The following is a 72,089-nucleotide window of genomic DNA, read 5'->3' as shown; positions in this document are numbered from 1 at the left end:
GGTACACTTGCACACAGTTTTTGAAGGAACTCGACAGGTAGGTTGTTTCAAACATCTTAGAGAACTAACCACAGATCTTCTGTGGATGTAGGCTTGCTCAAATTCTTGTGTCTCTTCATGTAATCGCAGGCAGACTTGAAGATGTTGAAATCAGGGTTCTGTGGGGGCCATATTATCACTTCCAGGACTCCTTGTTCTTCTTTACGCTGAAAGTAGTGCTTAATGACATTGGCTGCATGTTTGGTGTCGTTGTCCTGCTTTAGACTAAATGTGGAATCAATCATGCGCCTCTCTAATGGTATTGCATAATGCATTAGTACCTGCCTGTATTTCTCAGCATTGACGACATCATAAATCCTGACCAAATTCCTAACTCCAGTTGCTGAAATGCAGCCCCAAACTTGCAAGGAACCTCCACCGTGCTTCACTGTTGCCTGCAGACACTCATTATTGCACTGCTCTCCAGCCCTTCGGCGAACAAATTGCAGCAACTCTTAATTGAAGACCACTTCTGGACAGACTTCTTCGAATGGGTGTACCTGGGTCCCACTGGTTTCTGCCAGTTCTGAGCTGATTGGACTGCTGGATATCCTCCATGTGTCTTTCATCTGATGCACTAGGTTTCCTTGGCCAACCACAGCATCTACTGACCTGACTGTTTATTTTGTGCTTTTTCCAAAAAACTTGAACAGCACATCTTGAAACCCCCCAGTCTACTATGAAATCTTTGCTTGGGAGAGAGCTTACTGATGCAGTATAACTACCTTGTGTCTTGTTGTGTTCTCAGTCTTGCCATGGGGTATGACTTGGGACATGAAACTGTCTTCCACAACCTCACCTTTGTAGCAGAGTTTGGCTGTTCCTCAACCAGTTTTAAGCCTCCTACACAGCTGTTTCTGTTTCATTTATTTCTTTTCATTTATTTCTATAAATTGTGAGTTGGGGCCTCCATGGCTTAAGATCTGAGGAATTTGGAGGCCTAGGCAACATATTGAACGATTTGTCATGTTCCTCAAACCATTTCTGAGCTATGTTTGCAGTGTGGCAGGGCACATTGTACTGCTGAAAGAGGCCACTGCCATCAGAGAAAGGGTGGTCACACCTTTTTTTTGTGGGATCAGACCAGAATGATGGCTAGCCTTCACCCCCCATGCACAATGAGCCTTGGGCATCCATGACTATGTTACCGGTTCACCAGTTCTTCCTTAAACCACTTCACCTAACAGTGTCTGTATATATCTTTATATAATGCTAGGGTTTATTTTGTTTGGAGCCAATTAACCTACCTGTATATTTTTGGATTGTGGGAGGAAACCGGAATACCCGGAGAAAACCCACTCAAGTACAGGGAGAATATACAAACTCCACACAGTTAGGGCCATGGTGGGAATAGAACCCATGACCTCAGTGCTGTGAGGCGGTAATGCTAACCATTACACCATCCTTACTGCCGCAGTATGTTTAAAGCAGCAATCATTTAAATGGCAAATCCAACCCTGTTTTGCCTTGCCAAAATATGGCCATTCTCAGATGAAATCCCGAACCTCCATCAACTCTGACCCTCTTACATTTACCCCCCAGCCTGTAACATGGCAGTCAGGAGCTGATTGGCTGGTACTTTATCTGTTTCCAAGGCTTAGTACATCTCCCCCTATGTATCCTAATATGTGGCTATTGAAAAGAACAAAATGAAAATGATAATTCAATGGATACCCTACACTCTGAACTGACAAAGAAGACAAACCGTGATTGTAGCGTTCTGAGGATTCACACGTATTGGAGGCAGTGACTGCAGTCACAGAGGAAAACAGGAATATGTGGCTCAGTGCCATAGAAGGAAATTCCAGCTAAAGATCTTCCTGATTAATCTGAGCGTTTATCAGGAAGATGAAGATCCTGTACCAGACTGTATGTATTGTTAGAGAGAACGCACAACATCACAAAGCATTAACTTTGTTCAAAGTAGTAGTGAGTATTGTAGATGTTCGGGGTTTTTTTTGTGTGTGAACTACCCGATAGATCTGAAAACTTTTTTTCAAATTTTTTTTTTTATATCATTCGAAATTTGGTTATTTACTTTTTGAGATTTCTTACCACATAGTCAGGTGCCACAAGATAGGACAACGTGGCTTTTGAAGGTGGAAAAAGAAGGTATCCGTTCACATGGTCGACCATGTTATGGTCGACAGTCATTAGGTCGACCACTATTGGTCGACATTGACATGGACACATGGTCGACACATGAAAAGGTCGACATGAATTTTTTAACTTTTTTTCTTTTGGGGAACTTTTCCATACTTTACGATCCACGTGGACTACGATTGGAACGGTAATCTGTGCCGAGCGAAGCGAAGGCACCATGCCCGAAGCATGGCGAGCGAAGCTGTGCACTAATTGGGGTTCCCAGCCACTTTACGCAAAAAAACGACACCAAAAAAAGTTAAATAACATGTCGACCTTTTCATGTGTCGACCATTTTCATGTGTCGACCATGTGTCCATGTCGACCATGTCAATGTCGACCAATAGTGGTCGACCTACTGACTGTCGACCATAACATGGTCGACCATTCATACCGGAACCGAAAAAGAAAACCACATGAGGGAATATTGGGGGGGGGAAAAGAAAGCTAATGAGAAATCCTTAATGGCAGATGCTATGCCAGTGATGGATGAAATAAAGAAGATGCATGAAGCTATCATGGTCCGGTGGATTAAACAAAAAGTTCTGTTTCAAGCAAAATTTGACCATAGAACGTCATTGGACACTCAGAGGAACAACGTCGGGCGATGAAAGCGTACATACAGTACTTCAGGTGCCAGAACAATGTCTGCCGGTCTGCTCCACTCCAACATCCGCAATGAGTTACGTGTTCCTGTAGGTAATATGTCACATCATTTTGACAGGCTAGTTGGACGTCTTGCAGTTAAACTTCAACAGGAAACCTACTGTGGCTCAGTGGAATTTCCGAGCATTTCCTCTGTCAAATGGCAAGCAGTAACTTCAACTCCAGGTAGCTGACAACTAAACAAGGGTAAAGTAGGTTCTAGGAATGTTGCAGAAAACCTGTCCTCTCCCCACACTAAATAGATCTACTTTTATAGTCTTTTGTTCTGGGTCTCTCATTAGTTTTAGAATATTCAACTATCCTCTTGTATTGGTATTTCACAAATCGTCAAACTTCTATTTTTATAGATTTTGTGTTTGTTTTTATAGCGGTGAATGTGTTTGCTGTGCTTTGCAGGAAGAAGGGCAAAGGGCACCAAAACAATTAATTTTTGTTGACGTGATAAAACATTTTGATCCTCGTGGAAGGAGAAAAAAAAAAAAGGTGTTTTTATTATCCAGCTTTTTAGACTATACATCCTTACGGTAACAATTTGTGAGAAGTCTCGCAGTAGAGAATATTCAATTGAGTCTCCTTAAAAATCATGCAAGTGGAAATTTTATTATTGATAATGTTTGCATGTAGATCCAAAAACACAATGTCTGTCTTTGAATATACAGTGCCTTGCTAAAGTATTCACCCCCCTTGGCTTATTACCTATTTTGTTACATTACAACCTGTAATTTATTTATTTATTTTAATCTGAATTTTATGTGATGGATCTGCACAAAATAGTCTGTTGGTGAAGTGAAATGATAAAAATTTATATGAAAAATATTTTTTATAAATAAAAATTTGAAAATTGGCATGTGCATATGTATTCACCCCCTTTGCTATGAAGCCCCTCAAAAGTTCTGGTGCAACCAATTATCTTCAGAAGTCACATAATTAGTGAAGTGTGCAATCTAAGTGTCACATGATCTGTCAGTATGAACACACCTTTTCTGAAAGGCCCCAGAGACTGCAACACCACTAAGCAAGAGGCATCACACCATGAAGACCAAGGAGCTCTTCAAACAAGTCAAGGACAAAGTTGTTGAGAAGTACAAGTCAGGGTTGGGTTATAAAAAAAAAAAATCCAAATCTTTGATGATCCCCCGGAGCACCATCAAATCCATCATCTTCAAATGAAAAGAACATGGTACCACAACAAACCTGCCAAGAGAGGGACGGCCACTAAAACTCACAGACCGGGAAAGGAGAGCATTAATCAGAGAGGCAGCGCAGAGGCCAAAGGAAACCCTGAAGGAGCTGCAGAGTTCCACAGCAGAGACTGGTGTATCTGTGCATGTGACCACAATAAGCCGTACACTCCATAGAGCTGGGCTTTATGGAAGAGTGGCCAGATAAAAATCATTACTCAGTGTTAAAAATAAGAAGGCACCTTTTGAGTTTGCCAAAAGGCATGTGGACGACTCCCCAAATGTATGGAGGAAGGTGCTCTGGTCAGATGAGACTAAAATTTTACTTTTCAGCCACCAAGGAAAACGCTATGTCTGGTGCAAACCCAACACATCCCATCATCCCAAGAACACCATCCCCACAGTGAAACATGGTGGTGGCAGCATTATGCTGTGGTGATGTTTTTCAGCAGCAGGGACTGGTAAACTGTTTTTGAGTCGAGGGAAAGATGGATGGTGCTAAATACAGGGATATTCTTGAGCAAAACCAGTTTTAGTCTGCCTGTGATTTGAGATTGGGAGGGAGGTTCACCTTCTAGCAGGACAATGACCTGCATACTGCTAAAGCAACACTTAATCGGTTTAAGGGGAAACATTTAAATGTGTTGGAATGGCCTAGTCAAAGCCCAGATCTCAATCCAATGGAGAGTCTGTGGTCAGACTTGAAGATTGCTTTTCACAAGTGGAAACCATCCAACATGAAGGAGCTGGAGCAGTTTTGCCTTGATGAATGGGCAAAAATCCCAGTGGCATGCTCAGAGACTTATCCAAAGCGACTTGCAGCTGTAATTGCCACAAAAGGTGGCTCTACAAAGTACTGACTGTAGGGGGGTGATTAGTTATGCACGCTGAAGTTTTCTGTTATTTTGTCCTATTTGTTTGCTTCACAATTAAAAAAAAAACATCTTCAAAGTTGTAGGCATGTTCTGTGAATGAAATGATGCAAACCTTCAAACAATCCATTTTAATTCCAGGTTGTGAGGCAACAAAACATGAAAAATGCAAAGGGGGGGGGGGTGAATACTTTAGCAAGGCACTGATACAAATGAGTACACTTTAGATTAAAAACTCTTTATCTAGCCCTCACATGAGCCCAACAAGAGCCTGTTGATTACCATCCCATATTCCAAATATGTCATCGATGTATTTCCTAGACAGAACTGTTGCCAGAGAGCTACATCAGCCATGACATTACCGGCCTCCCACCAATTGTTTACTAACCAATCACAGGGCACGATTATAAAATATAAATTAATGTCTGAGGGTACGAACATGAGAATGTACTGTGTGGGAAATGCAATGCGTAATACTATTTGTAACACAGCTGACACACAAGGGTGGCTTTTACTTTCTGGCCTTCTCTTTCCAATTGTCACCGTAACCAACTTCTGTTACTACTCACTATATACAACATTATCATATCATTTTAGTTTAAAACTTTTTTTCTCTCTTCTCCTTATTATATTAGACTCGCTTCATAGTGGAGACAGAGTTCTGGAGGAAAAACCTAGACCAGGCAAGGACAAGATGTTGTTATAGAAAAGCAAGTACCAGCATAACTAATCAACTAGCAGTGCATACTGAAACTTGGAGTTTCACAACACCTGGAGATCCATAGGGTGCCGAGGCCTAATGTAGACTAATGTTGGACTCCGCACAGAAAGGTGTAGCATCTTAAAGGTCATCCCATCCTGGAACCACTGATACTCTAAGCTGTTCTACAGTTAGAATGAAATGAGAAGGGGCATTGTTTTCTCTAGATATGGCACTAACTGACATGACTCTGATGGACACTATATACTGGTGAAGGGTAATGATGGATTAAATGTTTAACTCTACAACTAATGCTTAGCCCTACTTCAAAATATTAAAATCATAGCCACAATCAGTCACCATTTGAAGATACAGTTGGAGAATTGACAGAAGCCCGTAAGGCCCTAAACAAACTTCTCGTCGATAGAGCTAAGTATACTTTGTCACTAAAGGAAAAGCTTCTCTGATTAGGACTATAAAATTGCAGAAATATTAGCATGCATGAGCATACAGAGCACAGAGATCGTTTAATGCAAGGATAGCATGGGAAGCACCCTACCGAGGATGATCTAGCAAAAGTCTTTCATACTACACAGAATCAGTAAAGCTATAGCTAAAACCACCATCACAAAACTTAAGGCAATTTACATAGACCAAACTATCTTTTTCTCTGGCAGGGAAAGCTAGAGACACGACCACCAAAACTACCAACATGATTCAGTATATTTCAAAGTCTTCAAAAACAGCAAAATGGCACTATGGTGAATGGGGGAAGGAATGGCACTTATGGTGTCTCCACAGTACCAATACTGTATACAAAATTCTTTCTGCCCAATGTCCCCGCTCATGTTATACTCTTAAAGAGAGCCCTAGCGCCAAATAGAGAGGGGGATCAAGGCAGGCACCACTAAATTAAAAGTTGCACTGTTCATGGGTGGTCTACTGTTTTATATCTGAAATCACATAATGCCGCATCCATAATTTGGTCAATGTTTTTAATAAGAAATGTGCTACCATTTACAAATGAATAATAGTCTGTTGCCCTTAACCGAACCTTGGCAGAGGGGAGCCAGAAAACATTTTGCTTGACATCCATCCCATAATCATAAAATGAAGACCATATTATTGAAACATAAATTCTTATGCCAATTCAATTTCCCATCTTTACTTTCCAAAGTAAAAAATTACACAATGCTGGAGCTCCCTGCAGGGCTCATGGATCCGTAGGACGTGTATATGATATATGCAAAACTACTCTGACCAGGGGTGTAAGTTTATACCAGGCTGGTGCTGGTGAAATAATGGTTGGTGCCACCACCCTGCAGAACCAGACTAGAGAGGTCTTCACCTTTAGCAGCAGCCTCTCCCGTAGAAATTCATGCTCTCACAGCTACTTGGATACCCCAAGGTTTTATGTTCACAGTAGTAGGAGCTTATGTAAAATCCAGGTGGCGATAGAGAGATAAACTGAAGTGGGTATTGCTGAGGGTATTCCGAGAGGGAATCTCCAAGAAGCGGTCTAGGACTGGAGCTGGATTCCAGGTGCAAACAGATAGCAGGTAATCAGGAGAGTAATGTTGATAGTAGAGGTTACTGACGGCGTATGATACAGAAGATAGACATTATAAAGGTCGACATGAAAAAGGATGACACAAAAAAGACGATTTAAAAAATAAATTGTGTTTTTAAACAGATTTCATCCAAATTTGTGAAATGAGTTCCCTCGTGGGCTCGCTTTGCACGCCACGCTTCCGGCTCGGAAGGTTACTGAAGGTAATAGTTTGTGACATGCATAATAGATGCAGCAAAAGTTGTAAAAACTTAACAAAAAAATGACCAGCCAATCAGATCCTAACTGTTTATTTACATATTGGAGCTGATTGGCTGGTGCCTTTATCACCTTGCACATATCACTGGTTTATCACTTCCTTATGCCTTCTCCAGGTCAATACATCTGCCCCATTGTTAGATCAGTAACAGGTAAGTGGGACTGGGAGGGGCGTGTGGATAAAGGGAATAATGGGTATACAGAGTATAGAGGGAGAATCATAAGTATAGAGGGAGAATTATAAGTGGGTTTTATTATGAGTGTGAAGGGGTTAATGGGTTGATGCTTTAATAGTGTTAATTAAGATGAAGGGGTTAATGCTTTTACTGGGGTTAATTAAGATGATGGATTTTTATTAGTCTGAGTGAGGTAATGAGGGTGTTAAATATTAATGAAACTGATAATGCTGAGAGAAATTAATGATTGGGATGAGACAGTTAATGATTTCAGGGACTAATTATGTTGAATAGTGCTATAATGAGTGGATATTTTGTGTGATGGTCAGCGATGTTCTCTGTATTGTATGGTGGTCAAAAAATCTCTGTGTCATGTGTCGGTCTCAGAATTGCTCCTTGTATACGCCCTGTATTGTATGATAGCCTCAAAACTGCTATTTGTGTTGTATACAATCACAAGAATGCTCTGTATTGTATGACGGTCACTAATGTGCTCCCTGTACTGTACGGTACAAACTAGGATGCTTTGATACCTGTTTTTCATTTCCAATATGGAGAGTCCCTCCCTCCCTCTCTCTCTCTCTCTCTCTCTCTCTCTCTCTCTCTCTCTCTCCCTCCATCATTTAATACATTAATCATTCATTATTCAAGCCAAGGTCACATGTATTCAAGATTGATCCTAATAAGGTCGTGTTCTTCCCACATTATAGAGGATTTGCTCTTCCAAATTCAAACAGATAATCACATGAAATTTGGATTTTCCACATTCACGTTCATTTTACTCCACTGCCGGTGAGTTTTCCATTGCCAGGCGGTTTCAGATCTGCATATTCAATCATTCACTTGAAGCATTGGTTTAGTGTCTGGAAATGTCATCAATGTAATGTATCCATTGAAGGCATCCACTGGAAAGGTTTGCCCTTCTGTCTTTTCTTTTTTTAATCAATTAATCCTTCCATCGTTAGATCATTCTCTAGTTTTACTCTTATTGATGCAATAATAAGTTTACACACAGATCTCTGTTACTGATACAAGAATAAATGAATATTCTAAAAAGTGGAGGTGATGCATTTATTGCAGTAAAATGTCAAATAGCCGCTGCACCAAAATTATTGCATAATGGTGGCTATTTGGGGGGTTTCTGCTCATGGACCAGTCTCCATACATGCTCATAAGAGCAGGGACTTTGGAAGTGTAGACTGGCATCAATGAGCAATCCCCCAAATGTTCTCCCCAAAACCCAAAGGTAAATAATGTACCACCCCATACTCAACCCAATGTTTGTAACTAAAACTATTTCTTTAATGTTCTCAAACATTGCAGAATATCCTTCATTGAACCAGCAGAAAAATCAATACTAGTAAGTGTGCTATCAGATTAAGGGGCATATGCAGTTGGGCATATGCAAGGGCGGTTTAAGAGTGGAAGGGACCCGTGTGCAGGCTCTGTGAGGGCCCCTTCCTCTCTGGCAGCTTGCTTTGTGCCAGAGTCTACTGCGCATGCATAAGGATTCGGGAACATGGCGCCCACGCCTTGTTCCCGGGGACATTTCTACTGCACATGCGCAAATCACCAGGAAAATGGCAGCCGCGGCAACCATTTTCCCGGTGATTTCTGTCTGCAGAACTGGCAGCCAACATGGACATATGCCTTTATTATATGTGTATAATAAGCATTTTCATGCAATAAATTGTGAATGTATATGTTCCTATGCCGATTTTGTTGCATCTTGTAAATCCCTACTGCTGAAGAAGCAGTACAGTGGGTGGGAAGTGCAATGTGACCATAGGCTGAATACAGTAAGGGAGTTTTCACATAATTGTAACTGAAGTACATTACACTTGATCGTAGATGCTTATATTATTGTCAGGGCATGTGTCTATTGCAGGTGCTGGAGGGTTGGTGCAACACTATACGATGATGAAGGCAGCAGCGTAACAAGACGGCACTGCAAGGTGATAAAGACACCAGCCAATCAGATCCTAACTGTTAGCTCATGACATCATGATGATGCTCTGAGTCAGACTGCAGGGTATGTGTCTGGAGCATCCATAGGACACTCCAGGAGGCACTGTAGCAGCAATACTGGCTGCAGGGTGCTAGAAGCAATGGCCACGGGGCAACAACCGTGGCACCCCAAGGGCCCTGCGCTCTGTGTGGTGGCCCACATAACCCTGGATGAAAATGACTATCCGCAGAATTATCTAGCTGTTTTTATTTCTATAACAAGGTAAATGAATTGGGGGAGGACTGATGAGGGGGTGCAGTTAAATTGCGGGCAGTCGGGATCCCGTACTGGAATCACGAAAGCCGACAATGCTGCAAGTCGGAATCCAGGCACACGGGCTAGTCCACTCATGGGTGTCCGTCGGTAATTCATACTGATCCCCTGATGAGCATGTGGTGTGACGTGCATATATAGGGCATATGAAGAGACATGAAGAGTATGGCATTATGACGGTCATGTCAGGAGGTCCGATGGACATGTAAAAGGTATGGGCGGTGATGTGAGTAGTATGTGGAAGAAGTCCTAGGACATATGGAGGCGTTTTGCCCAGCCAATTTCATATTGGTCCTCTCCATTTTTAGACGAACAGTGGCAGTTACTCAATCATTCCTGGAGATAATTATATAGCAGGTGCTAGAAAGGGGGTGGGGTCACAAACAAACAGCAGACAGAGGGGGTAGTGCTTCCCCCCTGCCCCCCCCCCCCCCCCCCCCCGGCACACTAAGAATTACCTGTAACCATATCTGAACCAATCTGGCAATAGAATTTCAGAGAAATTGGTCACGTGCATTTGCAAAGACATGTTTATCTGCTGGCCCCGTCAAGGCTTCTCCGATATCAGCAGTCCTAACACTACATAATGGCAATGCCCACATAGGGCCATGTAATCTGTCTACAGTAAGGCCTCATGATAAAGGCTCATACTAAAACGCATCCAGACAGAGGGCTACCTTACCAGGGAGCTCCCATTAGCACTAGAAGGAACAGCATGCCTTCCAAATGCTGCTCCCATTCAATGGCTTCTCACACATGCAGACAAACAGTGGCAGTTGCTCAATCATTCCTGGAGATAATTATATATCAGGTGCTAGAAAGGGGGAGGTATCCTTGAATGTTTCCATTTTTGATGGTAGCCCTGAATGTGACTGCAATATTATATGAGATCGGTTCCACCTTCCTCTTTTACATTTGTTAATAACACACACACACAAGCCACATATCTGTGCTCTCTGTGCACTACCTCTACACTTTCTCTATGCTATCATTGTTAATAGATTTACATACTTTGAGCATATGCTAATGTTGTCGCTATGGCTGTGCCATGAGATGTCTCTGACTGAACATTTGCGCATTGATGTGGTTCTCCATGTGTGTGTCTCTTCTTGCTTACGTGGCACAAATGTGTCCAACTTTACAAAAGCCCACCATAAAACTCTATGGGCCTGATGAAGTGTTAGACGGTAATTGTGCACATGTTGTTACTGAAGTGGATACCACAGAATATATGTACATTTATTAACCATATACTCGGTGGCGTCACTAGGGTTGCAGTCACCCATTGTGAACTGCTGGTGTGTGTTAAAGGAGGCTCGCCCATTGGTTAGGGAGCTGCTGGAAAGCCCTCAGCCTCTCCTGGCACAGTGTAGATGATGCACACTTTATCTGCACTGCTCAGTGACACCATCCAAGGGGGTGACACCAAAATAGCATCTCTGTTACCATGGCGTCATCCCTTTTATTTGCTGCATTGCCCTGATGAAGGTCTCCCAGAACTGAAACTTTGACTTCTACCTTGAGATGTTCATGTGAATCAATAAATAATATATAGTGTATATATTTCGAAACAAGAAGAGAATATATATACTGAATAATTAATTGCAATACATTTTATTGTACAGCTTAATAAAAATAAACAACGGCTTCGTATGCATCTTTTGCAATTCCTTTGCTGCTAGTAGAAAGCCTATAAGCAAAAATCCTTTCTCAAAATGAAACAGAAATTAAAATTACAAAACTCATTGGATTTGGCGAAACCCATCAATTATTTATGGCTTAGCTAATTCCAGGGGCGCATACTCTATCTGCAAGGTTATTTATCGTCCATCTGTTCCCTTTAACCTATGTGACATGCCATGTTTTCTACCTTCCACCTCTACCCTATGTAATTTTGTCTAGCCTTGCTCTTTCTTTATTCTTCCTTTTGCACCCTGTTTGTACCCTATTCTGTCCCTTATATTTTCTTGTACAGCACAACTTTATCATTTTTTCCTATATAGCACAGCTTTATAAGTGATTTTGGTGTCTATTCATGAAGCAGTGAAAAGAGTGAGCCTGTGGAGAAGTTGCCCATGGCAACGAATCAGCTGCTCCGTACAATTGTATAGTATGCAAATTATAAATGTTACTTCAATGCTGATTGGTTGTATGGTCAACTTCTTCACTGGTTCACTTCTCCACACTTTTCACTGCTTCATGAATAGACCCCTTTATCCAGTAACTCCCTTTGCCCGAGTGCAGGTCCGCCTACACTGAGCCATAACCCCCATTTTACATAGTGTTCATTCATTAACTGTTATTTAATGCCCCTTACTGGTGGCAACACTCTGCTGGAGATCGTATGTTACATAATCGCCACTCTCACCCTACAGAAGAACCAATGTCTTTCTTCACAATACAGATGGGTCCACTGTTATCTTGGCTAGTTTGCTGCGCTTAGGCACAACATGGTTTATTAATATAAATATAATATAAACCTTTCATCTATTGTTCTCAGCTGCAATACATTACAGCAGGGGATTAAGTCCGACTGCCCAGTCTCAGTTAATCCTATTAAAGGTCAAGATAAACATGGACCCATCTGTAGATCCCAGTAGCCCCAGGCCCTGGATGACAAAAGGCCACGTCTTCTCCATGTAGGCCTGAGCTGTGTGCTGCCTAACAACCTGCAGCAGCACACTGCGCCCCGCCAAAGGGTGGATCCAAGCGCGCTCCCTCTCTGTGTATATATATATATATATATATATATATATATATATATATTAAAAAAAATGTGTATGTGTGTATATATATATATATATATATATATATATATATATCAAGATATACACTATGGATAATTGATTGTAATACATTTTATTTTATTAGATGATAAAAATAGACAATGACTTCATATGCTTACTGTGCAGTTATTCTGCTGCTAGTAGAAAGCCTTCAAACAAAAATCCCATCTAAAATGAAAACGGAAGAGAAAATGACAAAATTGATTGGAGTTGGTGAAACCCATCAATTATTTATGGCTTAGCTAATGCCAGGGGCGCATACTCTATCTGCAAGGTTATATCTTGTCTATTTGTCATGTTTTACAGTAACCAGCAATTTTAAGGGAAATATATATCCCATTTATAAATGATAAAGTAAGCCACTATAGTAAGAATACTGTGTATGCATGTTGTATTCTTTATTTTAGAAAGTATAAAGACAGTGTTGCTGAATTAACACAAAAATGTAATGTACTAAACAGACTAGCAGGTTTTTATTTTTATCACACAGAAGAGAACATGGCCATAGGCGTGCGCAGCACATTTTATTAGGGGGTGCACCATCAGAGGGGTGTGTCTAGCACTGCCTTTTGGGTGTGTCTAGCACCATCTATTGACGCAATATAAAATTTCCACCCTTGTACCAATCCTAATAATGCAGATGCATTGTCAGATGTTGTGGTGTGCACCAAACAAACACCCCTGATGAAACTCACTGCAATTACACTGCTCCTCCTCAGCCTGGTCTGGCTCCCCCACACTTTCCCCCTGCAAGCTACAGCAGCCTACTTACAAGCCAGTCACTCACTGACACTGACAGTCGCAGACTAGTACTGCTGCTGCTGGAAACGCGAGTGACGTGTCAATGCTGCTGCCGACCACCTGCCAGTATTGAATTGGTCTTCCTAAGAGGAACGCAGGCTGCCTGCAGATCCTCATAAGTGGCTGGCGTTGGCATAGCATAGAAGGAGAGAGGTGGGCATGTGGCAGGTGTGGTGGGTGGGTGTGCGAGCAGCATGACATAATCGTGTCACATCACTCTGGTTTGGGAGTTTGAAAGCCGGTGGCAGTGGCACCCTTGATTAACCCAGGTCAGTAATACAGTCCTGTCAGGGTGCAGCACAGAGGGGACAGTAATCCGCCTGCTCGGCGATCACTGCATCAGGCATGTGAGATCGGGGTGCCAGACATTAGGGGGTGCCTGTGCGCACCAGGCACCCCCCCTGCGCACACCTATGAACATGGCTAATATCCAGGGCCCCTCCATCAGACCTGGGCCTGGATAATTAGTACCTCCCCCCCCCACCTCCCCCCCCTAAGTGCCACTGATGATACATTGTTTGAGATAATAAATGTGGGACCACCACAATACTGAAAGTAGGGTGGTATGGGGCGGCTCACCTCTGGGGCATAAACACTCTTTTGCCTCTTGGAAATAATATTGCATTTAACATGATTGATTATATGTAATGAAGTAATTAGCATATAGTATGTAGAAAGGTGGCATGTAGCTAATGGTACAGGGGCTGCTTCAGAGGTGTACACAATGTCCATTTAGTATGCAGTGGAGCAGTTTTTAGTTATTGCATACACGTGCAAATTGCACCGGGCCATGTGCCGCAGTGGTCTTGCAACGGCAAGCGCAGAAAAGATTTTTTCCGCAAAGTGATTGACAGTCAGGCCCCGTTTGGGGGAGGTAACGGAGTGGCAGCAAATCACAGGTGTGTCACGATCCCTGGCATGTTACTTTCTGCTCATAGCTTTGAGGAATGTCTGTTCTGCGACCAATACTGCATCCTTGTACACAGCCGCTGGTATTCACAAAGCCACCGGTGGGCGCCTCAATACAAGTCCAGACAGCTGCAGCGTTTGCATATTTTTACAAAGTCGCAGTGCCATTTGCATAAATCCCTGAACCCGGCCCACAGCCTGTAAGCATATATTTCATATATGAGCGTGTGTAAGAAGCTGCGTAATCAGAGTTCTCTCAGTACTGTGACAGTTTCTTGTCTGGACAATAAACAACTTTTTTTTTATATAATCCAGACTTAAGGTTTTAAACTAAAATTATTTCTCAAAGATAGACGAGTCTATTAACAGCGTACTTATAATGGGTGATTGTATAATGGGGGTAATTCTGAGTTGATCACAGCAGGAACTTTGTTAGCAGTTGGGCAAAACCATGGCCCTCATTCCGAGTTGTTCGCTCGCAAGCTGCTTTTAGCAGCTTTGCACACGCTAAGCCACCGCCTACTGGGAGTGAATCTTAGCATAGTAAAATTGCGAACGAAAGATTCTCAAAATTGCGACCACACACCTCTTAGCAGTTTCTGAGTAGCTTCAAACTTACTCGGCATCTGCGATCAGTTCAGTGCTTGTCGTTCCTGGTTTGATGTCACAAACACACCCAGCGTTCGCCCAGACACTCCCCCGTTTCTCCAGCCACTCCCGCGTTTTTCCCAGAAACGGTAGCGTTTTTTCGCACACGCCCATAAAACGGCCAGTTTCTGCCCAGAAACACCCACTTCCTGTCAATCACATTACGATCACCAGAACGAAGAAAAAACCGTGAGTAAAATTCCTAACTGCATAGCAAATTTACTTGGCGCAGTCGCACTGCGGACATTGCGCATGCGCATTAAGCGGAAAATCGCTCCGTTGCGAAAAAAAAATAACGAGCGAACAACTCGGAATGACCCCCCATGTGCACTGCAGGGGAGGCAAATGTAACATGTGCAGAGAGAGTTAGATTTGGGTGTGGTGTGTTCAATCTGCAATCTAAATTGCAGTGTAAAAATAAAGCAGCCAGTATTTACCCTGCACAGAAACAATATAACCCACCCAAATCTAACTCTCTCTCTGCACATGTTACATCTGCCCCCCCTGCAGTGCACATGGTTTTGCCCAACTGCTAACAAAGTTCCTGCTGAGATCAACTCAGAATTACCCCCAATGTGTAACAGGAGTTATGATACCACAATTACTGATATGTAATAAAAATGAATGACATCACCTCAATTGACATCCCTGGTGGGTGATAATACGTATGTGTATGATATCTTGGTGGGTAATAGCACTAGTGATTCCACAGAAGTGATATTATAGACTTTATAACGGGGGGAAATTAATGATGCCTTTAAAATTCCTGACTCTTATGGGTGACATCACCGATGGTGTGATAATGTGTGCCTACAAATGAATGACATGCTGAAGTGCTGTAACTATGGGGGTAATTCAGACCTGATCACAGCAGCAAATTTGTTAGCAGTACCATGTGCACTGCAGGTGTGGCAGATGTAACATGTGCAGAGAGAGTTCGATTTGGGTGTGTTATTTTGTTTCTGTGCAGGGTAAATACTGGCTGCTTTATTTTCACACTGCAATTTAGATTTCAGTTTGAACACACCCCACCCAAATCTAACTCTCTCTGCACATGTTACATCTGCCCAACCTGCACTGCACATGGTTTTGCCCAACTGCTAACAAATTTGCAGCTGCAATCAAATCACCCAATGGGGGTAATTCTGAGTTTATGACAGCAGGAACTTTGTTAGCAGTTGGGCAAAACCATGGGGGTAATTCCAAGTTGATCGCAGCAGGATTTTTGATAGCAATTGGGCAAAACCATGTGCACTGCAGGGGAGGCAGATATAACATTTGCAGAAAGAGTTAGATTTGGGTGGGTTATTTTATTTCTGTGCAGGGTAAATACTGGCTGCTTTATTTTTACACTGCAAATTAGATTGCAGATTGAACACACCCCACCCAAATCTAACTCTCTCTGCACATGTTATATCTGCCTCCCCTGCAGTGCACATGGTTTTGCCCAATTGCTAACAAAAATCCTGCTGCGATCAACTTGGAATTACCCCCCATGTGCACTGCAGGGGAGGCAGATATAACGTGCAGAGAGCGTTAGATTTGGGTGGGTTATTTTGTTTCTGTGCATGGTAAATACTGGCTGCTTTATTTTTACACTGAAATTTAGATTGCAGATTGAACACACCACACCCAAATCTAACTCTCTCTGCACATGTTATATCTGCCTCCCCTGCAGTGCACATGGGGGGTAATTCCAAGTTGATCGCAGCAGGACATTTTTTAGCAGTTGGGCAAAACCATGTGCACTGCAGGGGAGGCAGTTATAACATGTGCAGAAAGAGTTAGATTTGGGTGGGTTATTTTATTTCTGTGCAGGGTAAATACTGGCTGCTTTATTTTTACACTGCAAATTAGATTGCAGATTGAACACCCCACACCCAAATCTAACTCTCTCTGCACATGTTATATCTGCCTCCCCTGCAGTGCACATGGTTTTGCCCAACTGCTAAAAAAATTCCTGCTGCGATCAACTTGGAATTACCCCCATGGTTTTGCCCAACTGCAAACAAAGTTCCTGCTGCGATTAACTCAGAATTACCCCCAATAAGCGGTGTCACAATGGATGATATTACCAGGGCCGAAACTAAGATTTTTTGCCAAAGGGTCAAGGCCACTTCAATCCCCCCCCCCCCACCACCACCACCACCACCACCACCACCACCACCACCACCACCACCACTACCACTCCCCTAGTTACAGCATTGATATTACATAAATAGACAGTATCATGGGTAAAATTAGCTAATAGTGTGGTGCCCCACTGCCGTGAAGATGATAATTGTGCACCACGGTAGTAAATATAGTGGTATTGTTGTCACCCACTGGGCAGTGAATTTATTGTATCTAAATTTATTGTATTTATTGTATTGAATTTATTGTATCTAAAAATCTGTGCTGCATGAACAATAGTCTGGGGGGACCCGCACATGGGGGATATGGAGAGAGACTGGCCCTGCACAAGAATAAAACTGTTGGGTCCCGGCGGAAGGATACGGGGACTCGGGGAAAGGAGGTGAAGGGGAGTGAGGACTGGTCAGTTGGCAGTTGAGCAACGGAAGAGAGAGGGTCTGAGCTAACGAAGCAGGGGAAGCGCTGTAAGGCTACGGAGCTTGAGCACAGGGTTTGGTCCCCCTTCGCGATCAGCGACTCTCACTCGGTGTTTGGCACCCAGCAGCAGTAGCGATGTGAGCTCTCCCTCGGCAGCAGTGAGCGGAAAATCCACGCCGGCGGGACCCGGGACGTAAGCCTCCAGCGGCGGTGGTGAGGAGCTGAGCTGAGGCGGCTGGCAGTGACGCAGAGATCCGGAGGGAGAGGAGAGGAGCGGCCTGTTGGTGAGTGACGGCCAGGGAGGCGGAGCCATCTATAATAAAAAGAAACAAAGAGTCAGCCACAGCTGAGAGTATAGGAAAGGTACCTTAACTTTATTAATCCTACAACTCCACGCAGGCACACCACACAGAGAGTCAAGCTACCTGCAAATAGCAATAAGTGCACTTATTAAACAGAATGAAAAGTAGTAAAAGACACACTGCAGTGTAATTCAGCATTGATTCAACACGTTCATATAGTAGTCCGGAGGCAGCAATCGACACAACTAGTAAGCATAGATAGGAGAGAAGATCGTATCGCAGTTAAGAGCTATCACATTTCCGTCAGGAATCAAGCCTCTGCTACCCTACTATGCTAACAACAAAGAGAGGGAGTCAGTGTAATACGTCCTAAAGTCAGGAGAATGAACTGAATCCGTCAAGTTACATAGATGTGCATGTCCACCCAGTGAGCGAGGAATACCAGTGACTTGGTAATGGAGTGACTAATAAATACCTTCATTAAGGCACTCACAGTCATTTACAGTAACAGGGTGTTTTACAGATCTCAACAGTAAATTCTGAACGAGAGACTATAGCTTGGACGGGAATTAATTGTGATAGATCCTGTTCGTGACGCCACAATGTGACAAACCAGGTAAGTATCGGGTTTGGACGGATATGATGATTGGTTGAGTTACCTTTTTATTCCTGCCGCCTGGACCTTTAGCAGTATAGAACTTTGCTGAGAGGTGTGTCGGACAACTCCTAAGAAATAACCGTTGCCTTTAGTTGCTTAGAATTAATTTCAATTTATTGATATAGCAATGGTGCTTAAGAAATTCCTGGTAAGTTAAATAAGTATTAATTCGATAAACCATCACAATACGGTTTCATTGTCAACAGAATAATTAACTTTACAGTTAGTAATCGTGTTTATTACACTACTCCGTGCTGTCAATTCCGCCTGTAAATAAATGGATACCCAACTTTTTCTAATAACATGCCGGTTATAAGTGAATACAAGCATAAAACATTTGGTAAAACTCTAACAGACCAGTATTGCTGGTTAAACGTACGTACTACAACTTTGTAAGATTAGTACATGTATCACATCCCCGGTACTCCCCAAGTCTGACTTCAATATGCAGTTCAATTGGGTACTACTTTTATCATGTTAATTGAACTTGTCCTTAACGATGGACGAATACAGTTACCACTCTAATATGGGTGACGTCCCTCAGTGGATCTATCACAATTAATTCCCGTCCAAGCTATAGTCTCTCGTTCAGAATTTACTGTTGAGATCTGTAAAACACCCTGTTACTGTAAATGACTGTGAGTGCCTTAATGAAGGTATTTATTAGTCACTCCATTACCAAGTCACTGGTATTCCTCGCTCACTGGGTGGACATGCACATCTATGTAACTTGACGGATTCAGTTCATTCTCCTGACTTTAGGACGTATTACACTGACTCCCTCTCTTTGTTGTTAGCATAGTAGGGTAGCAGAGGCTTGATTCCTGACGGAAATGTGATAGCTCTTAACTGCGATACGATCTTCTCTCCTATCTATGCTTACTAGTTGTGTCGATTGCTGCCTCCGGACTACTATATGAACGTGTTGAATCAATGCTGAATTACACTGCAGTGTGTCTTTTACTACTTTTCATTCTGTTTAATAAGTGCACTTATTGCTATTTGCAGGTAGCTTGACTCTCTGTGTGGTGTGCCTGCGTGGAGTTGTAGGATTAATAAAGTTAAGATACCTTTCCTATACTCTCAGCTGTGGCTGACTCTTTGTTTCTTTTTATTATAGATGGCTCCGCCTCCCTGGCCGTCACTCACCAACAGGCTGCTCCTCTCCTCTCCCTCCGGATCTCTGCGTCACTGCCAGCCGCCTCAGCTCAGCTCCTCACCACCGCCGCTGGAGGCTTGCGTCCCGGGTCCCGCCGGCGTGGATTTTCCGCTCACTGCTGCCGAGGGAGAGCTCACATCGCTACTGCTGCTGGGTGCCAAACACCGGGTGAGAGTCGCTGATCGCGAAGGGGGACCAAACCCTGTCCTCAAGCTCCGTAGCCTTACAGCGCTTCCCCTGCTTCGTTAGCTCAGACCCTCTCTCTTCCGTTGCTCAACTGCCAACTGACCAGTCATCACTCCCCTTCACCTCCTTTCCCCGAGTCCCCGTATCCTTCCGCCGGGACCCAACAGTTTTATTCTTGTGCAGGGCCAGTCTCTCTCCATATCCCCCATGTGCGGGTCCCCCCAGACTATTGTTCATGCAGCACAGATTTTTAGATACAATAAATTCAATCCCCGGTCACGCCGGCGTGGATTTTACGCTCACTGCTGCCGAGGGAAAGCTCACATCGCTACTGCTGCTGGGTGCCAAACACCGGGTGAGAGTCGCTGATCGCGAAGGGAGACCAAACCCTGTCCTCCAGCTCCGTAGTCTTACAGCGCTTCCCCTGCTTCGTTAGCTCAGTCCCTCTCTCATCCGTTGCTCAACTGCCAACTGACCAGTCCTCACTCCCCTTCACCTCCTTTCCCCGAGTCCCTGTATCCTTCCGCCGGGACCCAACAGTTTTATTCTCGTGCAGGGCCAGTCTCTCTCCATATCCCCCATGTGCGGGTCCCCCCAGACTATTGTTCATGCAGCACAGATTTTTAGATACAATAAATTCAATACAATAAATACAATAAATTTAGATACAATAAATTCACAGCCCAGTGGGTGACAACAATACCACTATATTTACTACCGTGGTGCACAATTATCATCTTCACAGCAGTGGGGCACCACATTCACCCCCACTTAAATGATGCTTGTCCTCATGCATCTTACTTTTCCACCAAACAGTTACAAAATGTCTTACAATTTTCCTAAATTGCTGCGTATACTAATGACTTAAATCAGTGTGATACAATATCTCATGCATACTTAGAGTGGACTTACAATTGTCTAAACCGGAGTGGCTTGACTCCCCTAGTGCTTCTAACCGGCCTTTTTGAGCTTATTTCCATATTGATCTCATCCTCATTTTCCTGAACCGGTTTGGGTTCCATGACGTTCTCATTCACTGGGGTGCTTGCAGGCGGTAGGGCATCTACAACTCCTCTACTGGATGGAAAGGGCCCACTCATAAATAGTAATAATTCAACTGGATCTCGTAAAGGATAACGGTTTGCATCTTCCCAACTTTTTATTGCGAGAATGGTTTCTCTTTGTACACCCTCTGACATTGCTTTGGATACGCATAGCTTAAGCTGATTTCGATGTACCATTATCGTTCTACCTTCAATTCCTTCTTCCTTCTTTATCTCGTAGACAACGGTGTCCGGAGTGGGAAGGTTAATTACTATATATGGTATGAGTTCCCATTTATTATCCAATTTGTTCTTACGCTGAGTGTTCTTTTTCCAGACCCTATCTCCGACTTGTAATGGTTCAGCCAGCGCATCTCTGTTGTAATAATCCTCATGTCTTTGATGTACTTCTTCCATCTTCCTTTCTACCACTTCCTTAGCTTCCTCAATGCGACGTTTATGCTCCGTCACCCATTCAGTTTGTGGGACAAGGGCATCTTCCGGGATCGTATTTAACTCAAGATCTGCGGGTAGTTTTCCCAGCCTTCCGAACAAAAGGTAGTATGGTGTATACCCAGTAGATGCCTGTTCCATATTATTATAAAGATAGGTCAATTCTGGCAACAACGCAGGCCAGTTTAGTCTTTGGGGCAACGGAATCGACCGGATCATTTCCAATAGGGTCTGGTTTGCTCGCTCGCATAACCCATTACTTTGTGGGTGGTATGGGGTGGTCCGAAGTTTCCTACACCCATAGATTTTGCACAATTCTGTAAACAGCAACGATTCGAACGCGGGGCCTTGATCCGTTAAAACGCGTTCCGGATACCCATATGGTCGGACAAAACTCTTCAAGAAGATTTCTGCTGTGGTTTTGGCGGTGATATCCCGGACCGGAACTGTTACAATAAATTTGGAGTAATGATCGATAATCATGAGGGCATATTGATATCCGGCATTACTAGGCCCTAACTTGACATGATCCAAGGCTACGAGGTCCAAGGGGCGTTGACATAGAGAAATGGATAGAAAGGTATTCTGCCTGTGTGGTGAGAAGAGACGTTCAGCCGTGGCAGAAAGCACCATTACATCCCATTTCTAGTCAACGCCCCTTGGACCTCGTAGCCTTGGATCATGTCAAGTTAGGGCCTAGTAATGCCGGATATCAATATGCCCTCATGATTATCGATCATTACTCCAAATTTATTGTAACAGTTCCGGTCCGGGATATCACCGCCAAAACCACAGCAGAAATCTTCTTGAAGAGTTTTGTCCGACCATATGGGTATCCGGAACGCGTTTTAACGGATCAAGGCCCCGCGTTCGAATCGTTGCTGTTTACAGAATTGTGCAAAATCTATGGGTGTAGGAAACTTCGGACCACCCCATACCACCCACAAAGTAATGGGTTATGCGAGCGAGCAAACCAGACCCTATTGGAAATGATCCGGTCGATTCCGTTGCCCCAAAGACTAAACTGGCCTGCGTTGTTGCCAGAATTGACCTATCTTTATAATAATATGGAACAGGCATCTACTGGGTATACACCATACTACCTTTTGTTCGGAAGGCTGGGAAAACTACCCGCAGATCTTGAGTTAAATACGATCCCGGAAGATGCCCTCGTCCCACAAACCGAATGGGTGACGGAGCATAAACGTCGCATTGAGGAAGCTAAGGAAGTGGTAGAAAGGAAGATGGAAGAAGTACATCGAAGACAGGAGGATTATTACAACAGAGATGCGCTGGCTGAACCATTACAAGTCGGAGATAGGGTCTGGAAAAAGAACACTCAGCGTAAGAACAAATTGGATAATAAATGGGAACTCATACCATATATAGTAATTAACCTTCCCACTCCGGACACCGTTGTCTATGAGATAAAGAAGGAAGAAGGAATTGAAAGTAGAACGATAATGGTACATCGAAATCAGCTCAAGCTATGCGTATCCAAAGCAATGTCAGAGGGTGTACAAAGAGAAACCATTCCCGCAATAAAAAGTTGGGAAGATGCAAACCGTTATCCTTTACGAGATCCAGTTGAATTATTACTATTTATGGGTGGGCCCTTTCCATCCAGTAGAGGAGTTGTAGATGCCCTACCGCCTGCAAGCACCCCAGTGAATGAGAACGTCATGGAACCCAAACCGGTTCAGGAAAATGAGGATGAGATCAATATGGAAATAAGCTCAAAAAGGCCGGTTAGAAGCACTAGGGGAGTCAAACCACTCCGGTTTAGACAATTGTAAGTCCACTCTAAGTATGCATGAGATATTGTATCACACTGATTTAAGTCATTAGTATATGCAGTAATTTAGGAAAATTGTAAGACATTTTGTAACTGTTCGGTGGAAAAGTAAGATGCATGAGGACAAGCATAATTTAAGTGGGGCTGAATGTGGTGCCCCACTGCCGTGAAGATGATAATTGTGCACCACGGTAGTAAATATAGTGGTATTGTTGTCACCCACTGGGCAGTGAATTTATTGTATCTAAATTTATTGTATTTATTGTATTGAATTTATTGTATCTAAAAATCTGTGCTGCATGAACAATAGTCTGGGGGGACCCGCACATGGGGGATATGGAGAGAGACTGGCCCTGCACAAGAATAAAACTGTTGGATCCCGGCGGAAGGATACAGGGACTCGGGGAAAGGAGGTGAAGGGGAGTGAGGACTGGTCAGTTGGCAGTTGAGCAACGGAAGAGAGAGGGTCTGAGCTAACGAAGCAGGGGAAGCGCTGTAAGGCTACGGAGCTTGAGGACAGGGTTTGGTCCCCCTTCGCGATCAGCGACTCTCACCCGGTGTTTGGCACCCAGCAGCAGTAGCGATGTGAGCTCTCCCTCGGCAGCAGTGAGCGGAAAATCCACGCCGGCGGGACCCGGGACGCAAGCCTCCAGCGGCGGTGGTGAGGAGCTGAGCTGAGGCGGCTGGCAGTGACGCAGAGATCCGGAGGGAGAGGAGAGGAGCGGCCTGTTGGTGAGTGACGGCCAGGGAGGCGGAGCCATCTATAATAAAAAGAAACAAAGAGTCAGCCACAGCTGAGAGTATAGGAAAGGTACCTTAACTTTATTAATCCTACAACTCCACGCAGGCACACCACACAGAGAGTCAAGCTACCTGCAAATAGCAATAAGTGCACTTATTAAACAGAATGAAAAGTAGTAAAAGACACACTGCAGTGTAATTCAGCATTGATTCAACACGTTCATATAGTAGTCCGGAGGCAGCAATCGACACAACTAGTAAGCATAGATAGGAGAGAAGATCGTATCGCAGTTAAGAGCTATCACATTTCCGTCAGGAATCAAGCCTCTGCTACCCTACTATGCTAACAACAAAGAGAGGGAGTCAGTGTAATACGTCCTAAAGTCAGGAGAATGAACTGAATCCGTCAAGTTACATAGATGTGCATGTCCACCCAGTGAGCGAGGAATACCAGTGACTTGGTAATGGAGTGACTAATAAATACCTTCATTAAGGCACTCACAGTCATTTACAGTAACAGGGTGTTTTACAGATCTCAACAGTAAATTCTGAACGAGAGACTATAGCTTGGACGGGAATTAATTGTGATAGATCCACTGAGGGACGTCACCCATATTAGAGTGGTAACTGTATTCGTCCATCGTTAAGGACAAGTTCAATTAACATGATAAAAGTAGTACCCAATTGAACTGCATATTGAAGTCAGACTTGGGGAGTACCGGGGATGTGATACATGTACTAATCTTACAAAGTTGTAGTACGTACGTTTAACCAGCAATACTGGTCTGTTAGAGTTTTACCAAATGTTTTATGCTTGTATTCACTTATAACCGGCATGTTATTAGAAAAAGTTGGGTATCCATTTATTTACAGGCGGAATTGACAGCACGGAGTAGTGTAATAAACACGATTACTAACTGTAAAGTTAATTATTCTGTTGACAATGAAACCGTATTGTGATGGTTTATCGAATTAATACTTATTTAACTTACCAGGAATTTCTTAAGCACCATTGCTATATCAATAAATTGAAATTAATTCTAAGCAACTAAAGGCAACGGTTATTTCTTAGGAGTTGTCCGACACACCTCTCAGCAAAGTTCTATACTGCTAAAGGTCCAGGCGGCAGGAATAAAAAGGTAACTCAACCAATCATCATATCCGTCCAAACCCGATACTTACCTGGTTTGTCACAATAGGATTTTATCAATGATACAACATTGGGTTAATTTGCTAAATTGTCTTTACAAAGCATAACAAAAAAAATTGCTATACTAGTGACTAGGGAGGAGATTTATCAAAGCTTGGAGAGCGATAAGTGGCGATAAATTATCAGCCAATCAGCTTCTAGCTGCCATGTTACAGGCTGTGTTTGAAATATGACTGGAGCTGATTGGTTGGTACTTCAGGGTTTGTCTACTCAGCTTTGGAGAGAGATAAAGTATCAACCAACCAATAACTGTAATTTTTCAAATACCGCCTGTAACATGGCAGTTAGGTTTGGCTGGTACTTTATTGCTCTCCACTTTATCTCTTCCAAACTTTGATAAATCCACTCCCCAGATAAGCAAATGTGACATACTAATGGCATCATATTAAACCATGAGGTCACAATACAGAACCACAACAGTTGTAGGCACTTATCCCTATTGCAAATCTGTGTATCTAGCAAATAAAACCAGAGGGAATTTGTTCATATTTTGATGAAAGCATTTAAGCTTGCAGGCCAATGTCACCGCCTCATCATTTCTGCAAGTTCTACTCTATCATATGTTTAAACACTATTAAATTGCAGCCAGATGCGCTCCCCTCATATTTAGAGACTCATATTCAGACTTGGTTTGTAAGCCACACAGGCACAGGCCTTTTATAGGCCTCATAGATAAGGCCGCCGAGAGAGGTGAATGGCTGGGGAACTGAGGGGGCATGGCCAAATCCAATGAAGGTGTGGCCACACCCCCTCCCAAAAAATGTAAATATTCTTTGCCAAAGCGTTTGAAAGCAGCTGCACAGTTGACATTTGACCGCATCAGCAGCCGTGCCGTTCCGTCTGCTACCACCTCTTCCTGTATACACCCTTGCTGACAGCAGCCAGAATAACACTTGGCAACATTTTGAAACAAACCATAAGAAATATGCTACATTCAGTTTTAACTAAATTACCAGCTGCATGGAACTAATAGCCCATAAATGGCAGGATATCACTTTGTATGTGGGGAACAAATAAGTTCTAAATGTGTTTGTATCATGAAAAAGTAACAATACAGTTGTGTACCAATGTTTAGTGCCATACCTTCAATAGCCACCCATATTATATCAAAACAAAACTGTCACTTCAAAAGATGTTGGAGCACTTGGAAAGAAGTGCAAAATACAGCAGAAGTTTCTTAGGGGTATATTCAATTGAAGTCGAATAACGGCGTGGATTTGTCAGTTTTTGGATTCGACACTATTCGACAGTCGAAACCCTCCACCCGGGACAGTGAATTCGACATATTCAATTAAAAACGGATTCGGTACGCCCTCTGTCAAAAAACGGACCAATCGTCGAATAGTAGGCGGCCTGGATTCGACTTCCCGCCATGTGGAAACACATATAGGATATAAAAAAAAATAGGATATATATGTTGGAAAACGCAGGGATTGTCCTAAAAAAAGATTCCACAAGAGAGCTTACTGTTGTCAAAGTCAGAAAAATGTCTCTATGCACGTTGCCATATTTGCACCGCACACTGGTCCGTGCTGCGCATGCGTACGCTCTCCCGTGAAGGCGCATACCCGCAATAGCGTGCACTCGCAGGCGCGGTATGCGTATTTACGGTAGAGTTTATGTAGTCGTAGCGTGCGACTCATTCGTTACATATTTTCACAATTAATGTAGTTTATAGATCATGGTCCCTTTGATAGTTTCTGATAGTTTGGTTAATATAGAAGGTCCCTGAGCTAAGGAATCCCTCTTTGTATCGTACGAAGGGTCTAACAGGAATCATACAGCAGTGTTTGGTACCCATCGGAAGAGTATTTAATTAGCAATATTCCGGTGTTGGTTTGGAGCGTATTAATCGCTCGTGCGAATAGTTATGGACATAAGAAGTTTATGTCCATTTCTACTATTTACTCATACTCAGGTATGCGGCGGGAAACCTAGTTCCCCACCCACCTGAGCTGTTTGAAATCGTCACAGCCCACCTGTATGAATCAACCTATGACCTTTTGTTATGATACAGGGTCGAATTCCTTCATCCAATGGACAATGGGATTGTAGGGACTGTAGGATTGCATTGTGTGTGGGGCATAAATAGGCAGGCCGACCACATCCAGCTCTCACTCTTCAACGGTTCTCATTGCTGAAAATCGGGTGCTGGATGTCCAGGCGCATGCGATCGTTTACCCTTGTGCGTAAGTTTCTCTCCGTTATCATTGTCTTTCTGTGAGCCAATTTCTCTCATCTCTCTCCGTCTCCCTCTCTCTCTTTCCCTTGTCTCTTTCCCTCTGCACTCTCTCTCGTATCTCCCCTAGACTAGTATTGTATTGTATTAGATAGTATTGTTTAGTTCTGTGGTTAGGAAGTCTCTGTTATATTGTAGTGTATCATTTGTACTGTTATCCCCTTTTTACAAGTATACTAGATATAATACAGTTAATAGGCTTTGGAACCTAAACCAGTATCTGTGTATTTTCTATAGTGTTAAGTGTTCACTTGAGCGTCGGTGACGCTCAAGCAGCTTTGTAGTTAGTCAGGTTACACAAGGTTGCACTTACACCCTGTATTCACATTAAGGTATTCTGTGTATTTCTTTGGTATAAGGTTTAGACATAAAGGTATAGCGTTGTGAGCGTCTGCGCCGCTGGTGATCTCCTCGTGGTCTCGAGCGTCCGCTACGCCATAGCGAATCATTACTCTAGTCATAGCCAATAACGTGTCCTGTGATTGCTGGGCCGTGAGCGAACGTGACGCTTGAGCGTCTCGCCTACGGCTGAGCGATCGTTACGCAACTAGCGTACCATTACGGTACTTCTTAAGTAAACAGCGTACAGTGTTCTTAGCTTCATAAAGGGTTGTTTATACGACAAGGGAATTTAGCATTGTCAATTGGGGACTCGTCCTATCCTTCTCATATCTGCACTAGGTAGATCAGCAGACATTATCCATCAGCAAAGGGCGGGATCATATTCCTTGCAGTGCTGATTGGATAAGCGTCTGCTTCGCTTAGATAAAGAGTGCTGAAGGAATCCGGGAACCGGAAGTAAGAACAAAACGCTTGTGTCTTTTAAAACTGTTTTATTTTTCTTCTGTCTTGCGTATACACGCACGCATACATTTATCTGTATTTCTTTTTCAAATTTCGTATATCACTATTCCTGTTTGCCAAGTTTTATAGTTGATAGAAAGTGCAAAAAGAGATTTGCTGTTATTTCATAGTAGAGGTAATAGTTAAAGTATAGACCAACACACGGCTTGTCTGGGAGATAAGACAGTCAGTGTGGTGTGCGGTAGATGATCAGGGATCATCTACATTGATAAAGGTAGAAATTGTGTTACGGTGGATCTTTGTTTTGCGTACACGTGTCCCTAACAAAAGACTTGCGTACGCAATCCAAACGGCAGACGCACGCAGCGTACATTACGCAACGTAGCGTCTGGTTACGCAACGTAGCTCAAGTCACGAAAAGTTGAATTAGCGCAAAGCGATAATTAGCGCAAAGGCGATAAGTAACGCACAGCGGTAAATAACGCGACGCGGTAAATAACGCAAATCTATTTTTTGAAAAATCTGAAATTTAGTTTAACAGATCCTGCTCCTAATTAGTAACACTGTTGGACTGAAGACAATTTCTGCGCAGAAATAGAATATAGAAACAAAAGTGTACATGTGTTGAGTGAGTGTGGTTTTGTATACAAAAGTTTATATAACTTTAAGGTGGAACCAAAAGGAAAGTCGGGTACTCGTCAAGGGACACACGTGTAAGTGACATATACGGTGGCTAGGGAGGCATCCCTGGTTAAATAATATTTGAGCATTAGAGTATAGCGGACCATAAGGTAACAGACCAGGAGGTCATTAACAGAAGGTAACAAGACCAGGAGGTCGTAAGGTACTAAAGAGGTCCGCTATAAAAGTCCAGTGGCACAACGCCTGGGGTGTTGGTGCAGAACCCATATAGGCCATAAGCTCTTGCTGAAGGAATCGCGGCCGGAAACATCGATTCCATTGATCTTTCAGTACATGACAAGTAGTGCTTGTGTACTGAACGATTGGACCACACGTAATTGTGTGCAGTAGTTAGTAATCTGACCTAATACCATTAGAGTAAAGTGGTCACAAACGCTATCTGTACATTCTGACGTGATTTGTGTAATTTTTTATTTTTGGAAGGGAAGTTCGCTGGTCACTCAGGAACTATCTAACAACCCCACCTTTACTGGAAAGAGTAAGTGTCCTGCGGGTAACCCTCATATGTTCCAGTAAACTGAAGGTTCCATAGGGGCCCTGTATCGAGTACGCCAGCACCATATCGGTGTGATCAGGTCGTATTGGTCGAGGTGGGCGAGTGAGTGGGGTACTCGGTAAACCGCCACCGCCGGCCTACTGTGGAGTAATTTGGTTGTCTGTAAAGGCTTGCTGAAAACCTTGATACAGAAATCCAAGGAGGACTAAGCAACACCTGCAGACTATGGGGGCCAGTTGCTCAGGTAGGGGGCGATCAACCCTGGTTCAGGTTGATTCTGTGAACCGACCAGTTGGGTCGGCACGATATGTAATGTGTGAAAAATATGGAAGTCACACCGAATCTTTATGTGATGAATGGGAGAGAATGACTGTACAAGACAGGGACAAATTCCCAAGAATAGGTAGCTTCAGTCCAGACGTGTTACAAAATTTAAGGAGGAGGATATGTCTCGTAAAATCAACAAAGAGACGAATTCAGCATCATGATTACTTACAGTTATGGCACCAGGAAGGTGAGATACAGAGAGGTTTGGCTCTGGCGGCGGGATCTGGGGCAGTCAGGAAGCTGATAGCCACAGCTCCACCTCCACCATACATTGCAGGAGAGAAGCTGATTACGGAGAGAAACGCACTGGGTTGTAAAACACAAACTCTTAGTAACCCTGTAAATGTTAATGATGTTAACCAAATAACTCATGCAAGTATTAACCCGTGCAAGATGTACCCTGTTTTGAACCTTCCTCAGGAGTGTGATCAAGAAGAAGATTCGGCAACAATTTCAGCGCTCTCTCTAGCGGCCACCATATCAGAAACCACAGTAGGAACTGCACCACCCACGAGATTAGTTAAGGCCCCTAGCGGAGGGATAGGTGAGGTCGTGTCAACGGACCGGGACACTTTGCACGAGAATGTAGAACAAAGAATGTACAAAGATCTTTTCAACCCCCTAGACAACAACACAACACACGACATTGGGAGCAGGGTCCACAGAGGTGGAGTTAGGAGTTTTCCCAGTAATAGAACGCTTGCTGCAACAGGGCATTCTGGTTGTCTTATTGATAGATGGGAAGGACCATACCAGGTCTTATTGACTAGCACCACAGCATTGAAGGTGGCTGAGAGAGAGACTTGGGTCCATTCATCCCACTGCAAAAAGGTTGCTGATCCAGAGAAGTCCCGTGATAAGGAACAGACGGTAGAGGTTGTATCACTGGAGTGTCTGTTCCAGGAGGACTGAGGCGGCACCTGAGCCTTGAAGACCGAAAGCAGTTGTCGACTCCCTTCTCCCTTTTATTGTTTTTCTCCACTTCCCATCCCCTCTTCCTTGAAATTTCTTTTTCCCCCTTCTCATTCTTCTCTATTTCCTCCTCAAAGATGGACTTGCCCCAAGAGACTGTGATCCGGATTTTGATGTTAACCATGATGTTGACCAGAGCAGTCTGTTCCGGCGAGAGTACCATAGAGGTCGAGAGAGGTTCTGGAATGGGTTCCGATTATGATGATGGAGGCGTAGTTTTCCAAGATCAACCAAACCAACAAGCAAAGGCGAGTATCAGAAAACGATCCGATAGAAGAAATTGTGATGGATTGTTAGCTGAAGAAAATTGTATCTGTAGGCTCTGTGATAATATGGTTGAAGATGGATGCATAAAGAAATGCCAATCTAGTTTTAATATCCATATAGACCGGCATCCATTGAGTGACTATCACTCTTTAGTGGGTAATGTGTTAAACCAAACAGATTGTTGGGTATGCTCTCAAGTACCTCAGGGTCATAGCAAATCAGGGCTAGTACCATTTCCTTTAACGTTAGGGGAGGTACTTGAGCTAAATGGTGGGAGACCGGTGGACCGGAGGTTTAATATCTCCAGCCCTCCTAGTTTGAAGCTCCACCAATACCATGTGGATAGGTCCCTCTTATGTTTCAATATCTCCAATCCCAGAAAACCGGGAAATTGGGAAGTGTCATGGAGCAACCTTACCATGACCTTTTCACACAGAGCAGATAGAATGCCTACAGATACAGAGCTGGTACGCCACATAGCCAGTAGAGGAAAATCTTTCCGGTATCGATATACCTTAGGAAATAGGATTACTAGAGTTGGAGAGGTATCACCAGGATACTGTGCACATATCGTACAAACTGATACGTGCATTAAGCAGATGGAAGAATTAGGGTCAGGAGATTTCACCTGGAAGGTTTGTAACATGATCATGTCCTTCTCCGTCCCATATGTTCTCCCCGATGACGCATATTTCATATGCGGGAGAAAGGCGTACAAGTGGCTTGCCCCAAACTCTGAAGGATTGTGTTATATTGGAAAAGTATTGCCTGAAGTGATGACTGTTACACATGACAAAATGAAGGACATACACCGTGGTGCCCAAGCTCCTTATACTCACACTCATTACGAGCACCGAGTTAAAAGACAACTGTCAGAAAGGTTAGAGCATCCGGCCTCTGATCTTATCCATGAATCCACCGGGATTCAGGTTCTGGTAGCGTTAGATTTCACTCGTACCGCTCGGGGAGTGATGAATTATAGATACATTTCCGCACTCGCCAATTTGTTAGATAATATCACTGAAATGTATGATGACACGTTTAGATACACTGGAAGAGAGCTTCAAGCTTATAAAACAGAACTAGTTCAGCATAGGATGGTTCTTAATTATCTTACAGCAGTAACAGGCGGATATTGTGTTACATTAGCAACACAGTACGGCATAAAGTGTTGCACGTATATCACCAATAGCACCGAGGATCCGGTAGAGGTCATAGACCAAAAGATGGATGATATTCTCCAATTGAAGTGGGAATTTCGTCGAAAACACAATCTCACCCTTGCTGCTGTAGGTAATGAGCTGACTGGTTGGGTGTCATGGTTGAACCCGCGAAATTGGTTCTCCGGTTTGGGGGACTGGGCTCAAGGAGTCATAATGGATGTTGGAAAGTTTCTACTATGTATCTTGGGTGTCGTTATATCGATTGGATTGATATTTAGATGCGGACAGGCTTTAATGAGGTGCAAACAAAGTACAAAAGTGATGAGCTTGAGGAGTGAGGAAACCGTAATTAACCTGGATTTGATTTATGACCCAATGATAGAAACCAGGATGTGATGAAAATGCGATTATACGGTCCGTTTCTTTCACCTGTTTTTCTGCTTTTCTCCAGAGTTTGGACGAGGAAGCTGACGAGACGAGATGTATACAGACAACGGATTGACCAAAGAAGAAGATTTGACAACTTTAAATATGGACACTTGATGAACTTTGCCATGGATCCCCAGTTTCCCTAGTACTTTTAAACTCACGCTAGCCCAACATTTTTTGTAAATCTGATGGCTCAGACAAAGCTATTTGCTCATGCCCAAGGAGCAATACAGCGCAAAGAAGACGACTCTCAACAGATACCGAACACAACTTCGACGACAGATGTACATTTCCCTGACATAGAATATCATTGCATTTTCCATAAGTGTTCTTTATCTTCATCTCTACAACCCTCAGGTAATGACACACATAGACGATAGGGAATACAGACACAGATATCAGCAACCACATACCTCCCCCATTCATGTATCATCAACTAAAATGTGCTCCCCATTTTGTTCAAAATCCGAAAAGAGCTCGGTAAAGTTTGACAGCCCATCCACAGACCTGTACCACAGGATAAGAAGGAATTCAAATGTATACTTCGCAATACCTCGAAGCTTGATTTACCACACGTACGGCACGATGATACATGACCCTCCAAACATGGATTCATACACACATGCTTCTGCTATCTCACTAGGTCATACCCTCTTCACACCTTCTCCTCTCTCCTCCCTTACCCAACCATGGAAATCAATTAACCCCTGACTTGCATTTTTCTCCTTAAATGTTTTGTGGCAGTTATTATTGACTGCCAAAGGGTGGACTGTCAAAGTCAGAAAAATGTCTCTATGCACGTTGCCATATTTGCACCGCACACTGGTCCGTGCTGCGCATGCGTACGCTCTCCCGTGAAGGCGCATACCCGCAATAGCGTGCACTCGCAGGCGCGGTATGCGTATTTACGGTAGAGTTTATGTAGTCGTAGCGTGCGACTCATTCGTTACATATTTTCACAATTAATGTAGTTTATAGATCATGGTCCCTTTGATAGTTTCTGATAGTTTGGTTAATATAGAAGGTCCCTGAGCTAAGGAATCCCTCTTTGTATCGTACGAAGGGTCTAACAGGAATCATACAGCAGTGTTTGGTACCCATCGGAAGAGTATTTAATTAGCAATATTCCGGTGTTGGTTTGGAGCGTATTAATCGCTCGTGCGAATAGTTATGGACATAAGAAGTTTATGTCCATTTCTACTATTTACTCATACTCAGGTATGCGGCGGGAAACCTAGTTCCCCACCCACCTGAGCTGTTTGAAATCGTCACAGCCCACCTGTATGAATCAACCTATGACCTTTTGTTATGATACAGGGTCGAATTCCTTCATCCAATGGACAATGGGATTGTAGGGACTGTAGGATTGCATTGTGTGTGGGGCATAAATAGGCAGGCCGACCACATCCAGCTCTCACTCTTCAACGGTTCTCATTGCTGAAAATCGGGTGCTGGATGTCCAGGCGCATGCGATCGTTTACCCTTGTGCGTAAGTTTCTCTCCGTTATCATTGTCTTTCTGTGAGCCAATTTCTCTCATCTCTCTCCGTCTCCCTCTCTCTCTTTCCCTTGTCTCTTTCCCTCTGCACTCTCTCTCGTATCTCCCCTAGACTAGTATTGTATTGTATTAGATAGTATTGTTTAGTTCTGTGGTTAGGAAGTCTCTGTTATATTGTAGTGTATCATTTGTACTGTTATCCCCTTTTTACAAGTATACTAGATATAATACAGTTAATAGGCTTTGGAACCTAAACCAGTATCTGTGTATTTTCTATAGTGTTAAGTGTTCACTTGAGCGTCGGTGACGCTCAAGCAGCTTTGTAGTTAGTCAGGTTACACAAGGTTGCACTTACACCCTGTATTCACATTAAGGTATTCTGTGTATTTCTTTGGTATAAGGTTTAGACATAAAGGTATAGCGTTGTGAGCGTCTGCGCCGCTGGTGATCTCCTCGTGGTCTCGAGCGTCCGCTACGCCATAGCGAATCATTACTCTAGTCATAGCCAATAACGTGTCCTGTGATTGCTGGGCCGTGAGCGAACGTGACGCTTGAGCGTCTCGCCTACGGCTGAGCGATCGTTACGCAACTAGCGTACCATTACGGTACTTCTTAAGTAAACAGCGTACAGTGTTCTTAGCTTCATAAAGGGTTGTTTATACGACAAGGGAATTTAGCATTGTCACTGTAATGGCTGCTCGTCTCCCTGGAGTCTCAAAAACGGGAGTGAGGAGAGAGGAGTGGCTTTGGAGAAGTGTATCCTGGGTAAAACTGTGGAATCATGGGTACATTTTCCTCAGCCAAGTACAGGAAAAAAATATACTTTTTAAAAAATCGATTATAAGATACTGTGGGTCATAAATAGAAAAACCAAGTAGATAATCCCTTCAAATATAAATAGATATGCTATTAGAAATATAAAAAAAAGCACCAAAAAATAAAAGTATTTAAGATTTCTTATCAGATCACGCCAGAAAAAGTAGGCGCAATGAAATTGATGAAATGACTGTCGAAAATCAGTGATGTTGAATCCACATTCTTCAATTGAATATACTTTTGCCGAAATGCCGTATTTTTAACATTACAGACATGAAATTGTCGAATAGTCAAAAGTCGAAACTGAAACTATAGGTTTTTTGTCGATAAGTGCCGTATTGAATTGTCAAATCCGATTTGACATGGTTTTTTGGTCGAAAAAGCTCAGTTTTTCGACAATTTAAGGAATTCGACATCAATTGAATATACCCCTTAGTCTCCAAGAAACAAACCTAAAGCAATTTACGTTGTCAGGTAATGTACAGGGTCCTAAGATCTACTCTCGTAACCAAGTTATTTTGTTATGGTAAATTCACATATTTGTAATTCACATTGTTAAAATTGTTTAATACACAAATGTCCTGCATTTATGCATGAAATAGGGGATTGTAAGCAATGTGTAAAGTTAATTATAGGAAGAATACAGGAAAAGTGTATTTTATGATTCTGTATCTGAGGAAGGGGGAAGACTTGTCCCGCTGAAACGCGTAATAAGTAATTCTACGGCTTGGCTGATCTATTAATACCAATGTGGACATCGGAGATGTCAAAATGCTCTTTAACCACTAGGAATTAGAAATGATTTTCATACTATCTTTACCAAATAAAATCCAACTGTAATGTCAGTTATTGGAGGTCCCTCTTCAGTAATACCAGCAGAATTTATATCTTTCCATATGGACAATAGAGTTTTTCTGCCTTAAATCACTTGATAGTAATGTATACCTTTTAGTTATCCTATTGTTTAAATTTGCATTTGAGCGGAGTTCACAGACTGGAGTAACTGCAGAATTGTAACGTCACTACTTTAAAGGACTCCCATTAAACTACATTTTTTTATTGCTACAGAGTGGCCTTTGCCAATTTAACCTAATGCTAATGAAGTTAAAATAAATTTCAGTCAATATTCTACCAAATAGAAAAAAATTATTATCTTTTCTGCCATTAAAAAAACCCAAATAAACACTTTATTCATGGCGAAACCAACTCAGTCGGAAAAGATATAGTTTGCTCAGAGTATGACATGGTAGAAATAAGAGTGACTTAAATAACACCCATTCTTCATGCCAGAATGATTTTCCAACTGATTTTAGAGATGTTTAATTTCAGCCACTGGTGGTCATTCCGAGTTGATCGCTAGCTGCATTCGTTCGCTGTGCAGCGATGAGGCAAAAAAAGGCACTTCTGCGCATGCATATGTGGCGTAATGCGCACGTGCGACATACTATTACAACAAACGATATCGTTTCACACAAGGTCTAGCGAAGCTTTTCAGTCGCACTGCTGGCCGCAGAGTGATTGACATGAAGTGGGCATTTCTGAGTGTCAGCTGATCATTTTCAGGGAGTGTTCGAAAAAACGCTGGCGTGGCTGGGCGAATGCAGGGCGTGTTTGTGACGTCAAAACAGGAACTGAACAGTCTGAAGTCATCGCAAGCGCTGAGTAGATTTTGAGCTACTCTAAAACTGCACAAAAAAACTTTGTAGATGCTCTGCGATCCTTTCGTTCGCACTTCTGCTAAGCTAAAATATACTCCCAGTGGGAGGCGGCATAGCGTTTGCACGGCTGCTAAAAACAGCTAGCGAGCGATCAACTCGGAATGACCACCACTGAACAATATTTTTCCCAAAACCAATGCAGGCTATAAAATAAAATCGTCCTATCATTACAAGTCATTAAAAAAACCACAAAAAAAACCTGAAGTGTTTGTTGAGAGTGGTTAAGTAAAGGTAACCCGGTAAACATTTTTATGTAACCACTATTAACCACAATGCAAACATTAATGTAGAAAGGTTTGTTGACTTTCAACTTAAGTTTGTAATTTAAATTTTCATGAATCTTGCGATAGTTGTTCACCATCCAAGATCGTACATAAAAACGTGTAACGTGCCAGGCAGAGAGGTTTCTGCGCTAAGGACTAGCAAGGACAGACTTGCATCAAAAATGCACATAAATGTCTGCAACCGATCTAAGTTTTCCGCTTCATTAGCAAATGATTGGGCTTTGACGTCACTGGAATTTCCATAGTACGCGTTCCATGCTCTGATATTCATTGCGCAACTAAGAAGAACTAAAATGCAAGTTCAGTACTTGGCTGGCCAAAAGAACAATTCAATCATGTAGGAATTATATTTATTTGTAAACATAGGTTTGAATAGAAAATATATAATTTTTGCTTATTTCATATAAAAGCCTCTTTTTTTCTTTTTTTACCGGTTTACTGTCGGAATTACTTCTGTTGCTATTTTGCTTTTCTCCTGCGCTGCTCTTTCACATAGTAACACTGAAGTGTACTGAGATTGCATTGAATGATATAGCTACAACGCCATTAGGGTATGTGAGGACGTACGTCACTTACTTTAAAAGTCATAAGAAAAACTTAGGGTCCTATAGCGAGTGAACCACCCTGTACTAGGCAGATATGAGAGCTGGGAGGCAATCAGCTGGACCTAGATATGGAGGAAGTAGGAGACAACCAATGGGGACATAGTGGTATGTGGAGGGAAAGATGGACCAGACCAAAGCTATACTGCTCTGCCCCATGTGACAGGGAGCTGGGCGTGGGTCTTTGTAAGGCACCAATAAGTAGAGTATGGTGGCTGTTCCAGACTCAGGTCCAGACACCAAGAAGGCTCCATAAATCAGTGCTAACTCCCATAAACCGGGGCTGCCATTAAGAAAGCCTCCGGCTCTCTGCTGTGGAAGCTCCCCTGCCCCCCTGTCCGTCTCCATGGGAATGGAGGCGTGCTGCGAGTCCACGCCCCCTTGACTCGATTCACGCCCCTGTCGCTAGTGCGCATATGGCCCCTTTCCGAATTCGACCCCCAGTCCGTCGCTGATGGTGGCAAAAGTTGTACAACACTAATTACAGCCCTGCCATCAAGCGCCAGCTGCCTCAGTAAACACTGAGGACCTGACTCCAAATCACACACATGTTAGCCACGGAAGCTCAGAAATAAATGTGGATCTTCACAAGTATTCAGAGTTTGCTGCATTGATGCTGCAGTACTGCACCTAGTCATTTACCTGCAAAAGTAGCTGGCATCACTGCCTTGGGCATTAACACCAGTCGGATACCTGGTGCAAGACATTTGCCTGAAATCAGTTGGATCCCTATGAGACCAGGCTATCACTGCTGATCTACTAAAGGTTCTCACCTAAGTGAATTCCTGCTACACCTGAGTATCTAGATTTCACTTTCAAGTAGTCGACCCATGAAGATTTGCGGACGACACAAATAGAAAGCCCCTCTGATACTAAGGGTTTTTTATATCGCTGTGTCGGGTATCCATATCCGCTTATTATTGATAATATTTACCATACAGTTAAGATGTACCCCTGATGAAGTCTTATAATAAGATGAAATGCGTTGGTTATTCTTGTTCTTCCTTTATGATGTCACCTCTGAATATATATTGAAGAAAAAGAGGAGACTGTAGAGATTCACCTACTATTGTCCTCGACATCTTAAATGGAAATACACTAAGTGTGGAGCGACTTATTACTCCTTTTACAAATGAACCATGGACTTTGAACTTGTTTTTATGTATATATAATAAATTTTATGATGGAACATGTTGCCACCATGTTTTGACTCTTAAAGGTGTGAATCATAAGTGCCTTTTGTAACACAGGGTGTTGACTCAACCCTCAGGCGCCAGCTCACCTATTGTTGTATATGGATCCCTATGTATGCTGAACTCTGCATGGCTTCACAATTCCAATTTATCGCTCATGACACACCCTCAGAACGCTTACAGGGACATCCTATCAGATGCGATTCTTGTTCGGTCGATAAAAACAGCCTGATAGTACAATTTTTGACTGATGGTCATTTTTACGCTACCCAATTATAGGCCATTTTTATCAGCTGAAAAAAAGACCCGTTATCGTGCGATAACACATGTGATCCGGGATAAGTTCCCGATCCCATATGTTATTGCTGCTCTGATGGCTGATTATAGCGAATTATGCTTTGGGTGCCTGAGGCACCAGAAGTATAATCCCTGATAAATGCCACGTATTGGGGCTAATCTGATAACCCTGGCCGAATCCATTAGCTGTGATAAATTACCGCAGGTAATTGGATACCAGCCATAGTCTACATATGCAACACCCACAAATCCGGTGGTGGAACTTCAAAACTGAGCGTGGGGTATAAAATAAACCAGGTTCGGTAGGATCAGAGAGGCAGACCTGCTTTACCCCTCAGACACAATGGGGGTCATTCCGAGTTGTTCGCTCGTTATTTTTTTCTCGCAACGGAGCGATTACTCGCTAATGCGCATGCGCAATGTCCGCAGTGCGACTGCGCCAAGTAAATTTGCTATGCAGTTAGGTATTTTACTCACGGCATTACGAGGTTTTTTCTTCGTTCTGGTGATCGTAGTGTGATTCACAGGAAGTGGGTGTTTCTGGGCGGAAACTGGCCGTTTTATGGGAGTGTGTGAAAAAAACGCTACTGTTTCTGGGAAAAACGCGGGAGTGGCTGGAGCAACGGAGGAGTGTCTGGGCGAACGCTGGGTGTGTTTGTGACGTCAAACCAGGAACGACAAGCACTGAACTGATCGCAATGGAAGAGTAAGTCTCGAGCTACTCAGAAACTGCACAGAGAAGTCTTTTCGCAATATTGCGAATCTTTCGTTCGCAATTTTGATAAGCTAAGATTCACTCCCAGTAGGCGGCGGCTTAGCGTGTGCAAAGCTGCTAAAAGCAGCTTGCGAGCGAACAACTCGGAATGACCACCAATGATCACACACAAACACAGGATCCAACTCCATTTTATTGATACATAAAACAAACAAACTAGCAACTTCACTTCTTACCACAAGAGACTTAAATTTAGCAATGGCAACGCTGAAACAGTTTAAATGACCTAACTCAGAGTTTAATTAACTAGCATGTACATGAATATGGAAAATACAATTAAGCATAACATGCCCTGCAATATAAACAGTTCACGTGCAAAGTCCAATGCTTTGGGAAACGGAAACCGAGCCTTTATAGGGGGTCATTCCGAGTTAATCGCTCGCTGCTGATTTTTCACAGCGCAGCGATCAGGTAAAACAATGGCACAACTGCGCATGCATATGCACCGCAGTGCGCACGCGCGTCGTATGGCTACAAACAGCATAGTTGCTGTGCAATGCTTCTAGCGACGAATCCATTCGCACAGCCGAGCGCTACATTTGTGAGCACACCTTTACTTTGACCTGTCTGAATTTTAAATCATTCACTTTGGCCTGAACACATTAGCATAACACAGAATACATTTGTATTACTACATTTTAACATTTCAAAACACCATAAGGGAATGCAAGCTACTTAACGGGGAAAAGAGGGGACACAAGGAAACCTATCCCTGTTGCTGATCACGTCTGGGTAGCAATGGAGATGGGGTACCACTACCTAACCCTTTTTATTTCATGCAGGGGCATACCAACAATGAGGGGAGCCAACCCCCTTTCATATATGTCCTGCCAGCCATTAATGCAGAGGGGAGCCTACCCCCTTATGTCCTTGTCCCCCATAAGCTGAGTCTTGCAACGGAAGGGGATCCAGAGAAAGATGGGGAGCCTACCCCCTTTTATTATTATGTAGCCAGGGCACTAATAATGAGGGCAGCCTAATCCCTTTCATTTGTTTATCCAAATGGGGAGTCTACCCCCTTAGTCTTATCACAATTGGGCAGAGTTGGCAGCGGAAGGGCATTAAACAGTGTATCTCACCACCCTGCGGCTTCACTCCAGGTCACTGCAATGGGTCCTTCAGAGCCCAGGGACCTCTCAGAAGCGGACAGGTGGTCCTCCGAACTGCCTGCCTGTTTGTTGCAGTGCTGAAGGGGTCCTGCAGCCAGCAAGGGGGGTGTCCCCAGCAATGCCTGGACTTCCAGCAGGGGCCCTCTCAGCACAGGTCCTCTTGGGTCCTTGTGCAGGCTCCAAGCAGCTGGGATCCTCACACTGCAGCAGTTCCGTGTCAGTGCCACAGCTGCTGACCCCAAGAACTCTCCTGCCATCTCTGTCCGCCTGGCCGCTGGTCACCCACTCTCCTTTTCAGACCCCACTTTGCCTTACTGGTGGCAACATCACTGCACTCCTCACATGCAGGCCCCTATTTGTGTGTCTCTCTGATCTACATGACTGCTCCTGCACAGGTACACTTACCATCTGTGTGAGCTCCATGTCTCTCCTCACCGGCTTCTGTTTATCCAACCTGCTGCTGCCTGGTCTGCCTCTGCCTCAGGGCCTGCACTCTCTCACTGGCCTGAGGTCCCCTGGTAACAGCCAGCCCCTGCACTCCTCTGCCCTGCATCCTAAGCATCCAATCCTCTGGGGAAAAGGGGGGGGGGAGGGGGGGGGGAAATTGTCCCGGGTAAAGGGGTCTATTCATGAAGCAGTGAAAAGTGTGGAGAAGTGAGCCAGTGTAGAAGTTGCCCATGGCACCAAACAGGGTCAATTAAAGTGTACCCTACATGCTGCCATGGGGCTGTATTGAGGCAGCACTACTTGTCTGGAGAAAAAAAAAACAGGGATTCCCCTTTTTTTTCCTTAACCCCTTCAGTGGTGACTTTTTGGAATTTGGTCACATGTCCCAGGACTGAGTTTTAATTTTTTTCATGCACATTGCCAGGGGTTTCATGCACATTGCCAGGGGTTTCATGCACATTGCCGGGGGTTTCAAGCGCTGTGTCATGCTTTTTGCCAGGGGTTTTATGCTCGGATCCATGCTTGTTGCCATGGGGAATGCTCGTTGCCTAGGGGTAGCTAGGGATGGCCATCGACCATTGATGATTCAAAATCATTGATGGTCTATGGCCGATGTTTAATACTTTTACCATTGATGGGGGAGAACCAGATAGTTTCCCGCCGTCGATGGTTCAGTGCTACCGAATTTGTTTATTTATTTATTTCAAAGTGTCAGGGCACTGAGCTTAGCTCCGCCCCTGATACTCACTAAGCCATGCCCCCTGGTTTGCATTTGAACTATAAAGTAGGGATGACCATCATCGATGGATCTATTCCAGATGGTTTTACACCATTGAGGTTATCCATCAATGGTGACCATCGATAGATAACCCAGCGATGGCCATCCCCCGGGTAGCATTTGCTGGCGAGCTCTAACCCGCCAGCACTGAAATCTTCTTCCCCCCCTCCTCCTTTGTACTCCACTCGGTTGGTGGAGTTTTGTGGAATGACGCTATTTCATCATGATGTCATGATGACATCATGATGCGATCGTGTCATGACGCGATTGCGTCATTCTTCAAGGTCCACTGGCCGAGCGAAGTGCAAGGAGGAGGTAGGGGGAGCAGTGACATGAAAACTTTTGGGGTTGCCAGTCTGCACAGCGCAGCTGGCCCCGGACATTTTCCAGGCATACCACTGACGGGGTTAATACAATAACTATGTGAATTTCTTTTTGCTGCCCAGTTACATCCATTCAGCCACAAGTGGCGCTGTGGCTAAGATGCATATGAATCACCCTTATTTGCTGAAAGGTGCGCATACTTGGCTTCAGGGCCGGTTCTAGACCTTGGGGTGCCCAGGGCGAAAGTTTCCTTTGGCGCCCGGCGCCCCCCAAACAGGCAAAACAGGGTTAGTGTGCACCGTAGGTGTGCGCCCAAAAATAAAGGTGTGGCTTAATGGGGAAGGGGCGTGGTCAGTTATGCCCCCTGTAACTGCGCCCTCAGTAGTTGTGCCTCTCAGTACTGTGCCCCCTATAGCTGTGCCCTCAGTAGTTGTGCCCCCAGTACTGTGCCCCCTGTAGCTGTGCCCTCAGTAGTTGTGCCCCCAGTACTGTGCCCCCTGTTTAGCTGTGTCCTCAGTAGTTGTGCCCCCAGTACTGTGCCCCCTGTGTAGCTGTGCCCTCAGTAGTTGTGCCCCCAGTACTGTGCCCCCTGTGTAGCTGTGTCCTCAGTAGTTGTGCCCCCAGTACTGTGCCCCCTGTGTAGCTGTGCCCTCAGTAGTTGTGCCCCCAGTACTGTGCCCCCTGTGTAGCTGTGCCCTCAGTAGTTGTGCCCCCAGTACTGTGCCCCCTGTGTAGCTGTGCCCTCAGTAGTTGTGCCCCCAGTACTGTGCCCCCTGTGTAGCTGTGCCCTCAGTAGTTGTGCCCCCAGTACTGTGCCCCCATGTGTAGCTGTGCCCTCAGTAGTTGTGCCCCTAGTACTGTGCCCCCTGTGTAGCTGTGCCCTCAGTAGTTGTGCCCCCAGTACTGTGCCCCCTGTAGCTGTGCCCTCAGTAGTTGTGCCCCCAGCACTGTGCCCCATGTGTATCTGTGCCCTCAGTAGTTGTGCCCCCAGCACTGTGCCCCCTGTGTAGCTGTGCCCTCAGTAGTCGTGCCCCCTGTACTCCTGTACTGTGCCCCCTGTGTAGCTGTGCCCTCAGTAGTTGTGCCCCCAGCACTGTACCCCCTGTGTAGCTGTGCCCTCAGTAGTTGTGCCCCCAGCACTGTGCCCCATGTGTAGCTGTGCCCTCAGTAGTTGTGCCCCTAGTACTGTGCCCCCTGTGTAGCTGTGCCCTCAGTAGTTGTGCCCCCAGTACTGTGCCCCCTGTAGCTGTGCCCTCAGTAGTTGTGCCCCCAGCACTGTGCCCCATGTGTATCTGTGCCCTCAGTAGTTGTGCCCCCAGCACTGTGCCCCCAGCACTGTGCCCCCTGTGTAGCTGTGCCCTCAGTAGTTGTGCCCCCTGTGTAGCTGTGCCCTCAGTAGTTGTGCCCCCAGCACTGTACCCCCTGTGTAGCTGTGCCCTCAGTAGTTGTGCCCCCAGCACTGTGCCCCATGTGTAGCTGTGCCCTCAGTAGTTGTGCCCCAAGTACTGTGCCCCCTGTGTAGCTGTGCCCTCAGTAGTTGTGCCCCCAGTACTGTGCCCCCTGTAGCTGTGCCCTCAATAGTTGTGCCCCCAGTACTGTGCCCCCTGCTTAGCTGTGCCCTCAGTAGTTGTGCCCCCAGTACTGTGCCCCCTGTGTAGCTGTGCCCTCAGTAGTTGTGCCCCCAGTACTGTGCCCCCATGTGTAGCTGTGCCCTCAGTAGTTGTGCCCCCAGTACTGTGCCCCCTATGTAGCTGTGCCCTCAGTAGTTGTGCCCCCAGTACTGTGCCCCCTATGTAGCTGTGCCCTCAGTAGTTGTGCCCCCAGTACTGTGCCCCCTGTTTAGCTGTGCCCTCAGTAGTTGTGCCCCCAGTACTGTGCCCCCATGTGTAGCTGTGCCCTCAGTAGTTGTTCCCCCTGTACTGTACCCCCATGTGTAGCTGTGCCCTCAGTAGTTGTGCCCCCTGTACTGTGCCCCCCATGTGTAGCTGTGCCCTCAGTAGTTGTGACGCCAGTACTGTGCCCCCTGTGTAGCTGTGCCCTCAGTAGTTGTGCCCCCAGTACTGTGTCCCATGTAGCTGTGCCCTCAGTAGTTGTGCCCCCAGTACTGTGCCCCCTGTGTAGCTGTGTCCTCAGTAGTTGTGCCCCCAGTACTGTGCCCCCTGTTTAGCTGTGTCCTCAGTTGTGCCCCCAGGTGTAGCTGTGCCCTCAGTAGTTGTGCCCCCTGTGCAGCTGTGCCCTCAGTAGTTGTGCCCCCAGTACTGTGCCCCCTGTTTAGCTGTGTCCTCAGTAGTTGTGCCCCCAGTACTGTGCCCCCTGTGTAGCTGTGCCCTCAGTAGTTGTGCCCCCAGTACTGTGCCCCCTGTGTAGCTGTGCCCTCAGTAGTTGTGCCCCCAGTACTGTGCCCCCTGTGTAGCTGTACCCTCAGTAGTTGTGCCCCCAGTACTGTGCCCCCTGTGTAGCTGTGCCCTCAGTAGTTGTGCCCCCAGTACTGTGCCCCCTGTGTAGCTGTGTCCTCAGTAGTTGTGCCCCAGTACTGTGCCCCCTATGTAGCTGTGCCCTCAGTAGTTGTGCCCCCAGTACTGTGCCCCCTGTTTAGCTGTGCCCTCAGTAGTTGTGCCCCCAGTACTGTGCCCCCATGTGTAGCTGTGCCCTCAGTAGTTGTTCCCCCTGTACTGTACCCCCATGTGTAGCTGTGCCCTCAGTAGTTGTGCCCCCAGTACTGTGCCCCCATGTGTAGCTGTGCCCTCAGTAGTTGTGCCCCCAGTACTGTGCCCCCATGTGTAGCTGTGCCCTCAGTAGTTGTTCCCCCTGTACTGTACCCCCATGTGTAGCTGTGCCCTCAGTAGTTGTGCCCCCAGTACTGTGCCCCCATGTGTAGCTGTACCCTCAGTAGTTGTGCCCCAGTACTGTGCCCCCATGTGTAGCTGTACCCTCAGTAGTTGTGCCCCAGTACTGTGCCCCCATGTGTAGCTGTACCCTCAGTAGTTGTGCCCCAGTACTGTGCCCCCATGTGTAGCTGTACCCTCAGTAGTTGTGCCCCCAGTACTGTGCCCCCTGTGTAGCTGTGCCCTCAGTAGTTGTGCCCCCAGTACTGTGCCCCCTGTTTAGCTGTGTCCTCAGTAGTTGTGCCCCCAGTACTGTGCCCCCATGTGTAGCTGTACCCTCAGTAGTTGTGCCCCCAGTACTGTGCCCCCATGTGTAGCTGTGCCCTCAGTAGTTGTGCCCCAGTACTGTGCCCCCATGTGTAGCTGTACCCTCAGTAGTTGTGCCCCCAGTACTGTGCCCCCTGTTTAGCTGTGTCCTCAGTTGTGCCCCCAGTACTGTGCCCCCATGTGTAGCTGTACCCTCAGTAGTTGTGCCCCAGTACTGTGCCCCCATGTGTAGCTGTACCCTCAGTAGTTGTGCCCCCAGTACTGTGCCCCCTGTGTAGCTGTACCCTCAGTAGTTGTGCCCCAGTACTGTGCCCCCTGTGTAGCTGTGCCCTCAGTAGTTGTGCCCCAGTACTGTGCCCCCTGTTTAGCTGTGTCCTCAGTTGTGCCCCCAGTACTGTGCCCCCATGTGTAGCTGTGCCCTCAGTAGTTGTGCCCCCAGTACTGTGCCCCCTGTGCAGCTGTGCCCTCAGTAGTTGTGCCCCCAGTACTGTGCCCCCATGTGTAGCTGTGCCCTCAGTAGTTGTGCCCCCAGTACTGTGCCCCCATGTGTAGCTGTACCCTCAGTAGTTGTGCCCCAGTACTGTGCCCCCTGTGTAGCTGTGCCCTCAGTAGTTGTGCCCCCAGTACTGTGCCCCCTGTTTAGCTGTGTCCTCAGTAGTTGTGCCCCCAGTACTGTGCCCCCATGTGTAGCTGTACCCTCAGTAGTTGTGCCCCCAGTACTGTGCCCCCATGTGTAGCTGTGCCCTCAGTAGTTGTGCCCCCAGTACTGTGCCCCCATGTGTAGCTGTACCCTCAGTAGTTGTGCCCCAGTACTGTGCCCCCATGTGTAGCTGTGCCCTCAGTAGTTGTGCCCCCAGTACTGTGCCCCCTGTGTAGCTGTGCCCTCAGTAGTTGTGCCCCTAGTACTGTGCCCCCATGTGTAGCTGTGCCCTCAGTAGTTGTGCCCCAGTACTGTGCCCCCATGTGTAGCTGTACCCTCAGTAGTTGTGCCCCAGTACTGTGCCCCCATGTGTAGCTGTACCCTCAGTAGTTGTGCCCCCAGTACTGTGCCCCCTGTGTAGCTGTGCTGCTTACAAAAATAAATAAATAAATAAATAAATAAATACTCATTATCCCCGCTCCTGCTTCCCGACCGCTGCTGCCCTCTGTCTCCGGCCGCCGCTCCTCGGATCTATGAAATAGACGCCATAGCACCTCATAGACACTAGTGGTCAATTATGACCTCTAGCGTCTACGGCTGCTCCCGATGACGTCATTGCGTACCGCACGGCACCGGCACCAGTAGAAGATCTTGCCACAGCGGCGGCGCCCTCGGGGCAACGGCGCCCTGGGCAAAAGTCCTGCTTGTCCGTGGCAAGATCCGCTACTGCTTGGCTTGGGCACATGCTCAGTGTGAAAACATTCCATGATCCATACAAGATATGGATTTGTACGCATCACTGAATAAGCCCGAGTGACTAAAGGCACAAGGACAAAGCTAGCAACATTATATGCCTTACACTGACATCATTATGCAAATGGATACATTAACTCTTACCTCCCTCTTCTTTACATACCTCCCCTCCCCCGTCGCATGAAACAGGTGGGATAAATGAGGTTTGGAATCAGAGGGGTATATTTAGTAAAGTGCAGTTTTATAGAAGTGGTGATGTTGCCTATAGCAACCAATAAGAGTCTAGCTATTCTCTTCTAAAAGGTGCTAGATATATGCTAAATAAAATCTGATTGGTTGCTATGGACAACATCTCCTCTTCTGTAAACCCGCACTTTAGTAAATACCCCAGAGACTTAGAGTGTCGGTGGTAAAGAAAAAGTGAAATAGGGTCACACAACGTAAATGCAGAATCAGGAACACACTGTAACGCACCTTGAAGTACAATGCCCTGCGAATGTGCATGCAAACAGATGGCAGGAACTTAGACTGATCCTTTTTGGGTCTGGTGCGACATATGTGTATAGGATTAATTATTGTATTTTTATCATTTTCTCCCAATATGTAGTACTGTGTAACAGAACGTGGGCCAGTGTTTTCAGCTTTATAAATATTCCTTTACTTCTGCTTTCAGCAGCTGCCTCATAAACCTCGGGCCCCCTCCTGCTAGAGACAGGTGGGCTTCTGGAAACAGAATGGTGTTAAGGAGAGGGAAAGAAATACCTTAGGGAGAGCAGATGAGGAATGGGGGTGCTCTCCTCTCAGTTACAGAACGCATTAATTGTTAATAATAAACCCGTCCGTCTTTCAGTGAAATGATTGGTTGATGTAATGTCATTAGTTTAACGCTGCTTTATCCGACAATATAGTAGCTATGAGTCAGTAGGGTTTAAAGGAGAACAATCACATTTAGCACAGATAAAGATTACAAGACTCCCCTTGTTTGAGATTACTAGATCAGCCGCATGCATTTTCTTGTCCTCAACAGGACCGGATTTAGGGGGGGGCGAGGGGGGTGACCCCCCCCCCCCCCTAACACAGTCATAGCCACGCCCACTTTTGAGCAGAAGAGAGCTCTCCGGGGAGAGCCTGAGGCATAACGATGTGCTGCAGCTTATACCACAGCAGCACAGAGGAGCCAGGAGAGCAAGGGTTACAGAGCATTTGCCCCTCACTTGCTGGTGTGTGGGTACTAGGGCTAATAAATACAATTACCCCATAGCACAGTCACATGTACATAGAACAATCACGAAGATCTATCTCGGTCTCACTCAAAAAGTTCAGTCAGAATTGAGAGAGGAGGAGTTAGGATTGCAGATGGGAGGAGTTGGGACTGTAGAGGGAGGAGTCAAGATTAAACCGTAACCCCCCCCCCCCCCGCCCCCCCTAAGAAAAGTCTAGATCCGTCCCTGGTCCTCAACTACAATTCCGAGGAATAGTTGCAAATATTTAGTATCACACAAATGTATGATCCCTACATTCCCGACAGCAGCTGCAGCCCCTATAGGTTTCTATGGGGGATGCGATGCAGCCAGATTTACCAGGCACCGTAATGCAAAGCATTACAGAGATTGGCCCATGCAGCTCTGCCATCTGAAGATGGCGTTATGCCGCTGTAGCCTATGGGATACACTTCACAAACTTAGCTGGCAGCAATGTCCGCCGCGCATGAGTGGTCAGCGGACTGCGCATGTGCTAGAGTCCTGGCTCAGGAATGAACGGGGCTGTATTCTTACCGCCGGCATCTCGAACGCCGACATATCAATGCCAACCAGAATGAATACGTCGCAGGGACAGACTCCCTTGCCTATGTGTTTTCAGGGGTAATTCTGAGTTGATCGCAGCAGCAAGTTTGTTAGCAGTTGGGCAAAACCATGTGCACTGCAGGGGGGGCAGATATAACATGTGCAGAGAGAGTTAGATTTGGGTGGTTATTTTGTTTCTGTGTAGGGTAAATACTGGCTGCTTTATTTTTACACTGCAATTTAGATTTCAGTTTGAACACACCTCACCCAAATCTAACTCTCTCTGCACATGTTATATCTGCCCCACCTACAGTGCACATGGGGGGTAATTCCAAGTTGATCGCAGCATGAACTTTGTTAGCAGTTGGGCAAAACCATGTGCACTGCAGGGGAGGCAGATATAACATGTGCAGAGAGAGTTAGATTTGGGTGTGGTGAGTTCAATCTGCAATCTAAATTGCAGTGTAAAAATAAATCAGCCAGTATTTACCCTGCACAGAAACAAAATAACCCACCCAAATCTAACTCTCTCTGCACATGTTATATCTGCCCCACCTGCAGTGCACATGGTTTTGCCCAACTGCTAACAAATTTGCTGCTGCGATCAACTCAGAATTAGGCCCTTCATTCATACATTTCACTGGAATAATCAAATAGTACAATGCGATTTTGGGTGCTAATATCGGGCTCAGATCACATTGCAAATGTGATTATTGATAAATGGGCCCCTTGACGATGATTGCCAAGTTGGGCAGGTTCTCTGCAGAAGTAGAATGGTCTTTCTTGTTGTCAGACACCAGAAGTATCCAACAGTGAGCTGGTATTGTTAATCAGTCTCCTGGTTTCTATGCCATACTGGGCAATCCTTAGGGTTCTGGTGAGTGGCTGGAGAATGGGGATGAGTGTGCTTTCAGGCATAACCTCATTTTATTAGTGTCTTTCTGATTCTGGCTGTGGCTGATTGGTGGGATTCTCCAGGATGGGAAGATGTGCTTCACTGATATATGTAAGTGTGGTTTAATTCATCATCACCAACTGTGATTTTCCCTTTCCGCTATGTATTGTTGCACTATGGGCTCACCACGTTCTAAAGGCTTATTTATTTATTTAAATTAGTGTCTTTGATGCTCTTCATCTAAGCAAACTCGTCCCTCCCAGTGCGTCTTGTAGTAGTGATTTGTCGCACAACTGCATTGCCCTAGATAATAATATCTTCAAATATGTAGAGGGTCATTACAAGGAGTTAGCAGGGGATTTGTTTATTACTAGAACTCTGTATAGGACACTCGCTGAGGCTAGAGGAGAGAAAATTCCGTACACAACGTAGGCAAGGGTTCTTCACGGTAAGGGCAGTAAAGATTTGGAACTCCCTGCCGGAGAAGGTGATAATGAAAGACTCTGTGGGGGAAATTCAAATGTTTGAAAAGTCAGTTGGGTGTATGTTTTTTCTACCTAACAGACAGGAAAAAACAGACACCCAACCGACTTTTCAAACATTTTAATTCCCCCTTGTAAATGCATTTGAAAATGGATTGGACTAATTTCTAACTGGAAAATGTATCCAGGGTTATAGCATTTAACATATTGACATTAAGGGAGATATTCAATTGTTTGCAAAAGTCAGTTGGGTGTCTATTTTTTCCTATATAATAGACAAGCACCCAACGACTTCTTAAACATTTGAATTCCCCCCTAAATATCTGGGAGTGGTATAATCATAGTTGTCAATTGGTACTATACCATTACTTCAGCGGTATCCGGACTCCAGGTCGACATCAAAAAGGTCGACACACCTTAGGTCGATGCCAATTGGTCGACACACCTTAGGTCGACATGGACAAAAGGTCGACAGGAACAAGGTCGACATGGAAAAAGGTCGACATGAGTTTTTCACAATTTTTTTTCTTTTTTGGAACCTTTTCATACTTAACGATCCACGTGGACTATGATTGGTACGGTAATCTGTGCCGAGCGAAGCGAAGGCACCATGCCCGAAGCATGGCGAGCGAACGCGGTGCACTAATTGGGGTTCCCGGTCACTCTACGAAGAAAATGACACCAAAAAAACTTTAAAAACTCATGTCGACCTTTTTCCATGTCGACCTTGTTCCTGTCGACCTTTTGTCCATGTCGACCTTTTGTCAATGTCGACCTAAGGTGTGTCGACCAATTGGCATCGACCTAAGGTGTGTCGACCTTTTTGTTGTCGACTTGGAGTCCCAGACCCACTTCAGCAGGCGCATTATAATGTGAACAGCTTAACACAATACAGGTTGAACCCGATGGGCTTTTTGTCTCTTTTCAACCTCACTATGTAACTATGGGGTCTATTTACTAAGCATTGGATGGAGATAAAGTACCAGCCAATCGGCTCCTGTCATATTTCAAACACAACCTGTGACATGCTAGTTAGGAGCCAATTGGCTGGTACTTTATCTCCAGTGACATTATAAACATACAAAGCTTAGTAAATAGACCCCTGAGTAACTAGATGAAGGTATTGTGAGAATTCATATTTGTTGGTCACATTGACCTTATTGATAACATTAGATGAGTAGCACAGCGTGGCATACATAGCTGAGACTGATTCTGACTCTTTTGATACTTACTGTAGATGATTCCACCAAATCCTTGCGGAACACATGGTATAGATCTTTACTGAATAAGGGTGTAAGCTGTGGGCACAGACCTGGAGGATTTTATCGCATGCCACCATGTAAATTGGCATCAGCAGCTTTGTACATCTTTTCTGAAACTTGTAGTTTGTCTGTAAAATCCCCAAAACCTCCCACTCTATGGATAATGCAAATAACTGATGAGTCGTTAGAGAACCTTCATACCTGAGTTCAACATCAGCTAATTATCACAACCATTAGCAGTGGTCAAGATTTTGGGGATCTACATTTAGGTCATGAAGGATCTGTAGTAAGACCCATTGGAAATCTACACTAGGTTGACTTTTAAGCTGATTGATTTATTGTTTTAGAAACATTTCAGTTGATGTCATTGTTCTTTAATCAGATCCACCAGGGAGCATAAAATGAAATCAACCTACAAGTGAGGAGAGTGTATTGTCCAATGAGCTTCTGTATGTTCGTCTTAGATTTCTCATATCAAAATCATGGCGTAGGAGGCTTATAGTGATACGAATCGCCTTGTATAGATGACCAATCAAGTGGGTTATCCCAATCATCGTGTGACATAATGTTGGATATGCAAGAAAGCCATACTAAGTCGTTAACCGCATTTAGGCAAACGTTAGGGATCATTTAACAGGTTTATCAAAGAGCCACTGAGTAGTGGTAATCTCACCCATTCCCCAAGTCATGAAAAAATGTCATGCATCTAGGGTTTAAACAGGCCAAATGGCAGCTGCCAAACCGTAGGTTCTTAAAGATTGTGTTGGAAGATGATTGACAGCGGTGGCCATTGGGGTATTGTGGGGGCGTTGCAGCTGGAACGGGGGCATGGCGCAATCGTTTTTGGGGCAGCTGCATCACCTCACACGCAGCTGCCCTGGTAACAAAATTGCAGCGGACCGCCTGCCAGCGCAGCCAGGCTGCGCAGGCATGGGTTGACCTTAAATTGATGCGCTGGGCGTCTTTGCCCTGTGCTGGGCGGCCCCAACATGTGAGGAGATCTTGCTGCATATGCTACGATCTGCGTCCATCTCTGAATTTAACCCTTTTGTCCTTAAAAATGATTGCACCTACTTAATCTAACAGTGTATTAATGTAGTTTGAATAGTTGTGTTTTTACCTTTCTGTAAGCAACATGTGACTCTGTTCCTTCTCCATCCTATGTGACCTTCTCAATCCAAGGTTAGATTTAGAACATTACAAACTTGGTTTGAACTTCTGGCAAAGAGTCAGTACATGACATCATTTCCGTGACACCCTAGAGTGATTGTATGTTCTTGAGTCTCCCCTATACAGGCACATTTCATCTTGTGTTTCTCACAGGAAAATAATAGACAATGGATGCTTAGGTGGGCATTTACAGCTGTATTCGTTTAAACAAGCTGGCAGCTGCCCGGACAGCAATCGGCTGATCTTATACAAAAACATCTCTGCACATTTGGAGAGGAACATACAAAGTATTTTTTTTTTTCAGTTGGTAGACAAGCTCCTAATTGTTCAAAGGCTTTAAGAGCCTGAAATACTGTGTCATACAATGGAAGTTTTCTCACAACTGCAGTTATGTACAGGTAAAGTCCATTTGTGTACCTGCATCAGAAATCTCTTCTTTTTATATTGTACATAATGTACACTTTTTGTATATAGGGAGTCATTCCGAGTTGATCGCTAGCTGGCGTTGTTCGCAGCGCAGCGATCAGGCTAAAAATCGGCATGTCTGCACAAGCGTATGCACCATAATGCGCAGGCGCGCCGTACGGGTACAATGAGCATTGTGGGTTTGCACAGAGTCTAACGAAGATTCCAGTCGCACAGCCGAACGCAGGAAGATTGACATGAAGTGGGTGTTTCTGGGTGGCAACTGAACATTTTCAGGGAGTGCTTAGAAAAACGCAGGCGTGTCTGGAAAAATGCAGGCGTGGCTGGGCGACCGCTGGGTGGGTGTGTGACGTCATAAGCCGTCCCTCCGTCGTTAGAATCAACGAACACGAAGAGTAACTACAGGGCTGGTCTTGTTTTGCAAAAAAAGATTTTGCAGGCGCTCTGCTGCACAAGTGTTCGCACTTCTGCAAAGCAAAAATACACTCCCCAGTGGGAGGCGACAATGCGTTTGCACGCCTGCTAAAAATTGCTAGCGAGCGATCAACTCGGAATGACCCCCATAGGGCCTAATTCAGATGTGATCGCAGCAGCAAAATTGTTCTCTAATGGGCAAAACCATGTGCACTGCAGGTAGGGAAGATATAACATGGGCGGAGAGAGTTAGATGTGGGTGGGTTATATTGTTTCTGTGCAGGGTAAATACTGGCTGCTTTATTTTTACTCTGTCATTTAGATTTTAGTTTGAACACACCCCACTTAAATCTAACTCTCTCTGCACATGTTACATCTGCCCCACCTGCACTGCAGATGGTTTTACCCATTAGAGAACAAATTTGCTGCTGCAATCAGGTCTGAATTGGGCCCACAGTACATATCGGACCTAGACAGTTTTGTAACGAAAGCAAAAGACATTGTAATTAATTATCCACTGGTACTGTAACTAGCAACATCACTGAGGCATAAAGCAATGTCTTAGTGTTATGAGGCATAAAGTAATGCCTCATGCCTCAGTGATGTCCAAGTGAATTAATAATAGGCCACACTGCTATGGCTGCATTCCACTGTTGTAGCTGATGAATATAAAATAACATAGTGACTGTCTAATGCGTGATATCACATCTGCAAATGAAATTTAGAACACGGTTTAAAGTAAATGTTTTGTTCTGTCACGTTTTGGTGCATCCAGCAGAATGAACCAATGAAAACCAGCGACTAGATATTTAAATATTATTTTTTATTACAAAACATGTCAAATAAATTGTCGATTAAATGTTATTTAAACCCTTTGTTCGGAAGGTTAATTTGAATTGTCCTTACACCCTAATACAAGTATTATTCTGCAGAGATGAAAGTGGTCTTCCCATCATGGTTTTAGAATTGTTATCAGTAAATTCTGAATAACCCAATTATTAATTCTTGAGTAAAAATGTTGTGTAGCTTATTGGTAGAGCAGTATATGGCAGGAGAGGGGAGATCAGCTACGAATTACTTGGGCTTTCTGTATGGAACTGGATGTGCAGGTGAGGAATAATCATGCATTTGTAATCTGCAGCTACATCCCTCTTTCCCAGTGCACACCGTGAGGTAAATTTACTAAGATGGGGGTTCTATTTAAGATGGGTTGTTGCCCATAGCAACCAATCAGATTCTACTTCTCATGTATTTTTTTAGAACCTTCTAGAAGATAATACCTGGAATCTGATTGGTTGCTACGGGCAACATCCCATCTTAAATAGAACTCCCATCTTAATAAATTTACCCCAGGAAAGAATGGGTATAGCTGTGCTCCCTCCAATGATCATGCCTCCCCAGTATCTGGACCCACCCAATTGGGGAAATGTAATAGGGTCCAAGTTTGCGGAGGTTCTGGATTTCAGCTGAGATTGCCGGTATTTTTAAAGGGGTAATCATTTACAAGGCAAAGCCATGTTGGTTTTGCCTTGTAACAGATTGCCGCTTTAAAAATATGGGTAACCCTGGCTGAAATCCTGGACCTCCGCAAACTCGGACCCTATTACATTTCCCCAAATGTCTCAGAATAAATGACCTTGGTAAATGCTCTCTCCCTCTGCAATAGTCAAAGTTCAAAGCAGCATGGGGCAGTGCCATGCTTTTGTGATTTGCAGTAAATCACAGGCCTAATTCAGATACTGTACAGTGCATCCGGAAATTATTCACAGCGCTTCGCTTTTCCCACATTTTGTTATGCTACAGCCTTATGCCAAAACGGAATAAATTTAAATTTTCCTTCAAAATTCTACACACAATACCCCATAATGACAACATGAAAAAAAGTGTTTTTGAGATTTCTGAAAATGTATTAAAAACAAAAAAACTAAGAAATCACATGTACATAAGTATTCACAGCCTTTGCTCAATACTTTGTTGGTGCACCTTTGGCAGCAATTACAGCCTCATGTCTTTTTGAATATGATGCCACAAGCTTGGCACACCTATCTTTGGGCAGTTTCGCCCATTTCTCTTTGCAGCACCTCTCAAGCTCCATCAGGTTGGATGGGAAGCGTCTGTGCACAGCCATTTTCAGATCTCTCCAGAGATGTTCAATCGGATTCAAGTCTGGGCTCTGGCTGGGCCACTCAAGGACATTCACAGAGTTGTCCTAAAGCCACTCCTTTGATATCTTGGCTGTGTGCTTAGGGTCGTTGTCCTGCTAAAAGATGAACTGTCACCCCAGGCTGAGGTCAGGAGCGCTCTGAAGCAGGTTTTCATCCAGGATGCCTCTGTAAATTGCTGCATTCATCTTTCCCTCTATCCTGACTAGTCTCTGAGTTCCTGCCGCTGAAAATCATCCCCACAGCATGATGCTGCCACCACCATGCCTCACTGTAGGGATGGTGTTGGCCTGGTGATGAGGGGTACCTGGATTCCTCCAAACATGATGCCTGGCATACACGCCAAAGAGAGTTCACTCTTTGCCTCATCAGACCAGAGGATTTTGTTTCTCATGGTCTGAGAGTCCTTCAGGTGCATTTTGGCAAACTCCAGGCGGGCTGCCATGTGCTTTTGTCTAAGGAGTGCTTCCATATGGCCACTCTACCATACAGGCCTGCTTGGTGGTTTGCTGCAGAGATTGTTGTCCTTCTGGAAGGCTCTCCTCTCTCCACAGAGGAATGCTGTAGCTCTCACAGAGTGACCATTTGGTTCTTGGTCACCTCCCTGACTAGGGCCCTTCGCCCCCCATTGCTCAGTTTAGATGGCCGCTCAGCTCTAGGAAGAGTCCTGTTGGTTCCGGACTTCTTTCATTTACGGATGATGGAGGCCACTGTGTTCATTGAGACCTTCAAAAGCTGCAGATATTTTTTTGTACCCTTCCCCAGATTTATGCCTTGAGACAATCCTGTCTCAGAGGTCTACAGACAATTCCTTTGACTTCATGCTTGGTTTGTGCTCAGACATGCACTGACAAGTGTGGGACCTTATATAGACAGGTGTGTGCCTTTCCAAATCATGTCCAATCAACTGAATTTACCACCGGTGGACTCCAATTAAGCTATAGGAACATCTCAAGGATGATCAGTGGAAACAGGATGCACCTGAGCTCAATTTTGAGCTTCATGGCAAAGGCTGTGAATACTTATGTACATGTGATTTCTTAGTTTTTTATTTTTAAGAAATTTGCAAAAATCTCAAAAACATGTATGTATGTAAATTCAATGGTTTACATACATCTTCTATGGTGCGTGGCTACGCATGAGCACGACCCGTTCTGGGCATATGCAGAACAGATCCAGCATCCCCGCACGTGGTGTACCCAAGCCATAACCAGGAATCGGCACCACCTTTCCCTATTGGGCCCCTTATAATGAATGGGCCTGTGACATAAAACATGTGCAAGCTAGCTTGTCCACATGTGTAACGGGCCCATTTCGGACAATGCGTATAATACATGAGTATGCAACCGGGACACATCTGCACTTGTGGCTACATGGGCATAACTGGATGGTAATGCAGCGTTTGCATGTAGGCAAAGTTCAGAGAGGGCATGTCGCCAAAATTACAGATTATGCAGATTTATGCATACACGTAGTTATGCCTCTTTGCTAATGGATCAGTTGCATCAGGTATAGGATTAATGCACACGTGCACTGTTGAGGACTATGAAACCATGCATATGGAAAGGGGTGATCCGCCTGCAGAGATGCGTACACTGCTGCATCCAGGAGAATGGATGCATTTGGTTTCATGCACACCATGGACGACTTGAGATCAATTCTGCATTAGCTGCTTTAACTAAATTATTTTCTTTATTTGTTACATTATCTCCTCAAGGGTAAATACCAAGGTGAAGCGTAGGCGTTGCCCATGGCAACCAATCAGATCCTAGCTGTCATTTATTTAATACATTCTATAAAATAATAACTATATTCTGATTGTTTGCTGTAGGAACTTCTCTACTTGTGCTTCACCTTAGAACCTCATCTACAAAATGCATCAGTAGACTCCTTAGTTTTGCACCTGTTCACCTAAATAATTCCCCCAGGGCACTCCAGTAGTTGGGCAGAGTTCCTTGCTAAGTAAGTAGCAGGTTGATTTTAATTTGCAAACCAAGAATATTGAAATGAGTTAGAGGGATATGTACCGTAGCTTGTTTGGAATGCAGCATGGAGCCTAGAGGGAACCGCCCCTGAAACATCCGTTAACGTGTTACCAGTACCTCATTAGAAACTGTCATGTTTCCTCTTTATCATCCCTAGGAATCACTTCCTAACAGGGTGTCAGTAATGCTGTTTTCAATATGGCAGTCGTTACCTTTGTACATCTGCAGTATAGGGAATACCTTTTGAAGCTTCTCTGCCACAGCCGGAACATTTAGAACATTGGAAAACATTTTAATTAACCTTTCAGGATATGACTGAAAAGACATTGTACAAAAAACCCGAACCTAACAGCTCTAATAAAACAAAACAATATAGGATGGCTATTGAGCCAAAGTTGGCTGCACAATCCCCTGTTTGTTATATTGTATTATAAGGTCATTGTCCCATAGCAGTTGACTTTTAAACTTCTTCAACGTGGCGTTATCAATATTGCACGATGACATTTTGCGATAGCAGAGCTGCATTGTTATACTACTGACTGAAGGCTACAGTTTGGTCTGAGAATAACTATGCAGCCTGGGATTGTCTGCTTAAATAATATCTCCCCAATCGGACGCACTTCCCTCCTGCAAAACAAAATGTCAGGAAGTACATGTCCAGTAATTGGCAATCAGTCTCCCACATTCCTCAAGAATCTTCCAAAAACACTTTCATGCTTGCATTCTTTATAAACAAAACTACCAAGGTTCACAATTAACTTCAGTGACTGGACATAAGGGATAAGAATTTCCTCTTTTGTTACACAGGGGCTTTGGCAGTTCAGTGCAAAAAAATGAGAGACTAGGAGCACGATTGTATAACTCTGAAGAAAGCAACAGGATATTCATAGAGCGTTCCCGTTATAAGAAAGTGGAACCTTTCACATGCACCTAAATATAGTATTTGCCGTGCTTTGCTTTTAAAATGGACGCGCCCTACAGTAGAGACTGGCATTCTCTGAAAATAATGTTCTTTTCTGTTCCAAGCACCTTCAAGCCAGTAACTGCACATAAGGACTATATTGTAGCTGCATTGTACAATTGTAATCAACACACCCTTTGCAGTGGTGAACCAATTGCCTTTACACACTGTGGAGTCTGCCCCAAGCTTGTATTTACAGTTTCTCAAAGGCATTCATGGAGGTCAGGGCAAAAATGAAGACCTAGATTCAGAATTGGGAATGTTTCAGTAGTATGAGATGTTTACCATATTTATCAAGCAGTAGCTGAAACATGGATATATTATCTTACAAAAAAAAAATGCAAATTTAAAAAGATGATGCGGAAAATAACAGGGTTAGGTGCTTTATGTAAGGGCATGTGCAAGAGTATTTTTTGTGGGTCCGCACCGGTCAGAAATAATTTTTTTAGAGTGAACAATTGAATGAAATAGGATAGTAAGATGACCAATATATAGACTGTTATCAGATTAATTCTAAACAGTATCAATTGGTGGTGCTCCCTAGAATTTTGTAGATTGGACTACAGTGAGGAAGAGAAAGAAAAAGACAAAAAAACATTTTGGGAGCACTCTTTAATATCATTAATGTTAGAAGTATGAGTAAGGATATGTAGATAAAACTTAACCTTTATTGAGTTCTTGAATAAAATTAATTAATGTATGAAAGAGTGAATTAAATGTCAATAATTGAAAACTTGATTGCCTTTTTAACAAATAAGGTTCAAGATAAAAATCAAAAGGTGAAAATATCAAAAAGGAGGGGTGTACAGGATTCCTATATATAAATTTGAAGGTATCCAACTTATCACTGAGTGCACTTAGGATATGACTTTCAAATTTGTGTTAGTGAGCAAGTTAAATACTCCTGAGGGTAGAGCCTCAGAATGGGCTTTATGTAAGGGTGTAGGTTCTTCTACTACATATCTTATGCTTTCAAAAAAACTTTGCATCTGTTTTCAGGGCATTCATTGACACCGTGGCTGTAAAAAGCGGATACTTAATTTTGGGCTATAACAACACCTGTTTTGATAAAATTTGTAGCCCTAAACCCTTTGGACAGAAATGGTTTCTAATGTACAATTTTGACCTCTAAAGGCTGATGCTGTGGTTAACATTTAGATCTAGCTAATACTTGCCCCTTTACAAAGTTCTTGGTTTAGTCCCACTGAGTAAAGTGTGTAAAAGTATGAAAAGTAACTCCAAACAAAACAGAAAGCATTTGAGTCCTGCCACTGCTTGTCATAGGATTACTTGATACATAGAAAGTTATATAGTATGTAAGCTATGTGGGATTTGGACTGTTTAAAGGTATCCTTGTCTATTAAGATAGGCTAGTCATCTAGGCTTCCTGCCAATGTAAGAACATCATGGACTGCCCATATGAGGAGCATCCTGTCTTGGAATCCTGCCAGATAGACGAAGGGTGTCCTAATGCTGTTGAACTTTATAAAAATGGGTATCATATCCCCTGTCACAAGATGGATATTGCAAACTATATACTGTAGAGCGCCACCTTCTGTCTGAACTATGGAAACTACTGCTCATGAAAGCAACTGAAGACATTGGTGTGAAGGATCTGGAAGTGGCCCTTTGTTCTCTTATGGAAACAGGTGGAAAATACAGTCGGAGGATGGTCAAGATCTTAGTTATCTTGCTTTGACACTAATCAGTGGTACCCTAGAGATGAGATGGTTCCTACCATTTCCAAGCTTGGGACCATTGCTATTCCCTGTCAAGTGCCCTCTTTAGAATCTGCACACCATGCAATGGTGGGACGCACTGGGGGGGGGGGGGGGGGGGTGGTATGGCTGCCCCTTCGATTTTGTCTATTCAGTCTGATGTCCAAACAGCCAAATCTGTGAACACTAGTGGCCCACACATGTAACCAAAAGTGGACATACAGTAGGAGTTGATAGATCAAACAGTGAAAACAGTGAAGACCATTGGAAAAGTTGCAACCATTCAGCGCCTACCTATAATGTTATTGAATGTGCTTGATAAAAGCTACCTCAAAACTGATGGGTTGCTATGGGCTACTTCTCCACTGGTCCACTTCTCCACTATTTTCACGCTTGATACATCAACCCCATAGTCTGGGTCATTCGGTACTGTAGCCAGTTTTCTGGATCTGGGATGGTAGCGCCATGTATACTACATGAGCCAGTTACCAGCAACGATTGTGTCCTGTATTAACCTATAGTTGCCAACTCTACTGTACTGTCTGTGAGACGCCTAGATTAGGTGGGCGGAGTCCTGCAGAGATCATGCAAATTGTGTAATTGGGCTCCACCCACCTTAGTGAGCACAGTGGGACAGGAAAGTTATGATGCAGTTGGCATCACATGCTTTGTCTCCACCAGTTAATGATGCAAATGGAGTTCTGAAGGAAAGACTAGCTCTTCTTATCATCCCCTGGATCTCCAGGGCCGTATCCCATAGCACCTCCTGGAAGTATGGTTTAGCATTGGTCAGTGCCGTGGTGCCTTTGTGCACAGAGAATAAAGTTTCAGCTCTTTGTGGACGAGGTGTACAAGTTTAAAATCTAAAGCTTTTATTCATTAAATTCCTTCCTTGAGTTATATGTCGCAACATGTTTCAGCAAGGTTTGTGCATTATGTCTTCATTGCTCTTTATTTTGTTATTGAGTAATGTGCTGGAAGAGCACTTTATCTCTTCTGTGTTAGCCAAAACTGTGCTCTCTCTGTGCACCAAACAAGACCGGACAACTTCCCAGTCCACAGCCTACACATGCTGCACCTTAATACAATAATCATTTTCAAGAAAGACAACTCGACAGGAACATTTATGTGAATTGAAGAATATTACAATGGAACTAAATACAAAACTTTAATAAAGAAGCCTTGATTTGTGCAGATAAACATAGATGTCAACCCCAAGAGCAGGGGTTAACTGAGCACAATGGCGGCTTCTGCCATCGCCAGATTAACAATGGGTTGTATGAAACTATGACCTTAGGCCGCCACATACAAATAGGCCCATCTTTATGACAACATGACGATGACCAGCTGGCCCCACGGTCTGCCAAAAATTGTAAGTGCTTACAATGTATTTCTATTTTCCCTCACAAACTGATGCAATGTTTCTACTTTTACTATCTATGGAGACATTGAGGCTGATAGTGTCGGGACTGTACACACCCGCACAGCACTGGCCACACCCACACAATAGGCCCCTGATAATTTTCAGCCTCAGACCCAAGTGGCTATTGCAGAGCAGCAGCGGTTTGCACAGTCAGGTGAGAGGAGTTGGGTGAGTGAAGGCATAATAATCTGTGGATTCAGTTGATTCACCAGTATTTTGCTTAATAGTGCATGCTCCTTCTAAACATGTAAAGTAGTGCATTTTTAGCAGTGTTGGCTAATATATAATTTTACTCACGATAAGACAAAAAAATGCACAGAGATTTGTAGTCCTCCTATTACAAAATGCAACTAATGCACCTGAATGGTCCAGTGCACACCAAGGTGAATGCCTACCGTCTCCCAAGACGCCTCTACAACTTAGAAGAACACCAGCAGCGCTGAGTCAAGGGGGCTCCACACCTCTCACCCTACACCTATTGACAAAACTTACCTTTCAGTCAGTGCTGCAGAAATCAACAGGAAAAAGGTGTTGGAGCTATTTTACTGGTGATGTGCAGTGGAGAAATCACTGGAAAATGGAGCAATTTTCCTGGAGATATGTGCACAATACTCGAATCCATTTACTTTGTTATTTTAATCATATTCACCTGTCAGGGGAAAGAAGATCCAGAGGTAACATAGCACTTCCCTACAAACATGGAATGGACTCCTTGCAGATGTGGCGTGACTTCAGCTAGAAGAGCCGCTGCAAACCTGTCCGGATTATCCAAAGCATACCCCGGATGCGCACTCTGCAGCCTGTAGAGCCACCCGGAGCAGCCTTAGAATGCTCCAACCAGTGCTCTTCTTCCTGGTGCTGGTGGCCCCACCCCCTTATGACATCACATATTGGGAGCTGAACCATCACCTGGCAGAAAATATTCCTGTTATGGTACAGATTATAATATTTTGGTTCTTGTATTGATTTGTAAAATCAGCCCTAAAGTTCAAGGCCTTTTTTTGTAATAAAATTCTTTAAGTTTATTTAGTATACAGTAATTAAGCAGCACTGTAAAGCTTAATCTATATATCTATGAGTCAGATGGTTCCAAGGAAAAGGTAGTGAATGTATGTACTTAATTATACAGAAATTGCATATGCAACAAATAAACAACACACTTAAATGCAGACATAAAAACAATGTTAATGGATATAGGCAGTCGATGTGATAATTGCACCAAGCAGCAACATATAAACGTTTAGGTAACTAGGATGGTCTCTGTAGTGTATAGTGGCCACTAAAATGTATTGTATCTTGGTCACTAGTATGGTGTCTATTGTATATTCATATCTAAATTCTCTTTGTAAATGTATAGAGATCACTAGAGGAGCGCACATTGTCCCTCATTCCGAGTTGTTCGCTCGCTAGCTGCTTTTAGCAGCTTTGCACACGCTAAGCCGCCGCCTACTGGGAGTGAATCTTAGCTTTGCAGAATAGCGAACGAAAGATTAGCAGAATTGCGAATAGAATAGCGATCAGAAATTTCTTTGCAGTTTCCGAGTAGCTCGAGACTTACTCTGCATCTGCGATCAGTTCAGTCGTTTTCGTTCCTGGTTTGACGTCACAAACACACCCAGCGTTCGCCCAGACACTCCCCCGTTTCTCCAGCCACTCCCGCGTTTTTCCCGAAAACGCCAGCGTTTTTTCACACACTCCCATAAAACGGCCAGTTTCCGCCCAGAAACACCCACTTCCTATCATTCACACTCCGATCACCAGAACAAAGAAAAGTCTTCGCTAAGTCGTGAGTAAAATACCAAACTTCTTTGCAAATTTACTTGGCGCAGCCGCGGTGCGAACATTGCGCATGCGCAGTTTGCGGAAAATCGCTGCGATGCGAAGAAAAATTACGAGCGAACAACTCGGAATGAGGGCCATTGTTTTTGTTGGGTGTGGTATGAGTTGTCGGCGGCCGGGTCCCCGGCGGCCAGCATACCACCACCGGGATCCTGACCGCCGGCTTGTCGACAGCGGGGCAAGCGCAAATGAGCCCCTTTGCGGGTTCGCTGCACTCGCCACGCTGTGAGCACGGTGGCGCGCTATCTATTCTCCCTCCAGGGGGGATGTGGAACCCCAAGAGGGAGAAAAGGTGTCGGTATGCCGGTTGTCCGGATTCTGGCGCCGGTATACTGTGCGCCGGGATCCCAACAACCGGTATACTGAATACCACCCGTTTTGTTTATAGTTCATGGAATTATCTGTATATTGTAAATTGTACATTTAGAATAGGGATTATACAGTTATCAATATTTAAAGTACAGCAGCTGTGCTTGAAGTAACCAGATCAAGGAAAAAATATAAACTGATTTATTTTTTTTATTTTTTTTAATAAAGGGGACCCTGCATGAGTTGGTGTGTCCACTGTCCAGGCCGAGCCTTGTTCCTCTTCAAGACAGCCCTTGGGATCTTGTAACAAATAAGGTTTATTTTTTTGTGTTATATACTTCATACTTTTATTACGATATGTTGGTCATAATCAGTGCAATATTTTACTATATATATATTAACACAGTTGCCTGTTTATAAATAGTAGTATGAATGTGACCCCAAAGAGCAGTCTCAAAGGCTAAGAAAATACAATACAGCTATAAAATGAAGACTATAACAGAAATAGAAGAGACAAAGTATAAGCAATTACTGATTAGATGATGACTTTAGCATTTCTGTCTCAGGAAATGATGAATCAACTAAGTGCAATTTCTATATGCAAGTAAAAATAATTGACTATACTGTATGTGCTGTGCATCGTAGTTTGTGGTCAATACATTGCAGCATAAGCTCTGTTTTGTATGAAACTATGGGGATAATTCCAAGTTGATCGCAGCAGGAATTTTTTTTAGCAGTTGGGCAAAACCATGTGCACTGCAGGGGGGGGGGGGGAAGATGTAACATGTGCAGAGAGAGGTAGATTTGGGTGTGGTGAGTTCAATCTGCAATCTAAATTGCAGTGTAAAAATAAAGCAGCCAGTATTTACCCTGCACAGAAACAAAATAACCCACCCAAATCTAACTCTCTCTGCACATGTTATATCTGCCCCACCTGCACTGCTCATGGTTTTGCCCAACTGCTAAAAAAATTCCCTGCTGCGATCAACTTGGAATTACCCCCAATGTACAATAATGCTTTAAATGTACATGAATATATATATATATATATATATATATATATATATATATATATATATATATATACACAGAAACGACAGATATAGCGCTGGTTATTTTACATGGAGTTTAGCACATATAAAATACATATGAATGAATGGAATCACAGCATTTAGTTGGCGCCTATAAACACTGGATCCTCCTTGAATTATGAAAGGAAAAGGGGGAATATTCCTGCACAACCTGTTGTTTGAAATTAGCTCAGTGGTTTCTCACTAGGTATTTAGAACCAGCAATATAGGGAATCATTAATAGGTAATCGTGGTTTAATCAATCTGCTGGTGGTGCTCCCCGAGGTAAATGACAAATAATCACAAAAACAGGTTGTTCCCTGAACAGAATCAGGGAACAGAGAAGTAAACCTCTTTGTGGGGGCACTCTTATGATTGTAAATATAATAATTATTTTTATCTTTTCTTTGATGGGGTTTTTAATGTTAATTTTTAATATTTTTCTGTATTTTTTTAAAAAAGAATTTTTTAAAGCAAATAATGGAAAAAAATCATATACACATACATATACATATATTCAGGTAGATTCGAAGGGCACAAAGGTAAATATATTGATTGCCATATAGGCGAGGTTTTTTATTTAAATATTTCAAACCTCTAAATGTGGGTTCTGCCCATGGGTGAAAATATTGTAAACTGTGTAACACATAAATCATGCACAGCAAAAATAGTCAGTAAATAAATAAATAGAATTATTATTAAATTTGATGGATGGTCAAAGTAATCTTATGACCGCAATGGCACTGTAATAATTAAAACGGAGCTATTTGTCTACAGTATATTCCTCAATTAAGACGAAGCTATTTATCTACAGTATATTCCTCAAGGTATCAGCTGGAAAAGGTTGTAACATTTGAGATGGTAGAGGGGCCACGTATGCCCGTTATAATTAATAACAGATTGTCAGTCACATTATATTAATATATTTGTAATTCCTCGATGAGCTCAATTCCCCTAAGTTAGAAAGGGTATACTGTATCAATGTGTCATATGTAGCTTAGTGGTCTAATTCCTTAAAAAAGTAACATAATGATTACAGATTTGAGCATATGAATTGAGCTCAATCCTCCTGTAAGTAGATCAACCTGAAGCGCTGAAAGAATGGCTCAAATTTCTCAATGCTTAATCAATAGATATGATACCTTGACACAGTCAGTTATTGGGTTAATACGTGGATAGAAAGCACAGGGATTTGTGAATAGAAAAGTAGCCCGTCCCGTGTGTCTGGCTAACTTCTGCTGCCTTCCCATGTGCGTGCTAGCACGCAGTGAATGGGGGTGAGAGAGTTAATCAGACGGTAGCGGGCTGAAGGAAGAAAGAGTGATTCTGCTGTCGTCCGCTGTGGCACCCCTCAGCCCTGTTAACAAGATGTCATTGCAAGGTTTGATAGGTGATGCCGTGCAGGCGATGAGAGCACACTGAATACCTAATGGGGAGAAAGTGTCCCCGTGTGTATCAGCCTCGATTGGCGTCCCCGTCAGCGGTCCGGCCCCAGTGACGTATGGCGGGGTTTCCGGAAACTGCGTCACGTGACGCTCGGGAATAGATACTGTAAATTAGCCTGAAGTGCTGACTTGGTACAGAGTAACCTAAATTCGTCACATGCTCAACCAATGACACTCCAATGCAACATCAAAAAACTGGATAAACACATTAATATTAAACAAAAAATCTTGTAGATGGTAAAGTAGCCCGTCCCATGTGTCTGACTAACTTCTACTGCCTTCCCATGTGTATGCTAGCACACAGTGAATGGGAGGTGAGAGAGTTAATCAGGCGGCAACGGGCTGAAGGAAGAAAGAGTGATTCTGCTGTCGTCCGCTACGGCACCCCTCAGCCCTGTTAACAGATTGTCATTGCAGGGTTTAGCAGGTGATGCCGTGCAGTCGATGAGAGCACACTGAATACCTAACGGGGAAAGAATATCCCCGTGTGTAGCAGCCTCAGCAGGCGTCTCCGTCAGTGCCGATAGTCCGGTCCCAGTGACGTATGGCGGTCCGCATGGCACGATACCCACCTATCAACACGTTAGCAAATTTAATCAATTCGCAACAACTTAGGGATATTTTCATATCTACTGTTTTATTATTTGTTTAAATACAGTTTATATCTAAAAAAAATTTTTGTTTACTTCTGGAATATATTATATTCAAGTTTTCTATATATCTACACTACCTACTAAATAATTATACGTCACTGGGGCCGGACCGCTGACGGGGACGCCAATCGAGGCTGATACACACGGGGACACTTTCTCCCCATTAGGTATTCAGTGTGCTCTCATCGCCTGCACGGCATCACCTATCAAACCTTGCAATGACATCTTGTTAACAGGGCTGAGGGGTGCCACAGCGGACGACAGCAGAATCACTCTTTCTTCCTTCAGCCCGCTACCGTCTGATTAACTCTCTCACCCCCATTCACTGCGTGCTAGCACGCACATGGGAAGGCAGCAGAAGTTAGCCAGACACACGGGACGGGCTACTTTTCTATTCACAAATCCCTGTGCTTTCTATCCACGTATTAACCCAATAACTGACTGTGTCAAGGTATCATATCTATTGATTAAGCATTGAGAAATTTGAGCCATTCTTTCAGCGCTTCAGGTTGATCTACTTACAGGAGGATTGAGCTCAATTCATATGCTCAAATCTGTAATCATTATGTTACTTTTTTAAGGAATTAGACCACTAAGCTACATATGACACATTGATACAGTATACCCTTTCTAACTTAGGGGAATTGAGCTCATCGAGGAATTACAAATATATTAATATAATGTGACTGACAATCTGTTATTAATTATAACGGGCATACGTGGCCCCTCTACCATCTCAAATGTTACAACCTTTTCCAGCTGATACCTTGAGGAATATACTGTAGATAAATAGCTTCGTCTTAATTGAGGAATATACTGTAGACAAATAGCTCCGTTTTAATTATTACAGTGCCATTGCGGTCATAAGATTACTTTGACCATCCATCAAATTTAATAATAATTCTATTTATTTATTTACTGACTATTTTTGCTGTGCATGATTTATGTGTTACACAGTTTACAATATTTTCACCCATGGGCAGAACCCACATTTAGAGGTTTGAAATATTTAAATAAAAAACCTCGCCTATATGGCAATCAATATATTTACCTTTGTGCCCTTCGAATCTACCTGAATATATGTATATGTATGTGTATATGATTTTTTTCCATTATTTGCTTTAAAAAATTCTTTTTTAAAAAAATACAGAAAAATATTAAAAATTAACATTAAAAACCCCATCAAAGAAAAGATAAAAATAATTATTATATTTACAATCATAAGAGTGCCCCCACAAAGAGGTTTACTTCTCTGTTCCCTGATTCTGTTCAGGGAACAACCTGTTTTTGTCCTCCTTGAATTAACCAGGACCGCTTCTCCCCTTCAATCAATCCGAATTCCCGTGGATGTATAATCTGTCAATGAAGCATATATAGGGGCGCTCCATAGTGCGTACATTTTTTATTTTAAAAAGACCCAATATAATAAAACAAATGATAAAATTGCACTCGTACTAACAGGTAACCAGTGTGGGCTGGTTACCACATGATTCCACAATTGATCACCGGGCAAAGCTGGAACAGGTGCCACTAGGACGTTAGAGAAACAAGTATCCCCTTATGCTCAGATGCAATGGCTGTGCAGAAGGGAGACCCCTGTGTGACCACAGTGGGTGTCCTGATCCAGCACGTGTGTCACCCAGCAGGCTTCTTCACAGACACTGTCACCTCTTACGTCACCAGCGATCCTGGATTTCTAGAGGAAAAAGAGAGAGCAAAAGAAAAGGCCAGTGAAAATGAGAAAGCAAGGCATCAGAGCAGAGGGAAGGTGAGAGGCCAGTAACCCCTCAGAAATCCAGGAAGCAAATTGTCTGTTGCTTGTCCAATCCCATTGTCATTATTTCAGGTCTTGCTGTTTCTCCCTTCTTGTTGCCATATGGTGAGAAGTCACTGGAGGACATTCCAGATCTTTGATTTGAGTTTAGAACTAATTACCAGTTTCCAGAGTTGGCTTACCAACAATCCCTACTGATTAATTCAGTAGGGACTCTTGTTTGAAGGAGTGCTCACTGCACTTAGCTATGCTAGCTGAAGAAGAGTTCAAACATACCTGCCTATCCTCCTCTAATGTCCAGGAGACTCCCAAATCTCCCCCGCCTACTTCCTAAGTGAAGTGTTTGGGCCAAGCAGCTTGATGACATGATTTGTGCTGAATTGCATCTTCATGGCCTTGCACCATGCTGTAAAATCGTGACTTTGTATGTTGGGGCCGCAATGACGAGCTCGCTGTGCCACACCCCACATCACCCACTTGGCTGCACCATGCTACCCGGCACCTCCCATCTGGAGGGGACTGCCAAGACGTCTGCATTATGAGTATAGGTCCAGTCCCCGCTGCTCCATGCACAATTTGCATGATCAGGAATAGGTGGGCAGGGTGTGATCTTGCAATTCACTGTGAAATATGTCATCAAGCTCCCAAACCAACCAATTCACTAGATAAGTGAGCAGATATGGGAAGCTGTTTTACTCTGATGCCTAGGAAAGTCCCCCAAACTAGTCTCCCAAACATGAATGACTTATTAGTGTTCATTCTAGCACCCTGCACCTTTCAAAATCTGTGCAGTTCCTCTGTCCTGCCTGGGGTGTCGCTCTCTGCTCTGGTGCTTCTCAGCACACTCTGATCTGTTGCTCAGTGCTGTGATATTTGTGAGATTTGTGTGTGCTGAGAAGCACCAGAGCAGAGAGCAACACCCCAGGCAGGAAAGAGGAACTGCACAGGATATGAAAGGTGCAGGGTGCTAGAATGAACACTACTTATGAGTTATAAAGAAGCACATCTCACCTGTTCAGTAGAGTCATCTATCAGAATGTAATAACCTCAGATTACACACAGTATAAAGACGCATTATGCTTTTATACCATGCTTGTAAAAGAATTGTGTCCTCTTACAAACATCTTGTATCAAAAAGGTGATCCTAGAAAATATAGTTATAATAACCATTAATAGTTGAACCACTGCAATGCTGTGACTAAAATGCCTCTATTATAACCTTTGTATGCAGGTAACTACATGTTGAGTGCTGCATAAAACCTATAGTTTATAACGTCAAGGTCTATGAGAAAGAAAACCAGATTTAGATGACTTAGAAACCACAAGTTAATTGGTGCTTTAAAGTTTGTTAAGGACTTCCTTAATTTCTTTTCATTGCCCATTATTCAGGAGAAGGGAAGAATGTATGTAAGTAGTTCAGTGTTTGCTATTTCTCTATCGTCCTAGTGGATGCTGGGGTTCCTGAAAGGACCATGGGGAATAGCGGCTCCGCAGGAGACAGGGCACAAAAAGTAAAGCTTTAGGATCAGGTGGTGTGCACTGGCTCCTCCCCCTATGACCCTCCTCCAAGCCAGTTAGATTTTTGTGCCCGGCCGAGAAGGGTGCAATCTAGGTGGCTCTCCTAAAGAGCTGCTTAGAAAAGTTTAGCTTAGGTTTTTTATTTTACAGTGAGTCCTGCTGGCAACAGGATCACTGCAACGAGGGACTTAGGGGAGAAGAAGTGAACTCACCTGCGTGCAGGATGGATTGGCTTCTTGGCTACTGGACATCAGCTCCAGAGGGACGATCACAGGTACAGCCTGGATGGTCACCGGAGCCTTGCAACCGGCCCCCTTGCAGATGCTGAAGTAAGAAGAGGTCCAGAATCGGCGGCAGAAGACTCCTCAGTCTTCTAAAGGTAGCGCACAGCACTGCAGCTGTGCGCCATTTTCCTCTCAGCACACTTCACACGGCAGTCACTGAGGGTGCAGGGCGCTGGGAGGGGGGCGCCCTGGGAGGCAAATGAAAACCTATTTTGGCTAAAAATACCTCACATATAGCCTCCGGAGGCTATATGGAGATATTTAACCCCTGCCAGAATCCGTTAAAAGCGGGAGACGAGGCCGCCGAAAAAGGGGCGGGGCCTATCTCCTCAGCACACAGCGCCATTTTCCCTCACAGAAAGGCTGGAGGGAAGGCTCCCAGGCTCTCCCCTGCACTGCACTACAGAAACAGGGTTAAAACAGAGAGGGGGGGCACTAATTTGGCGTTAGAAATATATAAAAAAGATGCTATAAGGGAAAACACTTATATAAGGTTGTCCCTATATAATTATAGCGTTTTTGGTGTGTGCTGGCAAACTCTCCCTCTGTCTCTCCAAAGGGCTAGTGGGTCCTGTCCTCTATCAGAGCATTCCCTGTGTGTGTGCTGTGTGTCGGTACGTGTGTGTCGACATGTATGAGGACGATGTTGGTGAGGAGGCGGAGCAATTGCCTGTAATGGTGATGTCACTCTCTAGGGAGTCGACACCGGAATGGATGGCTTATTTAGGGAATTACGTGATAATGTCAACACGCTGCAAGGTCGGTTGACGACATGAGACGGCCGACAAACAATTAGTACCGGTCCAGACGTCTCAAAAACACCGTCAGGGGTTTTTAAAACGCCCGTTTACTTTAGTCGGTCGACACAGACACAGACAGGGACACTGAATCCAGTGTCGACGGTGAATAAACAAACGTATTCCTTATTAGGGCCACACGTTAAAGGCAATGAAGGAGGTGTTACATATTTCTGATACTACAAGTACCACAAAAGAGGGTATTATGTGGGATGTGAAAAAACTACAGTAGTTTTTCCTGAATCAGATAAATTAAATAAAGTGTGTGATGATGCGTGGGTTCCCCCCGATAGAAAATTATGGGCGGTATACCCTTTCCCGCCAGAAGTTAGGGCGCGTTGGGAAACACCCCTTAGGGTGGATAAGGCGCTCACACGCTTATCAAAACAAGTGGCGGTACCGTCTATAGATAGGGCCGTCCTCAAGGACCAGCTGACAGGAGGCTGGAAAATATCATAAAAAGTATATACACACATACTGGTGTTATACTGCGACCAGCGATCGCCTCAGCCTGGATGTGCAGAGCTGGGGTGGCTTGGTCGGATTCCCTGACTAAAAATATTGATACCCTTGACAGGGACAGTATTTTATTGACTATAGAGCATTTAAAGGATGCATTTCTATATATGCGAGATGCACAGAGGGATATTTGCACTCTGGCATCAAGAGTAAATGCGATGTCCATATCTGCCAGAAGATGTTATGGACACGACAGTGGTCAGGTGATGCAGATTCCAAACAGCAAAAAGGTGTATTGCCGTATAAAGGAAGAGGAGTTTTTTGGGGTCGGTCCATCGGACCTGGTGGC

The sequence above is a fragment of the Pseudophryne corroboree genome, chromosome 12, assembly GCF_028390025.1.
Source record: "Pseudophryne corroboree isolate aPseCor3 chromosome 12, aPseCor3.hap2, whole genome shotgun sequence".
Lineage (NCBI taxonomy): Eukaryota > Metazoa > Chordata > Amphibia > Anura > Myobatrachidae > Pseudophryne > Pseudophryne corroboree.
The sequence above is the reverse complement of the archived record's forward strand: the minus strand, read 5'-3'. Positions refer to the sequence as shown.